The sequence below is a fragment of the Dasypus novemcinctus genome, chromosome 14 (genome assembly GCF_030445035.2).
Source record: "Dasypus novemcinctus isolate mDasNov1 chromosome 14, mDasNov1.1.hap2, whole genome shotgun sequence".
NCBI classification, from domain to species: domain Eukaryota; kingdom Metazoa; phylum Chordata; class Mammalia; order Cingulata; family Dasypodidae; genus Dasypus; species Dasypus novemcinctus.
The window spans coordinates 107,964,542-108,036,046 of NC_080686.1; the positions used below are offsets into that span (position 1 = coordinate 107,964,542).

Genomic DNA, 71,505 nt, shown 5'->3' on the forward strand with positions numbered 1-71,505 from the left:
TCTGTGTCTGTATTTATCCCTCCCCTTTGTGGCTTGCTTGTTCTCTGCTCTCTGTGTCCATTTGCTGCGTGCTCATCTGTGTTTTGCTTGTCTCACTCTGTTGCATCACCTTGCTGAGCTGGCTCTCCGTGGTGCCTGTGGGACAGGCAGCACTCTGCAGCATGAAGGTGAGCCTGCCTGCACAAGGAGGTCCCAGGACGCAAAGCCGGGGCTTCCCATATGGTAGACGGGAGCCCAACTGATTGAGCCACAGCCGCTTCCCATCTTTCTTTTTTAATATAGGCATTTACAGCTATAAATTCCCCTCTCAAGACTGCCTTCACTGTATCCCTTGATTTTTTTTTTTCTTTTTTTTCAGGTACTGGGCTGGAGATTGAACCTGGGACCTCATATGTGGGAAACTGGTGCTCAATCACTAAGTCACATTGGCTCCCCTGAGTTGGTTTTTTCACGTTTGCTTGTTGTTTTTTTTGTTTTTAGGAGGCACCAGTAACTGAACCTGGGGTCTCCCATTTGGGAAGCAGGCACTCAGCTGCTTGAGCCACGTCTGGTTCCCTCCCAAAGTTTTGAATGGTTATGTTCTCATTTTCACTCATCTCAATATATTTACTGATTTCATTTGCAATTTTTTTTTCGAGATACTGCTGCTGGGGGATTGAACCCTGGACCTTGTACGTGGGAAGTCAGCATTCAACCACTGAACAACATCAGCTTCTCTGAGTTGGTTTTTTTCATTTGTTCACTTGTGGGATTTTTTTCCCCAGGAGGCACCAGGTATCAAACCTGGGACCTCCAATGTGGGAGACAGGAGCTCAACCACTTGAGTCACATCTACTCCAGTTTCTTCTTTAACCCACTGATTATTTAGGAGTGTACTGTTTAGCCTCCACCCATTTATGAATTTACCTCCTTCTTGTCTGTTACTGATTTCCAGTTTCATTCCATCCCACCTAGAGCCTGGGCTGCAGCCCCCACTCCTGTCTGCCACATCTGGGGCAAGCGGGATGTTAGCTGCTCCACAGAGGGTGAAATTCATCGACATTGACTGGCATTTACCAACCTCTTCCTCCAGCTCTTTCCTGGGTGCTGCAGTTTTCTGCTCAACTCCAGAGTTGCAAAATAGGTGATTCAGACAGTTCTTGCCTTCAGTGGTTGTTTAGTGGAGGGGCTGCTTCCTGGAGCTTCCTTCTCTGCCATCTCCGTCCCCATTTCCTGGACGTACCTGTTACCGTGGCTGTCCCCTGCCATTTCTGCAGCCACTGCCATGAGGCTGACCAATGGGGACTGGCCACTGGTTTGTGCTTTCACTTGTAAGCGCTGAACTCCAGCCTCTCCCCTTCTCTGGCACACCTGTCATTGCTCTAAATGTCCATTCTGGCTCCAGGGCTACCACCTAGTTAATTCCAGCCTTCTTCCAGTTCTTTCATTTTTGTAGTGGAGGGAAAATTTTGTAAAACTTCCTATTCTGCCATTTTGCACCTCTATGCTTAACTTTTTGAGGAACCACCAAACTGTTTCCCATGGTGGCTGCACCATCTTACACCCACCAGCAGGGCATGAGGGTTCCAGTTTCTCTGCATCCTCACCAACATATATTTACATTTCACATATATTTACATTATTTAAAAATAATAATAATAACCATCCCTGTGTGAGGTGGTATCTCATTGTCGCTTTTATTTGCATTTCCCGAATGATTAATGATGTTGAGTATCTTTTTATTTGTTTATTGGTAATTTGTATATATTTGAAGAAATGTCTATTCAGATCCTTTTTCCATTTTAAAATTGGGCTTGTCTTTTTGTTGTTGAGTTGGGAAAGGTCTTTATACATTCTGGATACTAGACCCTTATCTAATATATGATTTACAAATACGTTCTCCCATTCTGTAGACTATCTTTTTACTTTCTTGATGATGTCCTTTGTGATGCACTAGGTTTTAATTTTCATTAAAGTTCAATTTATCTTTTCTTTTCTTACTCATGCTTTTGGTGTCATTTCTAAAAATTCACTACCAAAAATGAGGTCATGAAATTTTACCCTCTATTTTCTTTTAAGAGCCTTTATAGAGTTTTAGCTGTTATATCCAGGTCTTTGGTTAATTTTGAGTTTATTTTATATATATATATATATGGTGTGCAGTAGGGGCTGTGGTGGCTTGGACCTCTGTAACCTCAGAAAATACACGTCTTCACACCTAATCCACTCGTGTGAAGGTGAATCCTTCCTAAGGAGGACCTTCTCATGGGGCTCCGTCAGTGAAGGCACGGTCCAGCTCAATGAGGATGATCTCAATACTATTACTGGAGTCCTTCATAAGCGAAATGAAATCAAAAGCTCTTGCACTCTTGTAGGAATCAGTTTACCACAGATGTATGGGTTCATTTCTGTACCCCCAAGTCTATCCTCATGCCAGTTTTATGCAGTTGGGATGACTGTAACTTTGTAATAAGTTTTGAAATTGAAAAGTGAGTCTTCCAACTTTGTTCTTTTTCAGGATTGATTTGGTTCTTTTTGGTCCCTTGTGATTCCATGTGAAAATTTTTTTTTACACTTTTTAAAGTAAAGTTAATAGATCACTAAGAACATTAAAAAACATAAAAAACGTAACAGGTTCCCATATAACCCACTCCCCAACCCCCCACCCCATCATTTTTGTAAATTGTTTTTTGAAGATATATAACCACAAAAATGTTACATTAAAAAACATAAGAGTTTCCCGTATACTACCCACCTCCCGCCCCACTCCTCCCACACCAACAACCTCCCCATCATTGTGGCACACCCATCGCACTTGGTGGGCACATTTTGGGGCACTGCTGCCCCACATGGATATTTTACCCTGTAGTTCACATCCTCCCCCAGTACATCAGTGGGTTATGGCAGGATATAAGGTCCAGCATCCGACCCTGCAAAATCATTTAGGACAACTCCAAGTGCCAAAAATGCCCCCACATCACAGCTCTTCTTCCCTCTCCCTGCCCTTAGCAACTACCGTGGCCACTTTCTTCACCTCAATGCTACAATTTCTTCCATTACTAGTCACAATAATTTTATAGTAGAATATCAGTAAATCCACTCTAATCCATAATCTATTCCCCCATTCTGTGGACCCTGGGATGGTGATGTCCCCTCCACCTCTAGATCAAGAGGGGCTTAGATTCCACATGGATGATGGATGCAATTCCTTTGCTTGCAGTTGTTGGCACTCTTGATTCCCTGTTGTGGTGGTTTGAAGGGAGCCTAGGCCGTGTCGTGGGCCTGGGTGCCATCACAGTGCTGAGTCATGCTGGGTCATGAGTGCTGAGTCATGGGGCAAGGCCAAAGTGCATGCGCCTTGTCAGCCTGACTGGCAAACCCCTAAATTACCATATCCCTATATATCCCCCCCTTCCCCTCCTCTTCCCCGAGCTCACCCGCAGATCGCGCATAAGCCCGCGCGCCCTGGCTCTCCCGTCTCTATCAATAAAGTCTCCTGCTTCTTCTGGCCAGTGTTCGCGTGAGTTTGTAGCGCGGTCCTCTTCGCCGCAGCTGGTTTGCGGCCCCGGCGGCGGTTCCCGGAGCAAGGCAGAGAGTCACCCCGACACCCCGTACCCACGCTGGCAGCGTGAGGAAGGCCCTCTCCCCCGGCAAAACCGGTCCACGAGTGCCACCGACCAGCTGCCTTCAGTGGTTGACCATCTTCACCTCCCTGTTAGCTGACCTGAGCAAGTCCAACAAACCAGAGAGGAGGAGTTATAGCTCTGCTGAGGCTCAGGGCCCAGCTGGCACATGGGCAGTCCAGAGATTCAAGTCCTCTGAGTGTGCACCAATCCTAGCACAAACCACAGGTTCAGTAAAAGTGACAGAAGAGGCATGTGTAGAAAGGTCACATCTGAGTCCAGCACCATCACACTCAGGAGCACAAATTCCAAAGTAGGGCCAATTGACATGGCACAGAACTCCAAATCCATCTGCCATGACCATATACCCTGTGGATCTCCATAGCCTTCAGGAGAAGCAGTACCTATGGTTGTATCTACTTTGGCTTTTTCTGGGGTCCTGCTGAGGTGTGCATAAGCGTGACCCCTCTGATGACCTCCTGACTCTTTCTGGAAGACTCAGCCATATAAACTCATTTGTCTTTGCCATTTCCCCCTTTTATTCAAGGTCAAAAAGCAGTTTTCAACACTTGATCCAACATGTAGGCTGATTGTCTGCTGGTCTGAGTTGACCCTTTTGAGGTCTCTTTCTAGTTGCTTCTCCAGTTAGTGATTGGTATTAATCCCTTGGCACCAGGGAGGCTCATCCCCAGGAGTTATGTCCCATGCTGGGGGGAAGGTGATGCATTTACATGCTGAGTTTGGCTTAGAGAGTGGCCACATTTGAGCAACATGGAGGCTCTCAGGAGGTAACTCAGGCACACTGCAGCTCTAGGCCTAGTTTATATTTCAGGCACACAGGCTCATAAGCATAGTCATCAGTATCAAGGGCTCATTATTGGACCATCCTTCCTTGTTGGTCTTTGCCATTGCACTTGGGGGATTATTGTTGTTCCATTGGGAAATGTGACAGAGCTCCACTGGGTAGGAACTCAGCACTCCCTCAGTTGATGTTTGTAACTGTAACTACTATAAAAATACCCAACATATATCAGAACATTTTTATGTCTCCTATATACATGCCCTGGAGAACTCCCCCCAACCATGTGTCCCCCACCAATAACACCCCACACCAGTGTTTCTTCCCTGCCATCGTTGAACCTCTCTGTGGTCCAAAACTTCTTCAACAATGAAGCCTAATATATTGCCAAATTAAATTAATAGGAAATTGAAATACAATGATGGGTTTAAAGTTTAGAAATAGAATACATAATAATTTAGAAATACTACTAAAATAAAGTAAAAATAAATTGGTGTATTAATAAAAAAATATTATAAATCTTTGTTTCTAACATTTTGCCTTTCATCACTGCAATAGGTGTTGCCCTGTATGTACAGTGGCAAGGCACTTTCTTTTATTTCTTTCTCAGTCTGTGTCTACATCCTTTCTTTTTTCTAATTTTTAATTTTGTCTTAAAAAAACCTTTAGATCACAGTAATTCACATACACAATATAGGGGACTCCCATATATTCAACATCAAACTCTTTTCCCCTTTCCCCAGTAATGATCTTTCCACAGGTTCATGTTATATTTGCTGCAGCTGATGTACAGATTTTGAAACATAGTTATCAAACATGGTTCCATTTTGGTTTACATTATGGTTTATATTTTAGACTGTACAAATTTCTAAATTTTTAGTTTCCTTACATTTTACATTATGGTTTAATTTTAGCTTATAGAATTTTATACTTTCGATGTAAGTTAACATGACCTATATCCATCATTGCGTGATCTTGTGGAGCACTCCCACTGCCCCCCAGTTGCCCTGCTTCCATCTATTCTATACCTCTCTCCCCCTCCCCACAGTGACAACCAATCTTCACTACTTAAGGGACCAGATTTACAGGTACTGCAGCAATGCTGAGGGCTTGACATACTAGACTGCTCTATTTATTTGGGAGCCACTGATTCTCTTGAGACACAATTCCATCTATTTAGGAACATCAGTCTCCCCAGGATGTGGATACACCTTCACACTCATTGATTGGGTCTCCTCCCAATGATATAACACACTATGACAAAATGAGCACTCACATAGTCCCTAGAAGCTTGCCCCTCTACCAGATGGCCCCCATGCACCTTAAACATGTAATCCTTATATTTTCTAAATAGTTTTTGCAACATTATAGTTTCAATCATATACCTCACATTCTCCCATATTCAACTGTTCCCCCCAGCCCTCCCTGCAATTCCTTGGGTCATCTGACCCATCCTCCCAACCCTAGCCCCCCTCACGCCCACAAAGCCCCACCCAAAGTTATCCCTATGCCATCTTATCCCTTCTCTGTACAAATACCTCCAGCTTATAGACTTCACCCATGTAGGCGTCGGCTTGTAACCTTCCTCTCTCCCCAAAATTCCTTTAAGCCTCTCTTCCAGTCTCTAGCTCTCTGAGACAGCTTGGTTTGCTTATTTCATATCAGAGGTCATGTAGTATTTGTCCTTCAATGCCTGGGTTGCTGCACTCAACATAAGGTCCTCAAGATTCATCCATGTTATCATGTGTTTGTACTGTACTCCTTCTTATAGCTGCGTAGTATTCCACTGTATGTATACACCACATTTTATTTATCCATTCATCTGTTGATGGGCATTTGGGTTGATTCCAACTTTTGGCAATATTGAATAATACTGCTATGAACATTGGTGTGCATATATCAGTTTGTGCCCTTATTTTAAGTTCTTCTGGGTATATACCCAGCAGTGGAATTGCTGGGTCATATGGCAAATCTATAGCTAACTTTTTGAGAAACTGCCAAACTGTCCTCCAGAATGGCTGGATCCTTCTGCATTCCCACCAGCAGTGGATAAGTGTTCCCATTCCTCCACATCCTCTCCAGGACTTGTAGTGTTTTTTTGTTTTTGTTTTTGTTTTTATAGCTCCCAGTCTTATGGGAGTAAGATGGTACATAATCGCAGTTTTAATTTGCATTTTCCTAATAGCTAGGGATTTTGAGCATTTTTTTCATGTGCTTTTTAGGCATTTGTATTTCTTTGGAGAAGTGTCTGTTCAAATCTTTTTCCCATTTTTAAAATGGGTTGTCTTTTTATTTTCAAGATATAGGAGTTCTTTATATATACAGGATATGTCTCCTATCGGATATATGGTTACTAAATATTTTCTCTCATTGGGTAGGCTCTCTTTTCACTTTCTTGACAAACTCCTTTGAAGTGCAGAAGGCTTTAATTTTGAGGAAATCCCATTTATCTACTTGTTCTTTTGCTGCTCGTGCTTTGGGTGTGAAGTTCATGGAGCCATTTCCTATTACGAGTTATGGTAGATGCTTCCCTACATTGTTTTCCAAGGTCTTTATCATCTTGGCTCTTACATTTAGGTCTTTGATCCATCTTGAGTTGATTTTTGTATAAGGTGTGAGATGGTAATCCTCTTTCCTTCTTTTGCATATGAATATCCAATTCTCTAGGCACCATTTGTTGAAGAGGCCATTCTCTCCCAATTGTGTGGGCTTGGTGGCTTTGTTGAATATCATATGACTGTATATATGAGGATCTATATCAGAACTCTCAATTTGGTTCCATTGGTCAGTGTGTCTATCCTTGTGCCAATACCATGCCATTTTCTCTACTGTAGAGTTGCAGTATGTTTTGAGGTCTGGTAGTGTGATTCCTCCAGGTTCATTCTTCTTTTTCAATATGTCTTTGGCTATTTGGGGCCTCTCCTTTCCAAATAAATTTCATAGCTTTTCATTCAAAAATGGTGTGCTGATTTTTATTGGGATTGCATTGAATCTGTAGATCAGTTTTGGTAGGATAGACATCTTAATAACATTTAGTCTTCCTATCCATGAACAGGGAACATTCTTCCATTTATTTAGGTCTTCTTCGATTTCCTTGAACAGTGTTGTGTAGTTTTCTGTATGTTTTTTACATCTTTAAATTTATTCCTAGATATTTGATTTTTTAATTTACTATTGTAAATGGTGTTTCTTGATTTCCTCCTCAGATTGCTCATCATTGGTGTACAGAAATGCTACTGATTTTTGTGCCCTGATTTTATACCCTGCAACTTTACTGAACTCATAAGTTCTAGAAGCTTTGTTGTAGACTCCTCAGGGCGTTCTAAGGATAGGACCATGTCATCTGCAAATAGTGAAATTTTGACTTTTCCTTTCCTATTTGGATCCCTTTTATATCTGGTTCTTGCCTCAAGGCTCGAGCAAATACTTATAACACAATGTTAAATAGAAGGGGTCCATATGAATTTGAGTGTTGGCTTTTCATTTCTGCAAAAAAGGTTGCTGGACTTCTGGAAGAGATTGGATGGAATCTGTGGAATGCTTTGGGTAGTATTGACATGTTAATATTAAATTTTCCAAGTTATGAACACAGGTTATCTTTCCATTTATCAAGGTCTTTAATTTTTTCCAGCAATATTTTGTAGTTTTCAGTGTACAAGTCATTCACCTCCTTGGTTAAATATATTCCTAGGTATTTTATTCTGTCGGATGCTATTGTAAATGAAATTTTCTCTATTTCCTTTTTGGATTGTTCATTGCTGGTGTGTAGAAAAGCCACTACTAGCATTTTTAAAGATAATTCAAAACATAATTTATTTAGTACATCAGTATCAAGGAAATAATATGGTAAAAATTTCTTAGTAAGTCAATTATTGACTTTTATAAAATATTGCTGAAGAGTTCTTTCCACATTCCTTTTTATGTGGGGCTGACTGCTGATAGCCCTTCTAGAGTATAATCTCTCCCCTGATTTTTATTTATGTGCGGTCACCCCTCCGGCTGAAGTGTGGTTTGCTGGCCTGGCAGGGGAGCGGCCGCGGTAGGCCTAATTCCGCTGCCCCCATAATAGGGTGGTTGGTCGGGCCCACCGCCACCCCTGAAGGAAGCTCGGCATGGGCGCAGAGTGCCCTCGGGTCTCCCCTTCTCGGCAGCCATGCTTTCGCGGCCGCCCCTCCTCCCAGATGGCGCCACCCGATGCCTTGTGGGGCGGCACCCTTCTTCTTCCTTCTCCCTGCGCAGGCGCAGGGCGGAAAATTCCAGTCTGCCCTTTTCCCCTCCCCCGACAGCAGCAACAGCCAGGTGTGGGCGGAAAAATCCAGTCTGCCCTCCGCCCCAGCGGCAGCAGCCACCAGTCCCTGAACCCTGCCCCTTCCCCCAGCAACAGCGACAGCCAATCTCTAACCACCACCCCTCCCCCGTCCAGTACCGCCCACTGACCTTTCGCCGGCAACCAATCAGAACAGGGCGTGGCTTCGACCAATCAGCCTTCCCCAGCCCCTATAAAACTGTTGCCTCTCCCTCAGTAAAGTGGACTTGCGTGTTTACCTTGTCTCCGCGGTGGTTCTTCTGCCGTGCGCCCTCCAGTCCTGAGAGCCCCCAACAAGGGCCTGGCCTCCCTTGTCCCCAGTTCGTCGCCTGCTTCTCCGGGCGACCCCTTCGTCGCCGGCTTCTCCGGGCGACCCCTTCGTCGCCGGCTTCGCCGGGCGACCCCTTCGTCGCCGGCTTCGCCGGGCGACCCCGTCAGCCGAACCGCGCCACCCCTTGTGAGACCGATCCCTCGTCTGCTGCCGGACCGACCCCTCGTCCCAAGTGGGACCGACCCCTCGTCTCAAGCGGGACCGACCCCTCGTCCAGAGCTGGACCGACCCCTCGTCCGCAGCCAGACCCCACCTCTACCGACCGAGCAAGCCGCAGCATTTATGTACCTATTTATTTTCCTGTATTTTAAAAGAAGCTTTAGATTACATAAATGTTACATAAAAATATAGGGGGGAGCAGATGTGGCTCAAGTAGTTTAGTGCCTTCTTCCCCCATGGGAGGTCCTGGGTTCGGTTTCTGGTGCCTCCTAAAAACAAAAACAAACAGCAAGCAAATGAAAAAAAAAACAACTCAGGGGAGAGGATGTGACTCAGTGGTTGAGCACTGGCTTCCCACATACAAGGTCCCATGTTCAATTCCCAGAGCCAGGATCTAAATAAAAAAAAAAAAAAAAAGGAATTCCCATATACTCTACCTCCTTCAACCACTAACTTTTGTATGTTGATCTTGTACCCTGCAACCTAGCTGAATTCATTAGCTCAATTTTTGGAGGGTGAGGGGTTTGTACATGTATATAGGAGTATGTCATCTGTGAAGAGACAGTTTTACATCTTCCTTTCTAATTTGGTTGCCTTTTCATTTAATTCTCTTGCCTAACTGCTCTGGCTGGAACAGTTAGGGTGCAATGTTGAATAACAGTGGTGACACCAGGCATCCTTGTCCTGAATTCCTGATATTAGGGGGAAATTTTTCAGTCTTTCATCATTGAGTTTGATGTCATGTTTGGGCTTTTCATAAATGCCATCAGGTTTAGGAAGTTCCCTTCTATTCTTAGTTTTCTGAGTGTTTTTATCATGAAAGGATGTTAGATTTGTAAAATGCCTTTTCTACATCAATTGAGATGATGTGGATTTTTTTTTTCTTCTTTATTCTATTAATGTGTATAACATTGATTTTGTGTTGACTCACCCTTGTATTCCTGGGATAAACCCCACTAAATCATGGTGTATAATTCTTTTAATGTACTACTTGATTTGGTTTGCTAATATTTTAGTGAGGATTTTTGCATCTAGATTCATAAGGAATATTGGTCTGTGATTTTCTTTTCTCATGCACTTATTTGGGTTTGGGATTAGGGGGACACTGGACTCTTAGCATGAGGTAAGAAGTGTTTCTTCCTCTTCAAGTTTTTGGAAGTTTTTGAGAAGGACTTGTGTTACTCTTTTAGTGTTTGGTAGAATTTATCAGTGTAGTCTTCTGGTCCTGGACTTTTCTTTGTTGGGAAGTTTTTATTTTTATTAGTGATTCCATCTCTTGTTATAGGTCTGTTGAGGTTTTCTCCTTCAGTAATTTTGGTAACTTCTGTGTTTCCAGGCATTTTCCATTTCATCTAGATTTTCTGATTTGTTGGGTGAGCAGGGTTTTTTGCAAACATGTATATGCTTATTAGAGAAGTTGTTAGTTTGCAGAAAAGAGTTCCCATATACTCGCCCCTTAAACAATTTTCCCTATTATCAGCATTTTGCATAAGTGTAGCACCTTCGTTACAAATGACCAAACAATATTGTTCTAATTATTAACTATAATTCATAGTGTACATTAGGGTTCCCTGTGTTGTACAGCCCTAAGGCTTTTAAAAAATTTATTCTAGTAGTATATATACAACCTAAAATTTCCTCATTTAAACCATATTTAGATATATAATTCAGTGGAGCTAATCATATACATAATGTGCTGCCATCACCTCCATCCATTACCAAAATTTTTCCATCACATGAAACAGAAAGTGCACCGATTAAGAATTCTCTCCCCACTCCCTAACTCACTCGGACCCCTGGGAACCTGTATTCTTGTTTCTGACTCTGTGAATTTCCTTATTCTAATTATTTCCTATTAGTGAAATGATTTGTCCTGCGTCTGGCTTAGTTCACTCTTCAGGGTTCATCCATGTTGCCATATCAGAACTTCGTTCCTTTTTACAACTGAAGTATAGTCCATCGTATGTGGAGGCCACATGCTTTTATCCATTTACGTGATGGAAGTTGGGCTGCTGCCATCTTTAAGCAAATGTGAGTAATGCTGCTGTGCACAGCCACCGGGCAGAGTCCCTGCCCTCAATTCCTTTGGGGGTGTGCCTAGACGTGGGACTACTCGGTCACACGGTCATTCTATGTTTAATTTTCTGAGGAACTGCCAAACTTTTCCACAGCAGTTGCACCACTTTACATTCCCACCAGCAATGAACGGGGGTTTGTGGCAGTTTGAAAGAGTTTTTGTGAATCCCAAGAGATGTTTGTGCATTAATCTCTTCCTCTGGGTGTGCTACCTTTTGAATGCATTAGATTCAGCTGACATGTTGATTAAACTACATGTTAAAAATTAGGGCTTTGATTCAACCACATCAGTGGGGCGTGGCTCAGGGTTGAGCCCTGCCCCCTTGGTGGGTCGATATAAATAAAGGACACTCACTCAAAAAGACACACGGGATGAGCAGGTGCTCCACAGACACAGCAGAGGAGAGAACTGGGTCATTTCTGTCCTGCCATGTGACAGAAAGGAGGAGGCTGAAATGGCTGAAGCCCCAGGAAGAGAGAGGAGCCCTCTACCTGATAGACTGCAGCTGAAGAGAGCAGCTGAGCAGGCCCAGCCACCAGGCAGAGAACGCCCGCCATCTTGCTTCAACATGCGGCAACTGTCTTTGGTGAGAGAGCGGCCTTGAGTTGGACTCATTAGGGTCTTGTAACTGTAAGCTTTTACCCCAAATAAGTACCCTTTATAAAAGCCAACAGAGGGAGGCGGACATGGCTCAACTGATAGAGTGTCTGCCTACCATATGGAGGGTCCGGGGTTTGATACCCAGGGCCTCCTGACCTGTGAGGTGAGCTGGCCCACGTACAGTGCTGCCGTGCACAAGGGGTGCAGTGCCACACAGGGGCACCACTGTGTAGGGGTGCTGCACACTCAAGGTGTGCGTCCTGCAAGGAGAGCCGCCCCACGTGAAAAAAGCGCAGCCTACCTAGGAGTGGCGCCACACACACACAGAGCTCCGACGCAGCAAGATGATGCAACAAAAAGAAACACAGATGCTGCTGACAAGAATACAAGCAGATACAGAAGAACACACAGCAAATGGACACAGAGCAATGGGGGGAAGGGGAGAGAAATTAAATAAATCTTAAAATAAAATTAGACTAATAAATAAAAGCCAACAGAGTCTGGTACTCTGCATTAGCACCCCTTTGGCTAATACAGGGTTCCTCTTTCTCCACATCCTCTCCAACACTTGTAATTTCCAGGTTTTTTTATTAGTAGCCATTCTAGTTGGTGTGAAATGGTATCTCATCGTGGTTTTGATTTGCACTTCCCTAATGGATACTGATGTTGAGTGAGCCTCTTTTCAGGTGTTATTGGCCATTTGTGTATTTTTTAAAATATATTTTTTATTTTTAAAAGATACATAGATCACACAAAATGTTACATTAAAGAAATATATAGGGGAGAGAAGAGGATGTGACTCAACTGACTGGGCTCCTGTCTACCATATGGGAGGTCCTGGATTCACTTCCCAGGGCCTCCTTGTGAAGGCAGGCTAGCCCGTGCCCGTGGAAAGCTGACGGCCCGTGCCCATGGCAAGCTGGTGCAGCAAGATGACACAACAAAGGGAGACAAGCAGACACAGAAGGTGAATGGAGAGAGCAGACAGCAAGCAAGCAGCAAGGGGGGGATAAATCATCTTTTATATACATATATATAGGGGAGTCCCATATGGCCCATTCCCCACACCACCCACTTTTCCCACATCAACTTCGTTAATGTGGCACATTCATTGCAATTGATGAACACATTTTGGAGCACTGCTACACAGCATGGATTATAGTTTACACTCTCTTCCAGTCCATTCAGTAGGTTATGGAAGGATATATAATGTCTTGCATCTGTCCCTGCAATGTCATTCAGGACAATTCCAAGTCCCAAAAATGCCCCCATATCACACCTCTTCTTCCCTCTCTCTCCCTGCCATCAACTCCCGTGGCTACTATGTCCACATCAATGATATAATTTCTTCCATTGCTAGAATCACAATTAGTCTATAGAAGAATACCAGTAAGTCCACTCTAGTCCATATTTTATCCCCCAATCCTGAGGACTCTGGGATGTCAATGCCCACTCCACCTCTCAATTGAGAGGGGGCTTCAATTCCATATGGCTGATCAATGGGACTCTCCTGCTTGAAGTTGTAGACTCTCTCAGTTCCTTTGTGGGGTGGTTGTCCATCCTCACCTCCTTGTTAGCTGTCCTGGGTGAGTCCAACGAACTGGAGAGTAGGTGTTGCAAATCTGCTAAGGCTCAGGTCCAGCTGGCACATGGACAGCCCAGAGGTTCAAGTCTCCTGGGCACACACCAAGGCCAGCACCAACCACAGGTTCAATAAAAGGGACAGAGGAGACATGTAGAGAGGTCACATCTGAGTCTACCTCCATCACACTCAGGAGCACAAATTCCAAAGTAGGGCCCCAAGCGCCTGGGAAGGCACCACTCGCCAGAGCCATCTGCCATGACCGCAGGACCTCGGTATCTCTGTAGTCCTCAGGAGCCCCAACCTGGGTATATTAGTCAGCCAAAGGGGTGCTGGTGCAAAATACCAGAGATTGGTTTTTATAAAGGGTGTTTATTTGGGATAGGCATTTACAATACCAGGCCATAAAGCCTAAGTTACTTCCCTCACCGAAGTCTATTTTCAGTGAAATGGACTTGGCCCAGTGGTTAGGGCATCCGTCAGCCACATGGGAGGTCTGCGGTTCAAACCCCAGGCCTCCTTGACCCGTGTGCAGTTGGCCCATGCACAGTGCTGATGTGCACAAGGAGTGCCGTGCCACACAGGGGTGTCCCCTGCGTAGGGGAGCCCCACGCGCAAGGAGTGTGCCCCATAAGGAGAGGCACCCAGCGCAAAAGAAAGTTCAGCCTGCCTAAGAATGGCGCCACCCACACGGAGAGCTGAACACAAGATGACGCAACAGAAAGAGACACAGATTCCCATGCCGCTGACAACAACAGAAGCAGACAAAGAAACAAGATGTGGCAAACAAACACAGAGAAGAGACAACCGGGGTGGGGGCAGGGGGAAATAAATAAATAAATAAATCTTTAAAACAAAAAACAAAGTCTATTTTCACCTGTTGGAGCAAGATGGCTGCTGATGTCTGTGACAGTTCAGGCTTCCTAGGTTCCCCTCTTCCAGGGTCTCGCTTCTCTCTGGGTTCAGGGTTTCTCTCTTCCTGGGGCTTACTTCCTGGGGCTCCAGCTTAAGGTCTCATCAAACTCCTACATCAAAAACCCTCAACTCTGTTCTTTGCCTTGCCTTTTACCTGTCCTCACCCACCAAGAGGTGGGGACTCAGTGCCCTAATGACGTGGCCTAATCAAAGCCCTAATCATAACTTCACCAGGTCCATGTACAGACCAGATTACAAACATAATCCAGTATCTATTTTCGGAATTCATAACCATATCAAATTGCTACACTGGGATAGTATCTACTTTGGCTATGAGATTCTGCTGAGGCGTGCATAAGCGCCACCCCTCTGATGACCTCCTGACTCATTTTGAAGTCTCTTAGCCATATAAACTCACTTGTCTTTACCATTTACCCCTTTTACTCAAAGTCTTTTTCCAGTTGCATCACCAGCCAGTGCTTGGAAGTAATCCCTGGCACCAGGGAGGCTCATCCCCGGGAGTCATGTCCCATGCTGGGGGGGAAGGTAATGCTTTTATATGCTGAGTTTGGCTTAGAGAGTGGCCACATCTGAGCAACATGGAGGCTCTCAGGAGGTAACTCTTAGGCACCCTGGAACACTAGGTCAAGTTGAAATTTCAAGCACTGAAGGCTCATAAGCATAGTATCAAGGGCCCATGATTGGACCATCTTTCCTCACTGGTCATTGGCCTTGCACTTGGAGGACTGCTGCTGTTCCATTAGAGAATGCTGCAGAGCTGCCCAGGATGGGAACCCAGCATTCCCTCAGTTGTCACGTGAATTTTCACCCACTATGTCAATACCCAACACACATCTAAACATATCTATATACCTGATACGCATGCCCAGATCCACTCTCTCCCATGCATTCCCCATCAATGACCATTTGTATATCTTCTTTGGAGAAATGTCTATTCAAGTCTTCTGACAATTTTTAAAAACTGGGTTTGTTATTGAGTATAATTTCTTTATACATTCTGGATATAAAAAACCCTTTATGTATGTGGTTTCCCAGTATTTTCTCATTTTTTACTGTCACAACGAAGGCCTTTGAGGCACATGACCAGTTTTTTGAACACTGAGTGGCAAGCATCAGAGTGCTGGGAGGCGAGCACTGCCAGAGGGGCTGCAACAGCAGTGGATCTTGAGAAAACTGCCTTTCTCACTGTGGATCGCACTTGGAATCCAATCACTGGAGGAACCAGGTGTGGATGGCCCTTTCTAGAACTGTGTGGTAAGGGCAGAGGCTGCAGGTGGAGGGTGGGACAGGCAGGGAGTTCAGGACCTGGTGCCATGTCACCAACACCAAGACGGCACCAGGGAAGGGGAGCAAGGCCCAGGAGGGGTTGGGGAGTGGTTGGGAGATGCTGGGGAACTGCCTGTGGCCACTCTGTTAGCTTGGCTTTGTCCCAAGGTCCAGTGTGCTGACCTTGAGCTCCACTGGTGTGGATGATGTGCAGAACAAAAGGTCCAGTTGCTGGCCCTGGGAGCTCAGCATGTGTTGGGTCATCAGGCATGGACGACACAGTGGCCTGGTGGGCAGGGGTGGATGCCCAAGGACATGCGTGGGAGGCCATGTGCTCCACCCTGCCCTGCATCCCCGTCCAGCTCCACCTGGACCAAACTTTCCTCACTACTTGCCACCTGAGCACATCGTCCTATTGCCCAGGCATGGGCAGCTGCCCCCTGCTGCACCTCCCCCTCGGGTGGGCAGCCAGGGACAGCCTGTTACTGCTGTACCCTACACTTTGGTGACGTTCCACGTCGTGCCACCTCCCCGAGGCGGGGGCTGGAGACGTGCACTGTAGACTCCTTGGTGGCAGGGTGCAGCCCAGCACCATGGAGCGTGGGGGAGAAGGGGCTGCGTGAAGGCCCACCTCAGGCCCCGCCTTCGGTGCTGGTGACCAGGAAGGCCTGGCGTCCCACAGCCGAGCTCTGGAGGCTGCACTTGGTCGCCAAGGAATCCCACAGCTGAGAGCCTGGAAGCTCTCCTGCCGGCTGGCCTCTGCTCTGGTGCTCGCAGCCTCAGGTGCTGCCCTGGGGGCACAGTGCTCACCTTGCTCTGCCGCTGGGCCCGCCCCACTCCAGCCCGTGCAGTGCTGTGGGACGGCCCAGCCTCCACTCTCACCTTTGCCCTCAGCCCCTGAAGGACCACTCTCCAAATGCCAAGGGCACCTGCGTGAGAACGTAAATACAACTTCCTGGCTCTGCGAAGTGTTCCAATGACATAAGATACAACGGAACAGCTCATTGTACAAAATGCTCCCAATACTTCCTTACTAGTGAAAGAAAATACAAAAGCATTTCGAAGGATAAACAAGACGGTGGCTCAGAACTCGACGTCCTCACCTGCCTGTCGATGACCCAGGCAAACCTGCGCCTTGCTGTAGATCTTCTCTACAGGCACAGCAAACCTCCTGCACCTGCGGGGGCGGCCCAGGGCGGACTCTGAGCCCGCAGCGCTCCCGCTTCCCAGGCAAGCGGCTGCGTGGGGCGGGCCGCCTCCCCCCTCGTGGAGTCCAGCAGGAGCAGCGGCGCAGGGCGCAGGGGAGCACGCGGCGCAGGTCTGCGTCTATGTGCCTGCACGCCCACCACGCCCGGCAGGTGTGTCAGGGAGGGTCAGGGAAGTGGCAGAGGGGGTGCCAGGGGCGCTGGGGGAAGCCAGGGGGCGTGGGGGGAGGCCGGGGGCGCCGGGGAGGCCTTCTGCGTGCCCGTGGCACTTGGGGAGCACCCTGGGCTGGCTCCTGCCTGTGGGAGGCATGGGGCGCGCAGTGGTGACCCGGCCCCGCCTTCCTGTGACTGGGGTTTCAGGCCGGACATGCGGGGGTCACCACGTGTCAGAAGCACAGGGGACGCACACCAGGCCACTCTTCCCGAGCCTCCCGCTGTCCTCAAGCTCCGGAGAAGAGAGGAGCCAGAGTGGCCGGAGAACCAGAACCAGACGCCTTCTCAAGGGCCACCTCCAAATGACCCCCAGCTCCGAACTTCCAGAAGTGGACGGGCCAGAGCCCCGCAGCCTGAAGCAGGCCCTGGGACGCCGTGGGCTGCTGCGGCCCCTCCTGGCCAGGCCGCTGACCGAGCCCAGCCAGCCCCAGGCACACAGGGCACGCGCCAGGCCATGCTGATGTGGGAGTTGAGCTTGGACGTGCCCAGGGCCACCTGCTTGTTCTCCCCCTTGTCTGCGGCCTGTGTGGGCAGCGTCATGAGCCTTTCCTCCAGCCTCTCCAGCTGCCGCCGCTGCTCCAGGAAGCTGGGAAGGAGACGAGGCCTGGGCATCTGCATGGGGGCCGCACCCGCAGGCCTCCCCCTGGAGGGGAGCACGACCGCGGGGAGGGGGCCACGGCCTCGGGGGGCTTGGGACCGACCCCACATGCTGGCCTAAGTGGGCAGAGCGAGGGGCGTCCCCAGAGCCCAGCAAAGGGCAGCACTGGCCCTGTCACCCCTGCTCCTGCTGCCACACCAGGAAACAAGCAGGATGCGCCCTCATGTGAGTGGGAATGGCAAGTGTGTCCGTCCCGCCTTGGCCACGGGTCTGTCTTCAGGGTCTCTGTGGAGGCACTGGGTGCACCAGGGACAGGCAGGGGCACCGCGCGGCCAAAGGCCGAGAACCGGCAGGCGCTCAGCTGCCACCTCCCTCCTTAGAGAAGACAACAATAAAGACCAGAGAACTCGCCTGACTGTGCGTCAAGGGGCTGACGCCAAGTCGGTGCGTGAGAGGGTGGGGCGCCTCACAGCCCACGGGGCAGCTTGCCACACCGGTGGTGGCCCAACCCGGAGCGGTAACCACCGTTCTTCCTCTGCGGTGTGTGTGGCGCACCTGTGCACACGTGGCATGGTGCGCGGTCACGTGGCACGGGGTCCACCCAGAAGCTGTTTGAGGCTGAGCCACAGCGCCACGTGGCAGGGTAAAGTGACTGCCAGGAGAGCGCAGGTGGGAGCGCCGGGCGACAAAGGTAGCCACGGGCTGCTGCTGACGCGAAAGGGGGCTGGGGGCTCAGGGAGGAGCGCGCGCCTGCTGTGCAGGCTGCGGGATCTCTGGACGATCACAGGAGGTTCCAGTGGCTGCTTCTAGGGACCTCGAGGTCAGTTCTCGTCCGTTTGAGATGCCAACTCCCCACGATGGAAACACGCCAGCTCCCAAGGGCACGGCCAGGGCGAGGAACATCCACCTTGAAGAACTGCAGCGATCCCAAACGTAAGGGGACGTCACCACCAACGGCAGAGAAACACGCGGGATGACAGGGACGCGGGGGACTGCCTGCCCACAGCGAAGAAGCTGAGATGAAGCAGACTAACTCCAAAAGACGAACTGTCCAGACCGTCTCAACACACGGGAAACCACGCAGACTTACAAGTGAAGAGGTTCAGCTAGCAATGAAAACTCTTCACAAAGCAAAGCCCAGCCCAGCTGGCTTCAGTGGTGCATTCTACAAAACACTCAAAAGGAGAAGTAATACCAATTCTTCAAATCCCTTCTGAAAGCAGGAGAGGAGGACTGCTTCCCACCTCACCCTATGATGCCAGCCAGTACCACCCTGATGCCAAAACCAGGCAAAGGCCTCACAAGGCAACAGCTCAACATCCCTTTTTAATAAAAAAATTAATCCCTTATGAACAAAAACTCTCAACAAAACACTAGCAAACCAAAAAAATTATACATTATGACCTAGAAGAGTTTATAGCAAAAATGCATGGTTGGTTCAACAGCCAAAAATCAATGACTGTGACCCAACACTCTCATAATAAAGGAAGGACGAAAAGAACTAGGATGGACAGAAGTTCAACTAATAAAGGCCTCTCTGAGAATCTCAGCGCAGAGGCTGGAGGCTCCCTGAGAATCCGAACCCGCAGCTGCCTGCTCTCCTCCGCTCGGCGCTGCTCTCGGGTCTGAGTCATGCGGCAGGAGGAGGGGAGGCGGCGGCACCGGGGCTGCAGGAGGCAGCGACATCCTACCTGCAGGTGGCTGCCGCTTCCCGAGGAACCCGCGGGGACTCCTGAATGAACATGCTCAGCAGGGCTCGGCAGCACACAGCTTCGCCCACCCATGCTCCGAGACGCTCCTGTGCTCCTCCCGGGCTGTGCCTGGGCTCCCTCCCAAACTGGCGAGAGCGGCTCGCGCCGCCTGCATGCCTGGATAAACAGCGTGGCCTCTGCCATGCGCCAGCTTTCCCTGGAGAGCTGGGGTTCCGACAGCGCCAGGCAGAGGCCTCGGGGAGCAGCCCAGAAGCCCAGCACTGCGCCATGGACGGATTCTCACGTGCTGCCCGAGGCCCGGCATGTCCTGTGCGCCCCACGGGGAGGGGGCCCGGAGCCAGCCCCTCGTCGCTGCGTGCCTCCCGCCTTTCCTCGGTATCTCTTTCAGGGAGACCCCTACACAGGGGTGCTGGTGGTGGGGACTGAGAGGCTACATGCCCCCAGCTCCCTGAGACAGGGTAAGGAAGGCTGGGGTGAGCATGGCAAGCGCCTGGTGCGCGGCGGCCGTGGAGGCGGCCACCAAATGGGCAGCTTCCTTCAGCACCTGGACAGGATCTGCCCAGGAGAGCAGGCCCGGGAGGCTGGCGGTGTGGCCGTGCCTGCCAGGGGGGCCCTTCGGTCTCCGTCCTCTCCTCCAGGGGAGGGGAAAAGGCCCCAGGACTCCCAAAAGTGAGCTCTGGAGGAGCCATACGTGTTTAACCTTGTCTCTTCTCCAGTGGAGGGATAAGGAGCTAAATCCATTCCTGGTGTGGGAGCAAAGCTTCAGATAAGCCAGAGGGGGAGGAGGCTGGCGTCCGGCAAGGACAGTCACTGTGTAAATGCCGGATTTACTGCTCGGGGCTTGAGCCATGGCAGTGAGGAACGGAGGAGGACAGCTCTGAAAACGTGCCTCGGGGCTTGGTGGCTACTTCACCCGGATACACGGTAAAAACCAGGACAGAACGCTCAGTTGCGTAAGCGCGAGCAGGGCCACCTCAACCGTGGAAAGCTGCACAGGACACACGCGAGCAGGACACGCTCACCCGCCCTCTGCCCCGGCGGAGGGCGAGGGTTCAAACTCAGGGGCCAGCGCACGTCCGTCGGGCCTCGTGCCAGGAGCCATGGGAGGGCCACGCAGGTCCCCCTGCCCTGGCTGACACCACGCCTGGCCCGTGAGGCGGGTGGCCGGCCGGCTGGCGCGCTCCCACGTGGCTGACCCGGTGAGCAGGCTCAGGAGCCAGGCCCGCCCCCCGGCGTGTGGAGGACAGCTGCTGTCCCCTCGGCGGGAGGACGGGCGGCTTGGCCGTGGATGGGCCCAGCTCAGCGCACGCTGCGGGGCATGGCCCAGGCTGGGACGGGACTGCGGGTTTAGGGCGGGCGCCCCTCTGAGAACACCCCAGGCCCCTCCAGGCGCCCGCTGGAGGACCCGCCCCAAGGCCGATGGCCGCAATCAGGCGCCCGTCTCGCTCCAACAGAGGCCCGCTGCGTTCCGAGTATGCGGGTCTTATGAGCGCGGCAAGCTGGCTCAGGCGCCGCCGGCACAGAGACCTCTGCCCACCTGGGCACAAGGCAACCCGCCCCGGACATCTCGGCCTTAGCCGACCCGCCCCCACCAGAAGGCGCGGGCCTCGGCAGAGCTGGACTAGTGGCCAGAGCACACATGGGCCTGCCAGGACCCTGAAGCGCCTGACGATCTCGAAAAAGAACTACGCTGAGGGCTCATGCAGCCCGGTGTGGAAACTCACAGACCAGGCGAGCAGCGTGGAGCTGGCACGAGGACGGACGGGCGGATCAACGGACAGAACTGGGAATCCAGAGGCCCAGCCGCACACAGAAGGCCAAGGGGCTGCCAGCAACGGGACCAGGACGGGCGGAGCTGCTAAGGGACAGGCGGGCACAGCGGCACGCCCACGTGCGCAAGGACGCGCGCAGAGCAGCCGACTCCAGGGACCAAGGGCTCCGTGCAAGGCTGGGAGGCTCCGTGCAAAGCACCACGACCTGGGACTGGGCTGAGGGCGTGCAGACGTGACCCGGGAGAAAAGGGAGAAACACTGGCCTCATCTAAGCCAGAGCGTGGTGCCTCAGGGAGCACCGGGAAAGGAGAAGGACAGCCCCCAGGACAGGAGAAACGCCGGCAAACCCCACCCGGCCCGATTACAGTGTGGACAGAGCACCTGAGGATGCCACCGCGCAGGCCAGGGGGCGTGGGACAGGACATCGGCTCCGCCACCAGCAGGGAGGGTGGCCACCTCACCCACCGGGAAAGGAGGACAGCCCCAGGACAGGAGAAACGCCGGCAAATCCCACCCGGCCCGATTACAGCGTGGACAGAGCACCTGAGAATGCCTCCCCGCAGGAGCACCACGCAGGCCGGGGGGCGCGGGACAGGACATCGGCTCCGCCACCAGCAGGGAGGGCGGCCACCTCACCCAGGACAGCTGCTACTTGGAAATGCGCCGCCCGCACGCCCTGCGGGGCAGTTAAGACTCCTCTGAGAGGCCACTGGGCGTGCACATGGCGCAGGCACGCACCTGGAGAGGCAGCAGAGCCACCCAGCTGTCTGTCACCTGGGGACACGCATGCCACGCGGGGTCGCTTGGCCATGAGGAGGGACGGTGCCCGCGCGGCCTCTGAGGGCACAGTCAGCCAGAGCGGTGCCCACCCAAGGTGCGCGGCCACCTCTGGGAAGAGGAGGGGCCCTGACGCGGGCGAGCTGGCGGCACAAGCCCGGCCAAATCTGCCAAGCCGAGCAGTCACTCCAGCGGGCGGCTGTAAGCGCTGCCTGGACGAGGCCGCCACGCAACAGCCCGGACCATGGTGCGAGGAAGGCCGTGGGGGACGTGTCCCCTGGCGCAGCCCGTGGCCGGCCTCAGAAGCTCCTGGCCCGACGGCGAGCAGGGAACGGGTGCTGCCCCGTGGCTGGAGCCCATGCTGCGCGTGACCGCGACCCAGCATGGGGGCATCTGCCAGACACGCTGTGTCCCGGGCCAGGGCACACGGGCGCCCGGCCTGGACACGGCACCGAGCGTGCGCAGCAGACAGCGGAGCAGCGGCGCTCTCCTGGGGCTCGGGGCGGCAGGGCGGGGCCGCGGGCGGGCCATGCCGAGTCGTGGGAGCTGGACGTTGCCGTCCGCCCAGGCTGGCGCCTCAAGTGGGCAGTCAGGCCCAGGCAGCGGGGAGGAGGCCGTGCTGCTGGCTGGGGTGCGCCTTGTCTGTGCCCCTCTGCTGCGCGAAAACACGGCGTGTCCACAGAGGCGACGCGCGTGCCAGGGAAGCTCGCCAATGGGAAGACGCCGTCCAGGAAGGAGCCTGGCCTCCTGCGTCACAGCCCTCCACGCTCACCGGCCGCTGATGCGCAGCCTGGGCCGTGGTTGCCATGGAGACCACGTGGCCCCTCAGCGGCCCCATGGCTGCCCAGGTGGACGCCGAGGCCCTCGCCCCTGGCAGGGCGATGCCGCGGCCCAGGCGTGGCCAGGACGAGGCGCCTACAGGAGACGGGCAGGCCTGGCACAGCAGGTCCTGCAGCCACAGCGCCAGCCCGTCCTCTCAACGGGGCAGGGGCTCAAGGGCCCGCTGGACAGCCGCCAACGAGGACGAGCGGGCTGTGGGTCACGGCGTGAGAACGATGCGCCCGCACACGCGCCCGGCCTTCTCCCACCACTGCCCAGGCGCCGTCGGCTTTGTCCTTCTTCAGAAAACAATTTTGTGAGGCTTAAAGAATCATAGAAATGGCTGAAACCTTTCACCCAAAAACTGCACTTCTGAGATGACATCCTAAATAAGTTACCCAAAATGGCAGGACAATGATAAACAGCTAAAATGTTACGGCAGACTCACTCGGTGGAAGCCTAGTACGTTAACTTCTTTAAGGGTGATGGTTACACAGCAACGTGGGCACGGAAAGACAGTCAAGCGCCAGGGAGGACTTTGGGAAGGGGAGGACAGCTACAGGGCCTGCTCGCCCCCCAGAAGTGCGGCTGAGGACAGGTGGAAACTGCCGAACAGCGGTCGGGGCTCAGAACGAGCGGGCCGGGCGCGGGCCGCAGGGCGGAGGAAGCGGCGGCCAGGCCGAGGCCAAGCGCGGGCCCTGCTGGAGGGCCAGGAAGGCCGCCCTGTGCCCGCTGCCCCCAGCTGGGGCCCGTGCAGGAGACAGAACTGCCCAGAGACCCCAGCCCAGAGCCGGGCAGCAGCACCGTGAGAGAGGGGCCCTGCCCGGAGCAGAGCCCGACGCCGGCGGGAGGCTCCTCGGTGAGGGGCAGGAGACCCTGAACTGACCCCGAGGAGCTGGGGGGAGCACGGCTGGGGGGAGGGGACGACAGGGGACTGCGCGGGCACAGGAGCCCGGGGCTTGGCCCAAGAGTGGGGCGGGGGCGCAGCTCCTGCTAAGGGGCGGAAGGTGCAGGACCGTCGAGGGCGGCCAGCATCGTCCAGCAGGGGCTGGAGACCAAGAGGTGGACACGCTCCCGGAAAGTGAACCGAAGCCCGGGGCAGGCCACACCCCCGCCCCGCCCCGAGGCGGCCCAGGGAGCGGAAAGCACCGACTCCTCCCCGAAGGGGGCTGCGGTGGGGGGCTCTCTGGAGCACAGCGGCCACCCCTGCCCTGGTTTACGGGACCAGGTGGCCGCGCCTGGAGCCGTCTCCGGAAAGGCCCATCGAGGAGCGCCACCTGCTGGCCTGCAGTGGCAGCGCAGGAGACGGGCCGGGCACCGCTCCCTGCCCGTTTTTCATTTTCTTTTAAACGTTGTATTAAAAAAAATAGGAGGTCCCCATATACCCCCCACCCCACCCCTCCCACATCAACAACCTCTTCCATCATTGCGGCACATCCAATCCCTGCCAGTTTTTATCACTTAGGGCAATACTCAAGTTTTAGAAGAAATTAAACTAAAATTCAAAAAAGAACTGTGAAAAAGAACCACTAGGCAAGAGAGAAGAATTGATCAAAGAGCAAAATCACCAACAGGATGGCATGCCTGGGTATCAACAAAAGATACCAACACAAAGAGGAGGGCCGCCTGGCACCGCAGCCAGCCGACCGAGGCCCGATGGTCACTTCAGGAGGAAGGAACACATGGCTGAAGAGAAAAAGGACACTAAGATGACACTGTGTGCGCACAAAGATCAATGTGAAAGCCTGCAAAAAAAACAACAACAGAGATTATGGAAATGAAAGACAATGGATGAGATTAAAAATACACTAGGGAGCAGCTGGAGCGCGAGTGGACAAGCACCTGCATCCCATGGACAGGTTCCAGGGTCAACCCCTGGTATCTCCTGGGGGGGAAAAAAAACATATATATATACATATATATATACACACACACACACACGTTAGGGAGGACTTGCAGGAAGATGGCAGAGTAAAAAGACATATGACTCTCTCCTTACCTAAAAAATAGCTAGAGCAGGCAGAAATGGGCTGGAAGAAAATGAACTAGGGTTAGGACACCAAGGAAAGGTGGACACCACCCAGAAGAGAGCGGGGCAGAGACTCAAGAGCAAGACGGCGAGGGGAAGCTGCAGCTGCAACCGACGGCGCTTCTCCCCCACCCTACAAGCTGACAATTTTGAATTCTCTGGACTCACAGAGGGGGCCCCAGAGATCCACATCCATCTCCCCAGGAAAGGGGAGAGAGGGGGCCTCAGCCTCAGGTGCCTCAGCTCCTGACCCCAGGTCTGGTCTGCTGCGTCCAGGAGCCCTTCCAGGCCGGGAGGGGCTGCGCCATCGTTTGTCTTGGAGCCAGCGAGGGGCTAAAGAGATCCGACCTCTCAATCTCCCTCTACTGACCAGGACTGGCTGTTGAGGACGCAGAGGGGAGTGGAGATATTTCCTTCCCGGGAAAAGGGAGGGGGCTGCCAGCGGCGGCGGGAGAACTGCCCCTGAGAAAGTCTGAATTACAGGCTCTCGGCCTCCAGCAGGATCCTCTGTCACCTCGATCCAGTCCCTGCTGCAGCGAACACACCCAACCAGGCAATGGACTGAGAGGTGCCGGAGGCGCCGTCTGCTGGCGGACCCAGGACGTCCCTGTCAGGAAATTAAATGAGTAAGAGGCTTCTTTAAATGAGTAAGAGGCTTCTTCCCGCCCTTACAGCCTCCTTCTCAAGGCCCTTGGAGGCAGATCTGCAAACCACTCCTGGGTCCAGAGCCCACTGTCTGCAACCAACAAGCACAACCCTGAAGACCCAGAACAAGAGGCTGAATCAGGACTCGATCAGCAGCAGTGACACAGCGCCCCGTCACTAAACCCTACGAGAGAGAAGTTGAGCATCCGAGTAAACTACGTCCTAACCAGACGCCTGGACACCAGCAAAAGTACAAGCCACACCAGGAAAACGGAAGACAAGGCCCAAGGAAAGGAATGCACCAAAGCCCCAAATGAGACACAGAATTTGAGACAACTAATCAACAAGATTCACATGAAATTCCAAAATCAAATTATGAGTTGGGAAACACTCTAAAGAGTTAAAGAACATCAAAATGACGCTGAGGGGGAGTGGATGTGGCTCGAGGGGTTGCGCCCCCGCCTCCCACATGGGAGGTCCCAAGTTCGGTTCCTGGTGCCTCCTAAAGAAAACAAAAACAAACAATCGAATCAGATGATAAAACCAACTCCGGGAAGCAGTGCGGCTTAGTGGTTGAACACCAGCTTCCAACTTATAAGGCCCCGGGCTCAACCCCTGAATAGAAGATACAGAGAATGAAAGCGTAACATGGCAATGAAAGGCACGATGTGTGAGATAAAGACACACAAGACACATCCAACAGCAGACTCGGAATGGCAGAAGAAAGAATAAGGGATACAGAAGACAGAACAGCTGCAGCTGAAGAAAAGAAAGAACAGAGAGAGAAAGAACTGAGGAAAATGAGCAGGCTCAGGAAGTCGAAGGGCAACACAAAACGCAGCAACATACGTGTCATGGGAGTTCAGAAGGAGAAGAGGAGGGAAAAACAAACAATATCTGAGGAAATAATAGCTGAAAATCTCCCAACTCTCCTGAAAGAAAAGAATGTACATGGTCAAGAAGTGTAGCATACCCCAATCAGAATGAATCTGCATAGACCTACTCCAAGAACTCACTACTCAGAACAGCAAATGTCAAAGATAAAGAGAAAATTCTAAAAGCAGCAAGGGAGAAGCTAACCATCACATACAAGGGACACCCAGTAAAACTTAGCATGGATTTCTCATCAAAACAATGGAGGTGAGAAAACTGGTATGATACCATTATGATACAGAAAGAGAAAAACTGCCAGTCAAGAATTCTTTATCTGGTAAAACCATCCTACGAATATGGTGAGTTTAAAACAATCACAAACAAACAAAGAGTTTGTAAAAAAGAATCTGCCTTTGCAGGAAATACTAAAGCAAGGCTTAGAACCTGAAATGAAAAGACAGGAGAGAGAGAGGCTTGGAGGAGAGTAGAAAGAATAGCAGAAAACATAACCAAAAGAGTAAAAAAAAAAAACAGAAAAAAATATGATATATGAAAACCAAAAAATAAAATGGTAGAAGTAAATAATGCCTTTACAGTAATGTCCTTGAATGTGAATTGGTTAAACTCCCCAATCAAAAGATACAAACAGAATGGATAAAAATACAGGAGCCATCGTATGCCACCTACAACAGACTCTCCTTAGACCCAAGGATACAAACCAGCTGAAAGTGAAAGATATCCACACAAACTGTAACCAAAAAAGAGCAGGGGTAGCTATACTAATACTGGACAGAACAGACTTTAAACGCAAAAAAGTTATGAGACACAAAAGGACATTATATAGTAATGAAAGGAACAATCTACCAGGAAGAAGTAACAGTCATAAATACCCATGCACATAACCAGGGCTATTCTGCTCTAAAATACAAGAGGCAAAAACTGGAAAAACTGAAGGGAGAAACAGACATCTCTACAATAGTTTTGGAGAGTTCAACACATCGCTCACATCATTAGATAGAACAACTAGACAGAAGACCAACAAGGAAACACAGCACTTGAACAATATGATCAACAAGTTAGACCTAACAGACGTACACAGAAGGCTGCATCCAAACTCAGCAGGTGCTACACTCTTCCCAAGGGCCCATGGATCTTTCTCCAGGATAGACCACGTGTTAGTGCACAAGGCAGGTCTCGAGTAATATAAAAAGACTGAAATTATCTGGAGCACCTTCTCAGATCATAACAGAATGAAATTAGAATTCAAGAATAGACAGGAAAGAGGTAAATTCAAAAATCCCCTAAATGATCATTAGGTCAAAGAAGAAACTGTAAGTGAAATTAGTAAACATATTGAGACAAATGAAATGAGAACACAACTTATCAAAACTTAAGGGATACAGCAAAGGCAGTGCTGAGAAGGAAATGTATAGCCCTTAATTCCTATAAAGAAGAAAGAACTAAAAATCAAAGATCTAACTGAACAACTGGAGAAACTAGAAAAAGAAAGCAAACCATTCCCAAAGCAAGCAGAAGGAAAGAAAAAATAAAGATTAAAGCAAAGAAGCAGCTGTAGCTCAAGCTGCTGAGCGCCGGCTTCCCACACGGGTGGTCCCGGGTTTGGTTCCTGGGGCCTCCTTTAAAAAAAAAAAAAAAAAAGATAAAACCGACTTGCAAATAGAATCCAACAGAATATCAGAAGACTTATAACCACGACCAAGTGAGATTTACTCCTGATACGCAAGGTTAGTTCAACACAAGAACATCAATTAACATAATATACCACATAAGCAAATTGAAGGGAAAAAAAAGACATGATCATCTTGATTGATGCAAAAAAGGCATTTGAAAGAATCCAGTATCCTTTCTTGATAAAAAACACTTTGGAAGATAGGACTAGAGGGGAAATTCCTCAGCACAGCAGGGCACACACGAGAAGCCCACAGCCCACGGCGTACTCAGTGGGGAAGGCTGGACGCGTTCCCTCTACCATCGGGGACAAGGGTGGCAGCTGCCCCCGCTGTTACTCAACGCAGCGCTGTGAGTTCCAGCTAGAGCAATCAGACAGGGAAAAACACAAGGCGTTCAAATTAGAAAGGATATAAAACTCTCACTATTTGTGGATGACATGATTCTACATTTAGAAAATTCTGAAATATCTACGACAAACCTACTAGCACTAATAATCAAGTTCAGCAAAGTGGTGTGGTACAAGATCAACACGCAAAAATCAGGGGTGTAAAATCTGAGGAGCAAGTGAAGAAAACATTCCATTTACAATACCAACTAAAAGTATCAAATATCTAAGAATTAATTTAATGCTAATCAAAATTCCAACAGCCTACTTCCCAGAAATAGAAAAATCAATTACAAAATTTATCTGGGAAGGAAAGGAGCCCTGAAGGACCACACATCCTGAAGAAGAAGAGCGAAGAGCGAGGACTCATGCTTCCTGACCGTAAAGCATATGACAAAGCAACAGTGATCAAAGCAGTGTGGTACTGGCATAGAGAGACGCTTCAGTCAACAGACTAACTGACAGCACAGAGACAGACCCTCATCTCTAGGGCCAACTGGTTTTTGACAAACCTCCCAAGTCCATGCTAATGGGACAAAACAGTCTCTTCAACCAATGGTGCTGGGAGAACTGGATTTCCTTAACCAAAAGAATCAACTCAAAATGGAACAGACCTAAATTTAACAGCCAAGACCACACAACTCTTAGAGGATGACAGAGACAACTCTTTGTGACCTAGGATTTGGCAGTGGATTCTCAGATACGACACCCAAAGCACAAGCAACAAATGAAACAATAGGTGTGGTTTCATAAAAATAAAAACTGTTGTGCACTGAGGGAAATGATCAAAAAATGAAAGGACAACTACAGAATGGGAGAAAACAGTTTCAAATGATATATACAATAAGGATTTGATATCCAAAATATTTTATGCAACCACAAAAAGACAAGCCAATTAAAAATGGGCAAAGGACTTGAATAGATATTGCTCCAAAGAAGATACAAAAATGGCCAATAAACATATGAAAATATTTTTTACATCATTAGCCATTAGGGAAATGCAAATCACCTTTTTTTTTTAAGAGTTATCAGGGACTGAACCCAGGACCTCATACATGGGAAGCAGGCGCTCAACCACTGAGCTACACCTGCTCCCCCAGTAAGAGTCGGTTTTTTCTTTTCGTTTTGTTTTCAGGAGGTACCAGGGATTGAACCCAGGACCTTGCACGCTTCCCATGTCACAATGGATACAAAAAACGTGACAGACACACAACGAAATCTTATTTGGCCGCAAGATAAAATTAAGGTATGAGACATGCTTTGACATGGAAGAGCTGTGAATTATTATGCTCAGAGGAATAAGCAACACGTAAGGACAAAAACCGTATGACCTCACGTAAGACACGGCTCGACAGAGCACATCTGCAGACACTGAAAGCAGTTTAGAGGTTGGGGAGTGACGGGACGACAGAGAAAGGGGGAGCATTTTTTGGTAAAATAAGTAAATCACCCACAGGTTATCTGACTAAGGGGGCGGGCTGAGGTGCAATCTGCCGTCGCGCGGACGTGCTGACCACGGACCCCACCTCAGAAGCGAGCAGGCGAGCCGCGTTCCTGGGAACAAGGCAGGGGACAATCCGACAAGGTGCTTCCACCTGAACAGGTAAACGACTCCCATACATCAATCAGGAAAAGGCCGGCAGCGCGACCTTTTAAATGGGCAAAAGCTCCCATCATCGGGGGACGCCGCAGGAGACATGGCCCTCCAGAGCGCGACGCGGGGGCCCCAGGCTCTGGGAACCGCGTGGCACCTCCAGATGCGGCTAAGCACACGGGATCCCGCGACCACGTCTCACCACATCCACGGAAGGGACGTGCCGCGCCCACAGACCCCACGTGAGCTCACAGTCCTCTACTCGCGACACAAGAACCCGGCCGCGACCCAGTGCCCGCCAAAGGGGACAGGCCACGCGCATCTTCCTGAGGACGAGCCCCCGGGCAGCACCGCGCCTGGGGGCACGGGGGCCTGTGGGGTGGCACGTGCTGCCCTCGCCGTGTGCCCAGGAGGGCTGAGCTCTCAGGGCAGCGCCTAAGGTGAGACTCAGCAGGCAAGGAGAGAAAAACGACAACGGAGCCAAGGCGGGGAGCAGGGAGGGCCGGGCCCCACCCCGCGGGGCCCTCCTCTGGAGAACGTCCGTCCTGGGCGGGCGGCGGCCAGCAGGAGCTTGGGAAGGCGGCGGGAGCGCGGGCCCAGCGAGCCCCGGGATGGGCCGCACGCCCGCGGCACGCACCCTCCGCCAGCCCCTGACGCTGCTATTCTGGAAAACGTCCTTGGCTGCATGCTCGTGATCCAGCATTTTCCCATGAAAGGTGGCCACCTCCTCAGCGGCTAAGCGCAGCTTCGTGGGCTTTCCTGTGGGAACGACACACGCCAATGAGGGGCGCCCCGCGCCCTCCCAGCCCACGGGTCCCACCCTTCCGCGCTTCTCGCCACACGGCAGGCACAGGGTCGGGGGGCCAGAGGCGCAGCCGGGCGCGGGGTGGCTGGGGGCAGGCTGGGGCTCCAGTCTCCACCGCTGACGTCTTCCCGCTTTGGCGTTTTACTTTGTTCCTATGTATGGAAATATGTTGGTTAAAAACACGTAATTTTAAAACGGAATCCTCAAAGCAGAAAAATAACCACAGGAGCTGTCGTATTTTAAAAATCCTCGTTTTCCGGCCTGCTGTTTCTAAGTGTCACTCTGTAGTCAGCACGTGTTAAAGGGGTGGACGTGTGGACCAACGGGCCATGTGGCAGGTCCAGGAAACCACTGGGCAGTGTCCTGTACCTGAGGAGCCTGAGCCAGGGCAGGCCTGGGGGGGGCACTGGCTTCCTGGTGTCCAGGAATGGGCGAGGTGGCCGCAGTACCCCGGGTCCTGGGTGCAGAAGCAGCGGGCAGGCTGCTCTGGAAGGCGTGTGTGCTTCCTGGGAGCACCAGGGCCCCCGCCAGCCAGAGGCCGGCCCCTGGGATGGTCGGACCGACCCCCGGCTGCGAGGAGGCAGCAGGCGCACACAGCTGAGTCAGGCCACGCCGCGTTCACCGGGCAGGACACGCGTGGGGCGAGGCTGGCACGGGGCGCGAAGCACGGGCCTCTGTGCCCTGGCTGCTCCCGCTCCTCCTCCCACCCTGGACAGGAGCGCAAGGCCGCGCGCCTTCAGCACTCCCGGGGGCCTCCCCGGGGAGGATGAGGAGTGGGGAGCAGGGGGAAGGGGAAGGGTGGGGTCACAGGGTCGAGGGTCGCAGGGTGCCCGCCCTGCCCTGCTTCAGGACGCGCCTCCCTTCCCTGCGTCCCTAAGAGCCCAAACCCGTCCCATCACCCGTCCCATCAGACGGGGGACAAGGCTCCGGGTTTCTGGGGTGCGTCGCAGCTGCCCCTCTGCCCAGAGGCGGCGGCCCCACGGGGCTCGGCACGCCGCGGGGACTGGGGTGCATGGAAGGCGGCTGCCGGGGCCAGGCGCAACAGCCTCTCCGCCCGGGGTCCTCCGGGGCAGCCCCCCACTCGCAGGCCCCGCCGCCCCCCACGCAGGCCGGCCAGCACCTCCACCCCCACCCTCAGGCACATGCGCCTACGTCCACCCCAAGCAGCGACGGGGCCACCCTCAGGCCCGGGAGGACGCCAGCTGGGCAGCAGGGGCGCAGAGGGGCCCGGCACCCCGCGGGAGGGGCTCGGCGTGCGCGTCGCGAGGGGAAGGACGTCCCCGGTCTCCGGGGCCGGCCCAGGCTACCCCGGGAGCCCCTGCGGGGCCTCGAGCCACCAGCACCCGAGGCCCCCCCGGCGCGCAGCGCGCCCCCGCCGCCCCGGGCCGCACTCCAGGACGCACGCGCCACGTGCACCAACGCCGCGGGGCCCGGGGAAGGGCGCTCCACGCGGGAGCTGCCCAGGCCCGCAAGGAGCCCGCGCAGCGGAACCCCGCCGCCCCCATGCTCCGGCGCCTGCAGCCCCGCGGGCCTCCCTCCGCCCCCGCGGCCCGGGAGGAGCGGCCTCCGCACCCAGCGCGGCGGGGCAGGCAGCCAGACCCCCGGCGTGGCAGCAGCTTCTGCCCGGCCAAGCACCGCGCACCCCGGCAACTCCACGACGGGCCGCAGGCACCCCACCTGCGGGCCTCGCCTGCCGGGGTGAACCCCAGCTTCAGCACAGACAGCCCGGGCCCAGCTGCGAACCCCAGCCTGCCTGCCACGGCCTTGGCCCGTGCCCACCTTTCCTGTGGCCGGTCATCTGTGAGGTGGGAGCAACGGGACTGTAGGAAGTAACAAGCTCCTACAGGGCGTGCGGAGCCGCGGCTGGGCACACAGTAGGCACCAGCCGTTTGCACCACTGGGAACTCAATGGGGACAGCACACGGGCTGCCCAGCAGAGCCCAGGCTGCACCCTCCGCACGCCTGCTCACACCCCCTCAGCCCGGCCTGCACCCCTCCCTCCGCCAAGGCCTGACACCCCAACAGGCAGAGGAGGGCTTGGGGGTGGCTTCTGAGGGCAAAATGCCAGGTGTCCCTGCAGGCTCTGCATGTGTCGTCTACAGGCCCTTCCTAGCTCAGTCCGAAATTCCTCCAAGAAAATCCTGAGGCCAATGGGCCTTCAAAGATTTTGTAAAAGGAAACGTGGCAGGACAGAAACCACATAATAATCCCAATAAATGAAGAAAGGCATTTAACAAAATCTAACACTGCGAGACAGCAAGATGGTGGCAGAGTAAGGAGCTCCTAGCGTCAGCTCCTGCTGCAGGGCGGTTAGCACACACCCAGAGCTCTCTGGAGCTAGCTGAAGCACCTGTTTGGGGGCTCCAGGAGACCAGAAGAGCATCCTGCAACGTCCTTGAAGGAGTGGAAGGAGGAGTTGCCCATCCGCAGAGAAAACTCATAGGTAGAGGCTCCACGCCCCGGAGGCCGGTGCCCATCCTCCACCAGAGGCACAAGCCACCTCGGGAGCTGTTCCATGGCTGGAACTGGAAGCTCCACTTCCCCAAAGCAGGGAAGGAAGAGACGGCTGGGCACCAACTTCAGCTACTGATGAGGAAACTCAGTGGGCTACAGTATGATCCTGAGAACAGCTAAGGTTTGAGCCTGTCCAGGTCAGAAAGAGGCTGGGAGCCGCCATCTGAACTCCACGCCTGGCACAAGAGGAAGCGGGGCGGACCGAGGATCCCAGTGCTGGGGGGACCAGCTTCTTCCCATCTGGGTCAGATTGCAGCTCCAGCCTTAGGCCCAGTGCCACCTCCAGCAGGGAGGAAGCTGCGGTGACCTGCGCCAGCCTCCCAGGAAATTACCAGCCAAGCCCTGGAGGCCAGTGATTGTCCTGCTCTGGCGGCACAAGCCACCCCAGGAGCTGTTCTGTGACCAGAATTGGAAGCTCCATTTCCCAGAAACAGGGGAGGGGAAATGGCTGGCTGCCGATTTCAACTACTGATTGGTAGACTTGGCTGGCTGAGCAATAACCCTGGGAACCGCTGGGTGTGAATTTGTCCAAGGTGGAAAAAGGCCGGTGGCTGCCATTTTGACTCTGCCCCCAGCATGAGGGGAAGCTGGCCTGACCAAACATCACAGTGACAGTAGGAACTGGTTTCTTTCAGCCAGACCAGCCTGCAGCCCTAGCCAAGGCTTCAGCCCCACCTCTGGCAGGGAGGAGGCTGGCGAGCTCAGCTCCAGTCTAACCAGGTAACTGAGGGTGCCTTTGGCTGGCACAAACTGAATAATTAAAAGTCTACCGCGGCAACTGCGGTCATCTTGGACCTGCACTACAAAGATTGCTGCCCACACCTGCAGCTCCATCCCTGCCCCAGGCAGGGGAGAAAGGGGTATGAAGCTTCATCAGTCTCTCTGGGCAACTACAGTCTAGGCCTGCACGACTTGGATTAATCCCCACAGCTGTGACTCTGTCCCTACCTCTGGGAAAGGAGAAAGTTGGGAGAAGCTTCATCCACCCCTGGGGCAATGAGGGCAGCTTGAGCCTCCAGTTTATAGCACCAATTACATGCTTGGCTCCTACTGCACAACCAACAGGGGAGAAAGGGCAGGAAGCCCTAAACTAAAGAGAAAAACTGCATCCAGAATACTCTAGTAATCCAGATGCCAAGACACCAACCAAAAATTACAATCCACACCAAGAAACAGGAAGATATGGTCGAGTTAAAGGAATAAGATAAGCCTCCAGATGACAGAAAGGAGTTGAGACAACTAACCATAGATGTTCTAACAAATCTCCTTAATATAGTCAATGAGATGGCTAAAGAGATTAAGGATATTGAGATGACACTGGATGAGCGCAAAGAAGAATTTGAAAGCATGCACAGAAAAATAGATCTTATGGGAATGAAATGTGTAATAAATGAAATTTTTAAAAAATTGGAATCATGTAATAGCAGATTTGAGGAGGCAGAAGAAAGGATTGGTGAGCTTGAAGAAATGGCCTCTGAAAGTGAACATACGAAAGAACAGATGAAGGAAAAGAATGGAAAAAATTGAACAAGATCCCAGGGAACTAAATGTGCAAACAAACATGTCATGGGTGTCCCAGAAGGAGAAGAGAAAGGAAAAGGGGCAGAAGGAATATTTAAAGAAATAACGGTAGAAAATTCCCTAACCGTACTGAAGGGCATAGATATCCATGTCCAAGAAGCACAATGTACTCCCATCTGAAAAAATCCAAATAGACCAACTCCAAGACACATACTCATCAGAATGTCAAATGCCAAAGACAAAGAGAGAATTCTGAAAACAGCAAGAGAAAAGCAATGTGTGACATATAAGGGATACCTAATAAGATTAAGTGCTGATTCTTCACCAGAAACCAGGGAGGCAAGAAGACAGTGGTTTGATATATTTAAGATCCTATGAGAGAAAAACTTCCAGCCAAGAATTTTATATCCAGCAAGACTGTCTTTCAAAAATGAGGGCAAAATTAGAATATTCCCAGATAAACAGACACTGAGAGAATTTCTAAGCAAGAAACCAGATTTTCAGGAAATAATAAAGGGTGTGCTAGAGTCTGAAAAGAAAAGACAGGAGAGAGGGGCCTGGAAGAGAGTCTAGAAATGAAGATTATATCAATAAAAGTAACTAAAAGTGTCAAAACAGTGGTGAAATAAAATATGACAGATAAAACTCAAGTAGTCAGGAATAAACTTAACCAATGATGTAAAGCAGTTGTATTCAGAAAACTGCAACCCAATGTTAAAAGAAATCAAAAAAGGTCTCAATAACTGGAAGAACATTCCCAGTGGTAGGTGGTAAATTCTTAATGGAGTTAAGAGAAGAACTGATATGGACTACTGATGTTTAATGTATGTAGAAGTTTTAATTAGCTTTACTGTAAAAGTGTGGAAATGTATAAAATGGATGGTAAAAATAGTAATAGCTAGTTTATAAATAGGGATGTGGCTGAAAATGGTAGTCTAGTGAAGTAAATGCCAATTGACAGAATGCTAGAGAATAATCTAGGAAATGAACAGCACAGTAAACCAAGAGGTGGATGAGAATTGTGGCTGATGGTACAGAGGCAAGAGTGTCCTTTGTGAGCTAGAGCAGATGTACATCACTACTGCAGGGTACTGGGAATGCATGGGAAAAATACAACTGGAATGACCTATGGACTGTGGTTACCAATAATAATATATTCTTGCATCTACGCCAGAGAGGTACTATGTTGATAATGGGGCAGTATGGAAAATGTGAGCCAAACGTATACTATGGACATGGTAACAAATCAGATGATATTATCTTATCTGTAACAAATGTTCCGCCATAGTGTGGTGTGTTGATAGAGGGGTGTTACTTGGGAATTCTGCATATGTGCATGATTGTTTCATAAGTTTACAACTTCTGTCATAAAAATATATATTTAAAAAATAAGGTGTGTTAGGGGAAAAATACACCAAATGTGAGATAAGGACTATGATTGGTAGTAAGATTTTTGACAATATTCTTTCATAGTTTGTAACAAATGTCTCGTGACAATGCAAGGTGTTGGTGGAGGGTTGGTGTATGGGACCCCTGTATGATGTTATGCATGTTTGCTTTGTAAGTTCACAACTTTTATTATACACTTTATTGTTATGTATGTTCATATATAAATGACATAAAGATAATAGGGAGGCTTGGGGGAAAATACTTTGGTTAGTAGTAATATTTTGACAATGCTCTCTAATCATCAGTTAAAAACGTTTAACAACGTCAGGTCGTGGTAGGGTGAGTTATGAGAATCCTGTATGATGTTATATATGTTTATTTTTTAAGTTCACAACTATTACTGTACACTTAGTGTTTATGTATATGTTTGTGTGTGGGTGATATATTTCAATTAATTTTAAAAAATATATACATATTTAAAAAAAAAAACCAACAGCCTTTCATGATGGAAAAACCAAACACCCTCAACAAACTAAGAGAGGGAAAGGACGTGGCCCAGCGGTGAGGGCGTCCGTCTACCATATGGGAGGTCCGCGGTTCAAACCCCGGGCCTCCTTGACCCGTGTGGAGCTGGCCATGCGCAGTGCTGATGCGCGCAAGGAGCGCCTGCCATGCAGGGGTGTCCCGCGTAGGGGAGCCCCACGCGCAAGGAGTGCACCCCGTGAGGAGAGCCGCCCAGCGTGAAGGAGGGAGCAGCCTGCCGAGGAATGGCGCCGCCCACACTTCCCGTGCCGCTGACGACAACAGAAGCAGACAGAGAAACAAGATGCAGCAAAGAGACAGAAAACAGACAACGGGGCGGGGGGGGGGGGGGGATTAAATAAATAAATCTTAAAAAAAAACAAAACAAACTAAGAGAGAGGAGCCTGCTCAAGCTGATAAAGGGCATTGTTACCCACAGCTAACATCAGCCTCAAGGGGAAAGCCTGGAATCACCCAGCCTGAGGAACACGACGAGAACGCCTGACGCCCGCCGCAGCAGTCTAACACTGCCCCGAGGCTCTGGTGAGGGCCGCCTGGGGAGGAATTCAAGCAAGAGGACCATCTCTCGAGGGAACGGGGTGGAGGGACGCAGCAGCACCCTCGCGACCCAGCTGACGCGAACCTGTAGAGAGGAGGCCTTAAGGAATCCACTTGCCAGCTAGCGGCACTAGAGGCGGTTCAGCCAGGTGGCAGGAGACAGGAGCGGTGCCCGACGCACACGCCGATGACACTTCCACACAGCAGCCATGCTCAGTCCAAAAGGAAATCAAGCTGGCTTCTCTGTGCAGCTGGCAAGCTGGTTCCAAAGTTCATGTGGACATGCGGGACGCCCAGAACAGCCAAAACAATACTGAGGAAGAACAAAGCTGGAGGACTCACGCTTCTCAATGTCAAAACTTACTGAAAAGCTACAGTAATCAAAACATGGTGCTGGCAGGACAGACATAGAGACCAACAGAAGATAACTGGGAGTCAGATAAACCCTTGCATTTACTGTCAGTTGATTTTTGACGAACATGTCAACACCAACGGGTAAAGAACAGTCCCTTCAACACATGCGCTGGGACGACTGGCCATTCACAGGCAAAAGAATGAATCTGGATGCCTACCTCACACCATGCACAAAAATGAACTCAAACTGGATCAAAGAACAAAACCCAAGAGCTAATAATATGTAACTCTTAACAAATCATGACTTTGGATTAGTCAATGGATTCTCTGACGACACCAAAAAACACAACAAAAGAAAAAATAAACCGGACATCATCAAAATTAAACTTTTGCTCTTCAAAGGATACCATCAAGGAAACAAAAAGACAATCTATAGAATGGGAGAAAATAGTTGCAAGTCTGATAAACAACTAATACAAAGAATATATGAAAAACATTGCAACTCAGTAACAAAAAGGCAAATAATTAAAAAGCAAGGAAAGGGGAACTTCTGGGAAGATGGCATCAGAGTAGGTAGGCAGAGCTCAACTCTCTAATAGAAACAATGAAGGAAAGGCAAAAAGCTGTCCAAGGGAGCTGCTCTGGGATCTACAGACAGGAGAGTGCTGCTGTCTAGGAGGGAGAGGGACAGAGAGACGAAGAAGCTGAAACGAAAACCATGAGTTACCCCTGCGGCCGGAACAGCACCCATCCCCACCCTCGAGGCCCACAGCCTGGGTGAAACGCGTGGCCCACTGCAGCTGACTGAGGGGACACCCCTCCTGCCTGGGAAGATGGAGGCTGCGGCGAGGGTGAGAGGTTTCTCTTACTGAGTTTCCTGGCAGGTTGGGAATGTGCAGAAAAGAGAAACACTTTCTGGAGTTTCTCTTGTTCCAGACCCTTTGGATTGGATCTGCACCCCATTAGCGAGTCCCTGGTCCTATATTGATAACTTAAGCTGGGCAATTTTAAAGACTTGGAATAATTTGAACCAAAAATCAAAGAAAAGCTGAGAAACAAAACTACTAGGCAAGAGAGAGAAATTGAATTTCATAGTAAATTCACCAACGTATTCAGATGCCTGGACATCAAGTGAAAAAATTCTAAGCCATACTAAGGAACAAGAGATGCTCCAGTCAAAGGAACCAACCAAAAATCTAAAAATCTTGACACAGGATTTAATACAACTAATCAGTGATAATCACACAAATCTCCTAAATCAATTCAAGGAGTTGAAGGAAAATGTGGCTAAAGAGATAAAGGATATTAAGAAGACACTGGGTAAGCAAAGAGAACAATTTGAAAGCCTGCAAGGAAGAGTATTCAGAATGGCAAATAAAAGAGATAAAGAGAGGATCCTGAAAGCAAGAGAAGCAATGCATTATATACAAGAGAAGCTCAATAAGACTAAGTGCCGATCTCTTGTTGGAAAGCATGTAGGTGAGAACTCCAGCTAGATGGAGATTTAGAGAGGCAGAGGGATAGCTTCTCTCCCCCCAGACAGCTACAGGACAGGTAGACTGCCGCAGGGCGCGCTGGGCTCAGGACACCAGGGGAAGGCACTAATCTTACTGAAGTTGCCTTGTATGTGATGCTTTGCGTTTCTCTTGCTACTTTCAGAATCCTCTCTTTATGATATTTGTCATTCTGAATAGAGGGTGCCTTGGAGTTGGCCTATTCACTCAGATTTATTCTGCCTGGGGTGTGTTGCCCTTCTTGGATACTGAAAGTCATTCTTTCAGAACAGCTGGGAAATTTTTGGTTATTATTATCTCAGATACTCTTTCCGCCCCTGCAAAATATCGAGAACAAGTTGAACCAAGAGTCAAAGGACAGCGGTGGCACCAGCTACTTAACAGTGAATCCCCAGGCAAGAGAGAGGACTGAACACCAGAGCAAACTCGGCATCAGAACCAGACGCCTGGACTTCAGCAAAAATTACAAGCCATCGAAGGAAGAGAAGGTTACGACTCAGGCAAAGGAACAAATCAAAGCTCCAGACGAGACACAGGACTTGAGAGGGTTAATCAGTGAGGCCCATACAAAGGTCCTGAATCAAATCAGCTCAAGGACAGCAGGCCAAAGAAATGGAAGACATGAAGATACTGGGCAGGCACAAAGAAAATTGAATCCTTGGTTGGAAAAGAGCAAAGTTTATGGGAATGAAAGACAAAAAGTGAGATTAAAAATACAATAGAGGCACACAACAGCAGATTTGAAATCATGGAAGAAAAAATCAGTGACACAGAAGGCAGAACAGCTGGAATTGAAAAGAGAGGACAGAAAAAAAGAATGGAAAACATTGAGAAGGGGCTCAGGGAGCTGAACAGTAGCATGAAGCAGACCGATACACGCGTCATGGGAGTTCCAGAAGGCGACGAGAAGGAGAAAGCGGCAGGAAGAGTACCTGAGGAGAGAACGGCCGGAAATTTCAACTCTCATGAAAGATACGAATATCCATATCCAGGACGCACTGCATACTCCAGCTAGAATAAATCCAAATAGAACTATTCCAAGACGTGTAATATTCAGAATGCCAAATGCCAAAGAGAAAGAGAAAATTCTGAAAGCAGCAAGGGAAAAGCAAAACATCACCTACAAGGGATGTCCAAAAGGCCGAGTGTGGATTTCTCTTCAGAAACCCTGGAGGTAAGATGTGGGAGTTGGTGACCCGAGGGTATCGGGAATGAAAGAAATGAAGAAAAAAGAAGAGCTGAGATCAGGGGATCTGCGAGTAGAGACTCATCAGACAACTTTATTGATTACAAGGGGCTCTTTATATACCACAGTGTACGTGTCTACAAGCAGGACCACGACAGCCTACGTGCCAATAAGCACAGACCTAGTAGAAAGAGCTTACCTGACATTCAGGAGCAACTCGTAGTAACTATCAACATTACCCATAGAAAAAATCTTATCTCAAGGTGCAAAGTCTAAGTGTTCTATATATTACAAAAGGTATGAGCTCATCTTTTCCTTCAGCCTTTAACAGCTTCTGCCCATTTGCTGGGAACTCCCAATCGCTGCATTCCTTAGATTGCAAGCGTAGTCATGGAGACAGCACAAACCTGGAGACAGCACGTCTCTCCTTGAGAGGCCATTGTGCCTCAGTTTCCAACATCTCCCCCTTTTTGTTTTAGTCGAGGTGACCGTGCCTGTCTTAGGTTGCCCTCCTCTGAGGCTCTTACCCGTCATTGACTACTGGCCAAGCTCTTCGACTTGGGGAAATTATTGAAGTGCTTTTGCTAGCACCAGATTATTCGCTCGTCCCATGGCTGCTACGCTTTGCAATTTTCTTTCGAAAGCACCGTCCAGCACAGGCGAGAATGATGAGCAACAGAACAAATATGATTAGCCCTATTCCTAAAGCTGACAGGAAATGCTGTGATTTCCACCAATTTACTGGATTAAACTTATTGAAATGAGAAATCAAATCATTAAAGACATATCCTTATCATCAGCTACATTAATCTGATTAAGGGACATTTCTAATATCTTTTTCTGTAATTCTTCTATTTCTATTGACATATTACCTTTATGACCTATCAAATGATTTTTAATTTTCCATACTATATCTGATGGATTATATGCAGTCATACAGAAATTACTTTCATTATAACCACACCTCAATCCCCTTAACAAGTTTAAATTATACAACTGATCTCCAATATGCAAAACAGATTCTAAATTATTAACCCAATTATTTAACTGTTCATCAATGTGCTCTTGGCTATGCCACAAATCACTAGCATTTTATGCCAATCATGCACGTATTGTTGAGTCTGTACTTTCACGCAAAGCTATCATAGCAGTAGCAGAAGCTGTAATGATTCCCATCAGTCCCAAAATGCTTATAATAAGCAGTCCAATGAAGCATTTAGTCCATTTCAAGAATTCTTATGCAGCAATAATTGACTTTCAGAAGATGACTGCCAAATCTACATCATTCTCACCGGTATCCAGACGCATTTTCTTCTTCTGGTCATGGTTATTGTTTTTCCGTCCTGCAACACACTTCCTGATATGTATACAAGGCACCATTTTCATAAAACAGTGAATCATTCTTAATAGTTATCTTACCAGATATGAAAACAAATGGATCTTCAACACAGGCTTTAAAATATGTTTAAGGGTCAAATACTGTCCTGTCTTATTTTATATTTCCCAGCCATTCATATGGAGGGGCAATTCCAAAAATTATTTTCCACGAATTCTTTTGCAGGTCATGACTGAGTGCCATTGGTCCAAGGGGCCAGTATCCATTTTCCTTTGTGATGTTAACAGTTCCTGCCACAGTAGCATAAAGAGAGCACACAGGCCCCAAAGTCCATAGGCAGACACAAGCTGCAAGTTCAGTTCCAGAATTTGTAAAGTTAATGTGATGCAGAGCAGCAATTGAAAAATTTTTATGATTAAAGTCAAAATTGCCACAGGTCTCAGTGAAGTATTTTAATCTCCGGCCATATTTCCACATTTCCCCCTTTTTGTTTTAGTAAAGTAATGAATACAGCTTGAGTGGGTTAGAATAGGCATCTGAGGGCTTACTCCTCTCAGGAGCAGGAGGGCGCTGATGTCACAGTCACTTATGGGGGATGTTTACGAGCTGCTGGCGAGTAACCGGAATTGCTGGGCTAGGCACAAGGTTTAATACTCACGATGTTCGCCTTTCTGCTGGAGCCGCTCTGCCTTCTCTCAGGTTTCAGTGGTAGGCCCTGGATCTTCACAAAGGCATCTGCGTCAACAGTCTTAAAAGGGATGTTAGAGGAGTGGCAGGGACATGACAGACAGCACCTGTTACTACCAGCAGGTATCCTGGATGTTTTTTCATAATCTGAGGGTGATTTGTAACAGTCCATCACTTCTGTCTTGTTTTCAGTATTTGCAATCTACCCCTGGATAGGGATGGCCATCTTTAGAGTGACCAGACACTACTGGGTTAAGTCTTTCACTTTTAGCAGGGCCTCCCATGCTGCACAATTTATAAATTGCCTTTTATATTGCACTTTTGACCTCCTACCAGAATTGTGATTAAAACCCAATGGTTACTTTTAGAATTTTCCTTTTGCCACAAACTCCATCCAAAGCCAATATGGGTGCTTGCTACATCCAATTCATAGGCTGAGTTAATGTCCAAAATTTGCCTTCTTTTTATTATTTAAAGCAGCTTGCTGGAGGTATCCCTACTTCCATGAAGGACCTTTCCCAATTAATACATACAATGGTTTTAATATTTGAGACTAAGTGAGAGATGAAAGGTTTTTAGCACTTCAACATTATTACAAACTCTGTTAACATGAGAAAACAATGCATTCCATCATTTATAACAAGAGGGCATAGTTTTATCCCATCCAACCAAACCACATTTAGGAATTTGATAGAGCAGCAGGGACTTTGCAACGTGTCCCAATTGTTTGCTTAATTCAGGCTTTTAAGAGAAGATATACTATTATCTCTGACGTTTCTTTTCATTTTGAAAAAAGGATTACTGGCTAACATAATGTCATCCGTAGAGTTTCAGCCACCAATTTTATGCAGCTAGATTATTATCACCATGCCAGGACAGATGGTTGGGCTATACACACAGCCTTGGAGAAGCACTGCAAAAGTCCATTGTTGGGTTTTCCATAGGTAGGAGAATGCAGGCTGGCTTGACTTGCCTAAGGAAATTCTCCACACGTTTTAAAGCAAAGTGATAGTGACATAGTTGGATGTTAATTTTTTGCAACAAACTAGCAATATTTGTGACTGCTGCATACTACAATGTTGTTTTAATTTATGATAAGAGGTTGTTTTTGTGACACATACTTAATATAATTAAAACCATAATTAACCACATTGTAATTCTCTTTAATATTATGCTAAAATATTGGTAAATTTATACACTCTTAAGCATTCATAGGAACCTTTTACTCATACAACTTTAATTTTTCTTTCAAGGTAAAAGAACAAATCTCTTGTTTAGTTTGAAATAAAAAGCAGGTTTAAACATTATTTTCCTTTAAAAGCGATAAGACCTTTTCTTCCTTGAACACTGAGGAAATGAGGTTAAAGCACAAAAAGCTGTTTTGATAAAACGCTTTTTGTATACTGATTATTCAGGATATAAACTTTCTATAAACTTTCACCAGAACAGACTAATGATTTCAGAGACTTTGAAAAAGAACAATTTTTTAACTTTGATACATACTACTTGATACTAAGGCTTTTTCAAATTTTATAGACAGACCCATCAAATCTTACTTAACTTTAACCATAAAAATTTCTTTCCACAAACCTTCTACACTTTCAGTATTCATTCAGGTTTTCTCCCACATTTTACTCTTTCTCAATAATCAGTCATTTTATTTTAGGACGAAATCACCCCATTTCCTTAACAATAAAAACACATTCCATATATCCCACATACTAAGTTACCAGGCAAACTTCTTACAACATATCACTGCCATCAACACTAAATGAGCTTGTTAAAATAATGAACTTTTCTTCACTTTAAATACTTAGTAGCATGTAATACCAGAAACAGTCCCCTAGAAACCAGTTTGCAGGGAAGACTAGTCACCAACAAGTTTTCCTGTTATAAAATTACCTTTTATTATTATCGTATCAATTCAGTTTTATATATATTTAATAATGACTTTTTGGAATTAGCCATTTAAATACCTTAATTTAAACAATGCTTCATTAAACTTCCCATAATTATTTATAACCATATAGACTATTATTTTAAGACAACTTTTACCTTCACAGAACACATTCCCTTACTTAAAGTTACCACAATACCTTCTACAACTTGCCACATGCAAATTAAGTTCCAAGAGTTTATGAAAAATTAGCCATCCTATTTTAGGACAAAACACATCTTTTAGAAAAAACTTATTAAATTTCAGTCGGCGTTCCCACAAACTTTTAACCTTCTTTAATATTCTTTTAAGTTTTACAGCCTTCATTTTATCCTGTGAAGAAAAATAAACTATTCATTTCAATCTAAGCAAGAATAACTTTTATGAAGACTTATAGTTAATTTTGTTAATCAAGACTTACAATTTTATCATTGTAGATATCTTATTAACATTTAAACTTATGTATTAATATAATAAACTTAAGTATTAATATAAGTGCTTATTTAATTTTTGGCCATTTGAATAGAGCTCTTTTTAAAAAAAAAAAAATTTTTTTACTAATTCAATATTTACCATCCGGAGGTATCACAATATACACTGACATTGAACAAACAGACAAACACAAAACAATTACAACACATTAACAGAAACATACAGTTTGCAATTAACTCATAATTCTTACTTTCTTGGTATAGCTGTTTTTAAGTTCTTATTAAGATTTCTTCTGGAATCCATGTTGCCTGTAACATGCAAGCTTGTGCTTGCAAACATTTTTTATTAGTTACCAGCAATCAGTTAAGATAATTTGAGCAACATAAATGTAGTCAGGTTCTTATTTTGCAGTTTAGACAGACCATTAACACACATTTTTGGATTATTACTCTGTAAAACTATACTGAGACTTGAAATTCCAGAGTAAACTATTGATTTAAAACTGAAAATTCATTTTTGACCTTGATAAAAATTTTGTACTAATTTTATTATCTTGGTTAAATAAGCCCAATCGGAATTAGCAGGGAAACAAAACAAAACACAAATGTTGCCACGTTCTTCTCTTTTTCCAGTGGCTTAACTCTATTAACCCTCACTCTACACTGTCATGTAGACAGCAGGGGGTTTGCAGAGTTGCTGCCAGAATTGTTTCATCTTAACACTTTAACGGAGAGCTTTCTTACAAGCCTGATCTCACTAACAAGGACTTTTAGTATTTTTACCTGTTTTAAATCTTTCAATAGTTTAAAAAGGTTTTGGCCAATGATGAAACTCTGCACCGCTTGCAGATTCTTTGTATCTGGTGGTATTAATAGCATGTAATGTTACAGGGAAAGGAGATAATAATTGTTTAACATAAGGCAAAGCATCGGCAACATCTGAAAACATTTCTAACTTAGGCTTAGTAACAGAAGGCAATTCAGTAGGTGCAAAGGGTTGTACTGGATACACAGAAGTTATTTCATTAAGACTTCACTGAGCTTTTGTTGATGAAAGGGATAATATCAGGATGAGGGGGAAAAACCTGACAGTTCCCCCTACGCCTCAAGCTCCCATTCTTGTTCCAATTTACTTTCTTTTATTTCAAATTTACTTATGGGCTTAGAAAATATACTAATTTCATCTTTCTCTCCTTTTTCAGACTGTAAAGGATCTAAGGCAGCAGCAATTTGCTGGCACAAAGCCCACACAGATAATAGTATAGTTTCTCCTTCTTTGATATGCTCTATGTAGCGCCCTCATTACCTATTTCCACTGTTTAAGATTCAAAAGATTCTTTATATCTGCAGTTTTCACTGCGACTCCGACAGGTTTTTTTTAAAAGGCTTTTCAGTACCTGTGGATATTCTTCCAAGCGTCCTGGTTGATTACCCATACCCTGATGCTAGCGGAAAGCAAAACTTAATAACGTGAAGCAGCACTCTACCCGGGTTCATTAATTTTGACGCTCCTTACCTTAAAAAGAGCTTTTCAGCTTTCCGCGTTCCCGATCCAGAGGTGGAAGACCTTATGCTGCCATGACTTGATGAATCCTCTGCCTCGGGCCCCACGTCTGGGCGCCATTTGTGGGAGTTGGTGACCCGAGGGTATCGGGAATGAAAGAAATGAAGAAAAAAAAAGGAGAGAGCTGGGATCAGGGATCTGCGAGTACAGAGTCATCAGACAACTTTATTGATTACAAGGGGCTCTTTATATACCACAGTGTACGGGTCTACAAGCAGGACCACGGCAGCCGACATGCCAATAAGCACAGACCTAGTAGAAACAGCTTACCTGACATTAAGGAGCAACTCGTAGTAACTATTAACATTACCTATAGAAAAAACCTTATCTCAAGGTGCAAAGTCTAAGTGTTCTATACGTTACAAAAAGGTTATGAGCTCATCTTTTCCTTCAGCCTTTAACAGCTTCCGCCCATTTGCTGGGAACTCCCAATCGCTGCATTCCTTAGATTGCAAGCGTAGTCATGGAGACAGCACGAACATGGAGACAGCACGTCTCTCCTTGAGAGGCCATTGTGCCTCAGTTTCCAACAGTAAGAAGGCTGTGTTACAATTATAAACATGTATGAAAAGGAAAAACTGCAAGCCAAGAATTCTTTGTCCAGTAAAAACTAAAGGGAGAAGCAGATGTGTCTACAATAATACTTGGAGACTTTAATATATCACTCTCAGCACTGGATAGATCATCCAAACAGAGGATAAATAAGGAAACAGCTTGAATAATACGATAAGTGAGCTAGACTAAAAGACATCTATAGCGCAGCACACCTCGGAACAGCAGGATACACATTCCTCTCTAGTGCTCATGGATCTTTCTCCAGGACAGACCCAGCCCATATGCTGGGTCACAGGACAGGCCTCAATAAATTTAAAAAGACTGAAATTATACAAAGTGCTTCCTCTGATCATAAGGAAGTGAAGTTGGAAATCACTAACACACAAAAGGGTAGATACAAAAATATGTGGAGATTAAATGACACACTCTTTAAATAATCTGTGTCAAAGAAGAAATTTCAAGAGAAACTAGTATCTCAAGATGAATAAGGCAGTGCTCAGAGAGAAAATTATAGCCCTCAATGCTTACATTAAAAGAAGAAAGAAAAATGAAAAGAGAAAAGGAAAAAAAGAAAGAAAGAGGAGAGCGGATGTGGCTCAAGTGGTTGAGCACCTGCTTCCCATGTACAAGGTCCTGGGTTCAATCTCTGGTACCTCCAAAAAAGAAAAGAAAAAAGCAAGTGCTAAAATCTAAGACCTAACTGCTACCCTGGAGTAAACAATAGAAGAACAGCACACTAATCCCAAATCAAGCTGAAGGAAATAAATAATAAAGATCAGGCAGAAATAAATGAAATCGAAAGCAAAAAACAATAGAATTAACAAAACCAAAAGTGGGTTCTTTGAGAAGATCAACAAAATCAACAAACTCTTAGCTAGATTGACAAAGGAAAAAAGAGAAAATCTACAAATACATAAAATCAGAAATGTGAGGATGGCCACAACCACTGACCCCGCAGAGGAGAGATCATACGAGGGTACTGTGAACAACGGTATGGCAGCACACAGACAATGTAGACAAAGGAACGAATTCCTGGAAACTCACCAACAACCTGTACTGACCACAGAAGAAGGAGAAGAGCTCAACAAACCAGTCACAAGCACTGAGATTGAAACAGTCATCAAAAACCTCCCTAAAATGAACAGCCCAGGACTAGATGACTTCCCAAGTGAATTCCACCAGTTATTCAAAGATGATCTAATGCCAGCCTTGCTCAAGCTCTTCCAGAAACCTGAACAGGAAGGAGCACTATCCAAGTCATTCTATAAAGCAAGCGCCACCCTAACAAAGCCAGATAAAGATACTGAAAAAAAGCAAGTTACACACCAATGTCTCTAATGAATATAGGTGTGAAAATCCTCAACATAATACCTGCAAACCTGAATCCAAAAGCACATCAAAAGAATTACACAGCACAATCCAGTGGGTCTTATCCCAGGTATGCAAGGGTGGTTCACCACAAGAAAATCAATTACTTTACACTACATTAATAAATTATAGAAGAAAAATCACATCATCATCTCAATTGACGCAGAAAAGTCATTTGACAAAATACAACAACCGTTCTTGATAAAAAGATAGGAATGGAAACTTTCTCAACATGGTAAAGTGCACTTAGGAAGAGCCCCCAGCTAGCGCTGTGCTCCGTGGGGAGAGACCGAAAGCTTCCCTGAGATGGGGAAGAAGCCACCGAGGCCGGGGGGGGGTGTTGACAAGGGGTGCAGGGCTGAAACGTCCAGGAAGCAGGTGCTTGCACAGCCTAGACCACCAATCCACTGTGCGCTTGCAGACGGCGAGTTTTATGTGCATTCCACCCCAACTAAAAACAGCAACAGAAGAGTCTGACATTTTCTATAAGGGAGGAAGAGGAGCAGGACACAGGCTGAAGGCCTGACCCAAGGCTGGAAACCGGGGCCCACAAGTTACACCCGGGCCACGGATGTTTTTATTTGGCCAGCCAAGCATTTTAATAAAATTGCAGCAACATTTGAAACTTGGGAAACTTTGCTATAAAAATCCCAAGTTCTGCCTTCACCTCAACAAATCCAAGCCTGGAAACGTGACCTGTGCCCCCACCCCAACTCCCTGCGGCGGCACCCACACTAGGCGGCCCGACAGCCCTGAGCTGCTCGTAAGTGGTTACTCTGTCAGCAGTTTTACAGTTATTCCCATCTGATGAGAAGAGGTCACTTACTAAATGAGAGAAAGCGAGAGCAGGGGTGGGCGGCCCTGGAGGGGCCCAGGCCCTGTGGGATGTCCCCACAGCTCGGAGGGGCTGCGGCTGCTCCGGCCACACCCACGTGGTCCCACTGGACCCTACCATGAGTGGGGAAACAGACCAGAGCTCAAGGTGGGGAGCCCAGGACCACGTTCTGTGGCAAAGGCCAGAGCCCCAGGCAAACGTGGCCTTCGTAAGCCCCCTCCCGTATCCCCCACTGAGTCTCCTCGCCATCCCCTCCACCCTGCTCGAGGGACGAGAGCAGCCCTGGACTCCTTGGTGACAACTGCCCCGCACGGCCAGAAGCTCGGGAGGAGGGTGGAAAGCACAGGGGGGTTTTGGGGTGTCGGTCACTGGGGCCCTACCTTGGTGATGAGAAGGTCATGGGAGGACATGGCCTTTGTGAGCCCCTTTACTCGCCAGGGCCTGGGGCTCTGAGGCTCGAGGGTGGAGGAGGTGCTGCGCTTCCTGCCCGCTCCGGTCCCCTGCCCCAGGGCCGCGGGGCCTCCGGGCAGGAGGAGCGCTCCCCACGGGTCCACAGGCCGCAGCCTGCGGGCTCCCGGGCTGCTGGCCTGCACACGGCTCTCTAACACGCGCCCCTGCGAGGCGGGGCCAGCGGCAGCCGGGACCGAGGACGCGGCTCCAGCCACGGCAGGAGTTTGGAACTCGCCAGGGAGGGGGCGGTCCCGGTTTGACTTGGGAGAGCCGGGCGTTCGACCCACCTGGCTCGTGCTCTCCACGTCTAAAGTAACCCGGTAATAAAGGGCAGCTGCGCCGCACCCTGCGTGCAGTGTCTACGCTAACGTAAGCACGCATCCTAACTCCCAGATACGAGGAAACGGGCACCAGGAGGACCAGGGGATGGGGCAGCCCTGGCAGGCCCCCGGAAGCCCGCTGCGCAGGGACATCAGCTCCAGCCTCAGGGCGGGCCGCAGACAGCACCCCGTGGGCCGTGGCCGCAGACGGCGGTGCAGACGCGGGCACCTGCCAGCTACAGAAGTTCAGGGGACCCAGATAAAGCACCCGACTCAACGAGTAACTCCTGGGTCCCAAGACGGGGCGCTTAGCTCATAAATGGGGATCCTGCTTCAAACAGCCCAGCGAGCTCACACGGGCCGACGATAAAACCTACGTCCAGTCACCAGGAACCCAGCTACGCCAGTTCCGTCACGGAACCCGGAATCGTTTCCAGCATCCAGCTCTCCGCGAGCAGCGCCTCCCACGGAGCTTTCCATCTGGCTTTCCGTTGTTCTGCTGGACAGAGGGCACCTCCTGCACTCACCGATACAGGCCGGGCCCAGGGGGTCAGGGACAGCCCACACCCAGCTCCCAGGCTGTTTTTGGTTCTGTTCTTTGACAGAGGCGTGCCTACACTGATTGTTGCCAAGTTCACAATTATTACTGACTGCGATCATTTACTCTTTTAAAAAGGGGGATGGCAGATGCACACGAGGGAGGTGCCAGTCCCTGCAGGACATGTGCCCACCAGCAGCCGCCCCCGCCGCAGACCCCCGCCGCTGCTTGAGGGGACCCTGGAGTCTGCTCGAGGGAAAGCAAAGACTGGAACACAAAGCAGGGCGTTGGGGGCTGGGTTCCGCGGCAAGGCCAGAGCCTCAGCGAAACCGCGGTCTTGACAGCACCCCCTCATTTCGCCCACCAAGATTCCTCACCACACTCATGTCACCGCACTCCACGGCACGAAGGGGCGAAGAGAAAACAAAGACTCTTCCCTGAGGATACGCTTCTCTCGTCCTGGATTATCTTTCGATATGGAGAATTTACTTTCCTCTTTCCAGCACTGCTAAAAGTCACAAGAAGACGGAAGTTTACCTACTCAGGTGGCTCCTTGTCCCTGTCAACCGTTAGAGGGTCTGTCAAGCACGACGATGGCCAGCAGAGAGGTCTGGGTGGGGCTTCTGGGAGGACCCGGCATGGTGGTTGGACGTGAGCAGGGCAAGGCCACGCCTGCCGCGGCTGTCCTCACGCTGGCCATCAGCCTCCTGGCAGCAGTGGCCACGTGCCAGGGATTCCGAGAAGCAGGGAAGTAAACACCCCCCGCCCGCCCCCCCTGCCCGAGACCAAGAGAAGTGCCTGACAAGCAGCCCCCGACCCACACGCGACCCAGCGTGTGTACAAGCGTATTGTAAACTTATTAAAATAACATGGGAATAAAAAAGGCTTACGGGCATAAAATACAGTATGTGGAAGACGATGAGTTTTAAAGTGCAATACTAACAGTAAATGAAAGATCCCGAGCTGGCCCTCCCCGCGTCCTCTCCGATGCTGTGGGCTGGCTCCCTCGCGCTCTGCTTCTTGGAGCACCCCAGCTTCACCTGCTCGGGATCCTCTCTCCTCCTCTAATCAAAGAAGAACTTCAGTGATGTCTAAGGAAGCGACCGCAAAGCCAGAGTGAAGCACTGCCTTTCACACGCCACACTGAGAGGCGCCGCTCAACCGCACCCCCCTCTCCTCTGGCCTGACGCTCGACCCGCGACAGGACGTGACAGGACGGTGCGCAGGCAGGCCCGGGCGCGGCTGGCACAGGAGGCCCACGCGGCTGTGTGCGTCACAGCTCCCGCTTGTGTCATGAGTCAGGCCAGACTTACAAAAGCCCCACGAGCAGGCACCGTCTCCCCCCTCAGCAAAGCTCACGACTCGCCCGGCAAAGGCTGCTTTTCTCCCAAAAGCAGTGCTACCTCAGGAGGGCAGCCTTAGTCCTCACCGAGAAGTCGTCCCAGCCGGCTCTCGCCATCTCCCGTCGCCTCTCCTTTATCTCTAACTGTGTACCCCCAACTGGAAGAAAGCACGCGGCACCCAGAAGCTTTGTCAGACCCCCAGGGCGGCCGCCGGCAGGGCTGAGCTGGGCCTGGGCCACACGGCAGAGCTGGCCTGAGCCCGGGAGCCGTGGCCGACACCGGAGTGGTCGCGCCGTGACTACCCCACCGCAACGCCGGCTGGACCAACACTGGGGCTGACAATCCAGAGCAGGTGTTTGGACTGACGGCCCTCTCTACTATTGGATCAGTTTCTCCAGAAGTTTCGGTTTTAACAGATCCTTTTGGCATTTTCCCGGGTTCTCTAAGCTGATATGATCATATTTTTAAATACCACAATTAAGCATTTTGAATACAGACCTAGATTCCACTGAAAATAGCCCATTTGCCAGGTCTGGCTGAGGAGTTATATGAGTGTGGAAGCAGCAGACCAAAAACCAAAAAACAGACAGGCAGCTGTAAACAGACGTCGGGACAGCGCAGCCCCCGAGCAGCTCCGCGGTGCGATGACCCGCTCCCTGAGGTGGGCGGCAGTGGGGGAGCGCGGGCCGGAGGGCAGACCCCCGGGACGGAGCAGACTTTCCATCCGGGGGGCCAAGAACGGGAGGCCGAAGGGGCACCGGGCGTCAGCGGCCAGGAGGACACCAAGGGGGCACTGAGGGCGGAGGTCACCGGCGGGGGAGGTCATCCAAGGAAAGGGGGTCACCGAGGAGGGAGGACACCAAGGGGCGGGGGGTCACTGAGGGGAGGAGGGTCACCCAGGCGCAGGGACGCCCGGGGAGAGGGAGTTCACCCAGGGGAGGGGTCCCCGAGCCCGGCCCACCGCCCCCCCCAGGCCGGGCCGCACCTCCTCTGAACCCTTCCAGGGCCCTGCAGACCACGCAGCGCGACTGACCAACACGGCGACAGAGGCGGCTCGCGGTCAGGTCCCGCCGTGAAGTCTCGCGAGCGCCGCCGCCCCGCGCCTGCGCAGCCGCGTCGCCACGTGCTCCGCGCCTCCAGGCCGCCGACGCCCTCGGGAAGGCAGGCGGCGCATGCGTGGGACGTCCGCTGGGCGGGCGCATGCGTGCTGGGCGCGGGCGAGATGGCGTGGTGGGGGGCTGGCAACTGGGAGTGGCGGGCGGTGATGGGGGCGATGGGGGGGCGAGCGCGCGGGGGGCGGGCGCGGGGGCGGGCGCGGGGGCCTGCAGAGCTCCCTGCCTCCCGCAAGGCCGCAGCGTGGCTCCCTGCCTCCCGCAAGGCCGCAGCGTGGCAGGGCCGCTCCTTCGGGACCACCGGCCAGGAGGGACTTGCCAATCAGTTCTTCCGGGGGCGCCTGGCCGGTCCCCCCAGCCCCCGCGCTGCTGCTGCGGTGCGAGGCGGCGGGCGCGGAGGAGCGTGGCAGTGCCTCGCGAGTACACACAGGTTTCCCGCGTGACCCAGCAGTCCCATTTCTCGAAAACACCCAGCAGTGAGAGGGTCTCCAGCAGACAGCCTACCCTGTGGCTACGGTGGTGTCGCTCACGGGAGCCAAAAGCTGGAGCAGCCGGGGTCCATCGACAGAGGAGGGGACAGACACCACGGGCTCAGCCACTGAACGAATGCAGTTCTGACACACGCACCAGCACGATGGAACGTGACCGCATTGCCCTGGTAAAAGCCAGACCTAAAGGACAGCTATTGTGTGACACCACTTAGCGTAGGCGGACTCAGAGAAGGAAAGCGGAGAAGAGGTCAGCAGCACTGGGGAGGCGAAGGGGATTCACTGCTTAGTGGGCACAGAGTCTCTGGGGTGATGAAAAAGACTGAGTAATGGGTGGTGTCGATCACACAGCATTGTGAATGTAATTATGTCACTGAATGGTACATTTAAAATAGCGAACTTTTTAAATATATATCCACATTTAAAAAAATAAAACATTCCCAAGGAGGCGGAGGTGGGCGTGGAGCTAGGTCTGCACGAGGAGGAGGGATTGGAAGCAGTCGCAGAAGCGAGCATGGGCGCATGGAGCTGCAGGGGGTGACTCAAGAAGGGCTCAGAGGAGCCCAAGCAGGTGAAGAGGGGTCAGGAGGAGAGAAGCCCCGGAGCCAGGACCACCTTGTGGGGTCCAGACGGGACAAAGGAAGCCAAGGCGGTGGGGCCTGCAGTCGTTCTGGAAGAGCCACTCTGCCCCAGCAAGCTCCTGCCCTCTGTTTCCGGACGTTTCACCTCCCGAGGCTCTTAGCCTGGGTTCAAGCCCTGCCATGGGGGACCTTCGAAACCTTGCTAGGCCTCAGTTTCCCCATCTGAAAAGTGGGGAACTGTGGAAGCTTTTTATTACTCGGAGGCTAAATGGGGTCACGTGTGAGAAAGAGTTTACGTGGCAAGTTCTTAGTAAATGTGAGCTCTTCCTAGGTTACACGAGACAGATAGCAAGTGCCAGCTCGGTAAATTGGATGCGTTACTGCTGATTGCATTCAACATGAATGTGGCGTGTTGGGCGCTGGGCTGAGCGCCGGGTACGTGAAGCAAAACAAGACACATTCTTCAGTGCCAAGGAGGGGCTTTATGTAGGTTCATGTATGAATGATATACTTCAATAAAATAAAAAAAAGTCTTTAAATAAAAAAAAAAAAGGAGGGCAGCATCTAGAAGCACCTCGCCGGGGGCACCCAGAAGAGGGAGAGGTCAAGTTAGTCTGGGTGACAGTCGGCAGAGGGGACACTTGAGCTGGGTCCAGGAAGCTAAGGCGTTGGCAGGGAGGGAGCTGGGTGCACAAGCCAGGGTGGCGTGCTGGCTGGGTGGTCCTGCATGCACTAGTGCACGCAAGCAGACCCTGTGTGCAAATACTTTATTCGGGAGGTGGTCCCCGGAAGCACAGGAAGGGGAGTGGGGAGGCTGCTGGTGCCGTGGGCAGCTGGGCCCAGTCCTGCTTGGGACTTCTGGGGGCCCAGACCGCCGAGTGAGCTGGCCCAGCAGCCGTCCTCCACCTCCTGCCTGTCGTCGACAGGCTGCTTCCAGGGATCCCTGGAACTTCCAGTGAGCCTGGGGCAGGCCCCCCCCCCCCAAGGCAGCCAGAGACCCCAGGCAGAAAGTCCCAGGCACCTGCAGGGGCGGACGGTGCCTGGGACTTAGGAGAAGTAGGCAGAGTGTGGGCTGCAGTGTGTGCAACTGTGTGCGCATCTGTGCACATGCATGCACCTGCCCGTGGGTGCAAACGTGTGTGCATCTGTGCACATGTTTGCACCTGCCCGTGTGTGCAGACGTGTGCACATCTGTGCACATGCATGTACCTGCCCGTGTGTGCAGACATACAAGCATGGCCATGCACCTGTGTGTGCACATGTATGAACAGGAGTGCATGCGTGTGTGAGCACATGTGAGAGAGCATGTATACACGTGTGTGTGCATGTTGGGGTTGGAGCACTGCCAGGCTCGCTGGGGACAGCGAGTGGACACTGGTGAGGCAGGGACGGGTGGGCAGCTCGATGCCACTGTCCCCGCGGGAAGCGGCGGTGGGCATGGTGGAGAGATGGCGGCGGCAGCCCCAAGGTGTGCGCGGCCAGCACGCGGCACTGTCTTCCGGCCCGAAACACGGAGACTCAGGAACGGGAGGCTGTTCAAAGCCCGCTCTGCAGGAGGCACTCAATTTGGTTCCCTGTAAGTTCAAGAGCCTTTGTCAGGTTATTAAAGACGCCGTCTCCCTGCCTCCTGAACAAATGGGCTTGCGGGAAATAGCTGCGTGGGTGACTAATGGTCAGGCAGAGCCGGCCGCCGGGTGGCCGGGTCCCACCGCGGCCGCAGCTTTGCGTGCAGATGGCGTCTCATCTTCAATTGCGCCTGGATTTGCCAGAGCCACGGTGGGGCGCCGTGAAGGCGACATATATCACCTGCTTCTTAAAAAGCCCTGCTGTCAGCACCGGTGACAATAGCGTTACCACTCAGTCACCGAGATTAAAAATTAGTCAGACGTGGAAAATAGAAGCGGCCTCTCGGGGAGAAGGCGGCTTTGGGTTCCCTGAATGATGCTGCGCCTTTTGCTTGGGAAACAAACGCGACGTGCTCTCTGCTGAGATGTATTTACCAGGTAGACGTGCCTACGGGGTCTCCATTTGGGGGTCAAAGCCCTGTGGCCCGTTGACAGGCTGGGCAGGTGTCAAAAATACTTTATAGATCATACCAAAAAATGTCTGACGTCAAATTCTGTATTCAGAAACAGATTTTCTTCATCAGGTCCCGAATGAATGAAAGGGCTGTGTCCTTGAAATCCGATTTTCTTCTTCTGGCCATCAAGAGTGTCAACGTGACGCTCTGGGCACGGCTGGGCCCCCCGAATCTCCAAGCCAGCTGCTCACGATCTGAATTGCAGGCCTGTGGTCGGTTCAGCGAGCCAGGGTTTCCGGCCCTGGCCCGGGAGTGGGGGCGGGGCACTGCCTGGGAGGGGGTGGTGCAGGGGTTCTGACCCCAGGACACGCTCCCCCCACTCCTTCTTCCTCGCCCCATTCTCCTGCCCCCGGCAGCCCTGGCTCCTGTACCCCCAGCCCCTCCAGGTTCCTCCTGCCCCCGCAGCAGCTCCAGCTCGCCGGGGACATAGGAGGGGCCCCTGCCCAGCCCTGCCCCAGCCTAAGCATGGCCTGGGACGAGGGACTCTGCCTCTCTGTGCCTCAGTTTCTCTAGCTGCAAATGCAGCATGAACAGGACTTTCTGTGGTCGTGAGGCAGCGGCGAGTTCATGCACCGCCCTCCCCTCAAGCCCAGACGGCCTGGCCCCCCATTCCAACCTGGCCTCCGCCCCGGGCCAGGCCCACTGTCCCCCTTCTCTGGTGGCCTGGGCTGCTTGTCCGTGGTCCACGGTTCCCCCTCGGCCCTCCAGCACCCCCGAGCCCCCCGCGCCCACCCCCTGCTCCTTCTGTTCTGCTTGAGCTTCTCACCCCGGCTCAAGGCCTGGGTCCCCCGAGGCCACAACCGCGTGGCGGACTCCTGGGGACTCCAGCTACGCGTCTACCTCCTCTCCCGGGTTGTTGGAACGCCCCCCCCGCCCCCCGCCCCCGGGGTCTGCTGCGCAGCCCTGGGCCCTGGCGCCCCCCTCCCTGAGCACCAACAAGGGACCGTCCAGGCCCCGGGCGCAGACCCGTGGGTGCCAGGACTCCACGACGAGGACGCCTGGGCGTGTGTCTTTGGACCTGCCCCGGCCCTGAGCGTCTCCCTGAGCTGGCGACCTTCCGTCCCCCAGGCCTCCCGAACGCCCGGGCTGGGTACAGCGGCTCCCTCCGCACGGCTCCCCCGCCACCCGTGCAGCCTTCACTCACCCCCCGGTACCCCGCAGCCCCTCCGGGCACCCCTGGTGCCCTGGCCTGGCAGCCGGGGCAGCCTCCGCGCCCGCCCGGCCCCCTCCGACCTCCCCACGGGGCCAAGCCAACCCCGGGCCGCGGCATCCACCGCAGGGAATTGGGGCCTCAAGTGGCAGAAAACACGCGGTGCTGCGCCGCCCACCTGCGGGCGACGGGAGGGAGAAGCCAGCTCCCCAAGTGGGAGGAAGGCGCAGCTCCGCGCCGTGGCCGGGGACCCCCCCTGCCCCCCAAGCCAGCAGGCAGGCACCTTCCCGCAGAGCTGCCGGCTCGCCCGGGCCCCGCAGCCCCGCGCCCCGGAGCGGAAGCGCCGCCCAGGGGGCCAGGTGCGCCCGCCCCGCAACGCGCGCCCCCCCCACCCCAGGGCCCCCGCGGCGCCGCCCGCGCACCCAGGGGCTCTGGCTTGGTTCCGCTTCTAAGGCCTTTCGAGGTGGCGTCAAAGCAAAGCGGGCGCGTCCGCCCTCGGCCCTGACGCACCCACGGCCCTTCCCGCCCCGGGGCCACGCGCGCCCCTTCCCGCGCGCCCCTTCCCGCGCGCTTGCCGCGCGCCGCGCCGCCCTCCCGCTTGCCCAGGGGCCGCGGCCGCGGTCACAGACGCTCGCCGCGCTGGCCGCGCTTTGCGCCCTCCCGGGGACGCGGACACGGTGCCCGGCGGCCTGGGCGCCTCCGCGGGGGGCTCCCCCGGCCTCGTGGCCGCGGTCACTCCGCCCGTCACCGTCGGGGGGCGCCCACGCGCCCGCGTGCTTCCTTCACGCCTGGCAGTTGTTTATTCTTCAGTTCATGTTCTGAATCCTGTAAAAACAAGGGTCACGCCAAAAAACCCAAAGGCCTAATAAACGGCAACAGTGGACAAATAAACGTCTAATTAAATTCTTTGGCCTTGGCCAGTCCTGTGCCTCCAAAGCCTCCCTCCCTGCTCCTCCTCCTGGAAAAATGCGATGTAAGTGAAGTGTCAGCAGTGCGGGCTAACTGAGGCTGCAGGTGGGCAGCGCAGTGGCCCTCGGCTCGCCCGCTGGTCATCGGGTCTTTCCACAGTTGGGGTCCAACCCAAAGACACCCCGCCCCGCCCCAATCCAAATCCGTCAGCATCCCCTGGGGAAAGAGGCGCTGCCCTAGGTAATCCAATCTGGGTCAGACAGATTTTTCTAGAAGCAGTCCTTTCCCACAGGTCTCTCTGGAGCACCGGGCATTTTCGCTTCCACTGTGGCGCTGCTGGGGGCTCCCTCGCCGCGCCGCCTTCTCCCCCGAGCCCCAGCCTCCGTGCTGGCCCTCACGAGGACAGCGGTCAACAGGCGTGGGGCCACCCGAAGCCCAGGAGCTCACACCCCGAGTCCTTCGCTGAACTGTCGGGGTCACTCTTTCCAGGGAAGCCACGTTCCCACATCCCAGGGGCTAGGACTTGGGCCCCTGTCCAACCCTCCAGTTATCCCATAAAATTTCATCCAGATCCTAGATCATGTGTCTTTCTTACTAAATTCCATCTTATTAAATTTTACAGCCTTGTCACAATTTTAAATAAGAATTTTCTCCATTCCCATTTCTACTTTTTTTAAGCAATTGATCTTTATCCTTTTTATAGTTATCTTAAAACCAGCCACCTTACCAGATTCTCTAATCAATTCAAATAATTTTGTTGGTTGAATCTCCTGGGATCTCAAATTATAAAACTATGCCATCTGACTATAAAGATAACCTTGTCCCCTGGTACTGATGTTGCTCATTTTGCTTTCCTGTGCTATTTCCTTACTAGAAACTAGGAATCATCTCTGAAGAATGGTGGTGAGAACAGACGTTCAAATCTTGTTCTAATTTAAATGGTGATGGTTTTAGGATTTCAACACGTAATCAATTGCTGTCTGTGTTTGATGTAGTGTCTTTATTACATTTAGGTGGTTGCTTCTATTTCTGTTTCACCTACAATTTTTTATTAGCAGCAGTGGGTGAACTTTGTCAAATGCCTTTGGGGCCACATGAAGTTGGCGTTTCGTCTTTTGACCTGTCGACAGGTGACTGGGAGATCGATTTCCCGATGTGGAAGCTACTTGGTCAGGTTACATCCATGTTTTAATAAATCATTGGGTTTGATTTGCTAATATTTTAACTCAATTTTTATAGCTATATTGTATCAGGATGCTTTGGCTTCAAATAACAGAAAACCCACCTCAAAGTGACCTAGGGGACTTAGGTCTGCAGCCCTGTGGGACGGTCAGCAGCCCCGGCCCCTGGCACGCCAGGCCAGCGAGACGAGCAGGGTGTCCCCAGATGGCTCCGCTACCCCTGGTTGAGCACCGCCTGTCTATGCCTCGAGAGCCGGGCTGGCCTTCCCTGCAGCAGGTGGCCCACGGAGGAGGCTCACACGCGGACCCGGCAGGACTCTGTGTGGACACGGAGGGGCCCGGGACCGGCCGCCGAGGTCTGCGGCCTCGGCTCCTGGGTGGAGCCCGCCCGTGGCTTTCTGTGTCCTCCTGTATCCAGTTTTGGCCTGGTTGCATGGTGGACGTCCCGGGACGACCCCTGCCCCCTTTACAGGTGGGAATATCCGCGGGCCCGGGCGGGGCAGGCCGCACGTGGCGGCCCGGGACACGGTTCCGGGGCCTGGGGCAGCTCCGCTCTCCTCCCGGGTGGTGCCTTCTGCTCTGTCCAGGAGGCGGGGCCGAGGGCAGGGGCCTGGGTGCGGTGGGCTGCGGGCAGGCCGCGCTAGGGCTGGGACAGCCGCATCCCAGCGGTCTGGTCTGGGGGAGGATACTAAGCGCCCGCCCCTCTGGGTCACCGCTGTGCTCCGGCCCCGGGCAGGCAGAGGCAAGGCCTGGCTGAAGCTACTTCCTTTTTCCTGATCAGACTTCCCAGGGGTTTATCAACTTTATTTCAAAACAATCAGCTTTATTGCAACGTGGCCGGCATCCGTTTGTAAATGCTTATTAGTCTCCTCGTCCTACTTTTTTTTGGTTTGGTTAATTTAGTTTGTTTTAGCAATAAAAGCATCTGAGGTTCAAGAAGTTCCTTTGAGTATAGCCTTGGTCATAGTCCATAAATCTTTATAATATGCATTTACTTTTTAGTTATTTTTAGGTAATTTGTGATTTCTGTTTTAACTTTCTTTTAATTCAAAGCTTATCTGGGGGGAAATAAATAAATCTTTTTTTTTAAAGCTTATTTAGAATTAAAGAAAGAACAAATAATAATGAAAAAAGAAAGCAAACAAATAAAAGACAAAAAACAAAAACAAAAAAACCCACAAAGCTTATTTAGAAATGTCTCAATTTCCAAATAGCTGCTTTATTTTGGACATTTTTGCATTGTCAGTTTCTTAAATTCCACTCTTTTGAAAGCATGTTTTGGTATTGCATTGTTTTCAAAGTTACCCATGTACATAGTTTAATGAGCCAAATGTTTCTACAAGAACTGCTTTGCAGAACAGCAGCCTCCCACCCCCAGCCCACTGCCCCTCCCCAGGGGCAAATGCTGTTAACTCTTTTAGCTGATGATTTGGTATGTAATGCCATAACGCTAAACAATATGCTTATGCATGCACCTTCTTTTCTGTTTAATCATTCTAATTTTTATTGTAGTTACATACATATATATATGTATATACACATACAACATAAAATGTTCCAGTTTCACCTCTTTCATATGTACAATTCAGTGGTATTAATTACATCTATAGTGTTGTGCTACCTTTCTGGTCAACTCACAATGGTGGCATAAGACCCTCCAGGGTTCCATTTCCCCCGCAGAATCTTTGAACAACTAGTAAAAGCTGGCAGAGCCATCTTCCTCAAAACCAAAAAAAAAAAAAAAAGGGTTAAAGAGTAGCAGTAACCAGGCAAGTGCCAAATCAAGAAAAACACAACTTGGAAAAATGGTAGGAGGAACTCGCAGCACACTTGCTGCCCCGCCTCCGGGGTTGCGTGGAGCCAGCCTGAGTCCTTGGTGTGGGGCTCCAGCACCACTTCAGAGAGGGAAGAGCAGCCAGATGTGCATTCTGGTGGCCTGTGTGTCAGTGGCAGTAGGAGGGACCGAACCAGGACACTCCTCTCTGGTTTGCTGCCCAGAATCTGCTCTGCAGGCTGGAGGCGCTTGTGCAAACCAGTGTGAGGAACAATTAAATCAAAGCAACCTAGGGCAAAGGGTGACTGGCTTTAAGACGTTGCAGTGAACCCCTGGAAAGGGGGGAGGAGTCTCTTTCCTAAGGAGAGTGAGCATACAGATTCCTGAAAATGGGGGTGTCCTAAGGCCATAAGCACAAGCCCAGGACAAGACACAGGCTCAGTAAAAATGGAGAGGACCTAAGCACTTTCAGCTTGGGCTGATCTTCTTGCTAGGAGGGCTAAACTATAAGGAAGAGCACCAGCCAACGCAGAGCCAATTTTCAAAGACTGTGAAAGGTGTCTTTGCACTTATTTGTTTGTTTTTGTTAGCTCCTGGCACTCAAGGAAATCTCTGTCATATCACTTTCTGGATACAAACTTAAGGAACAGACAGCTCAGGGACTAAATCCCAGAGTTAACGCACGTTAAAACATAGAGTGTGCAACAAAAGATTACAAGACAAAGAAACAGGAAATGATGGCCCATACAAAGTAACAGGGTAAAGCTTGAGAAACCATCAGTGAGAAATCTAGACTTTGTATATACTAGACAAGGACTTTTAAAAAACTGATCTTTAATATGCTCAAAGAGCTAAAGGAAAACATAGAGAAAGAACCAAAGGATATCAGGAAATGATGAATGAATGTTATGAGATTCTCAATAAGATAAAACTTTCAAAAGGAACTTACCAGAAATACTGGAGTTGAAGACCACAATAAATGAAATAGAAAATTCTCCAGAAGATTTCAAAAGGATAGTAGAGCTGGCAGAAGAAAGAATCAGTGAATTCAAGGATAAAGCAATTGAAATGATTCGGGCTGAGAAGCAGAAAGGAAAAAGAATGAAAAAAAAGTGAACAGCGCCTAAGAGACCTGTGGGATGCCATCAAAGATACCAATATAGGCATTTGGGGAGTCCCAGAAGGAGAAAGAGAGAAAGGGCCAGAAGGAATATTCAAAGAAATAATGGCAAACCAATTTAACAAAACACATGAATACATACATGCAAGAATCCCAATTAACCCCAAACAGGATACATTTGAAGAGGATCCCACCCAGATACATTGTAGTCAAACTGTGAAAAGTCAGGGACAAGGAGAGAGTTCTGAAAGCTGCAAGAGAAAAGCAACATGTTGTATACAAGGTGGCCCCAATGAAATTTAGTGTCAATTTCTCATCAGAAACCATGGGGGCAAGAAGGCAGTGGGGAAAATATTTAAGTGCTGAAAGAAAATATTTGCAAACCAGAATTTTTATGTCCAGTGAGAGTATCATTCAAAGTTGAGGGGGTGATTAGGACATTCCCAGATAAAGGCTGAGGGAGTTGATCAGCACTAAGCCTGTGCTGGAAGCAACGTTCAAGGGAGTTCTTCAGCCTGAAAGGAAAGGACACTAAAGAGCAGTTTAGAGCAGAAAAAAATGAAGACCACCAATAAAGGTAACCACACGGGCAACTAAAAATGCCAGTATTGCTGTATTTTATTTCTTATATATAACTCCATAATGTTATGCTACCATTATCAAAACTTCTCCATCACCCCAAACAGAAATTCTGCACCCATTATGCAATAACTTTTCATTAGCCCTCCCTCTCAGCCCCTAGTAATTTCTAATCTAATTTCCGTTTCTATAGATTTACTTGTTCTATTTCATATAAGTGCAATCATACAATATTTGTCCTTTTGTGGCTGACTTTTTTCATTCAGTATAATGTTTTCAAGGTTCATCCATATTATGGTATGTATCAGAACCCCTTGCCTTTTTATTGGTAAGTATCCACTGGATAGAACACATTTTCTTTATTCATTCCTCTTTTGGTGGACATGTATTACTCAGTCAAAGGGGTGCTGATGCAAAATACCAGAAATCGGTTGGTTTTTATAAAGGGTATTTATTTGGGGTGGGAGCTTACAGATACCAGGCCATAAAACATAAGTTACTTCCCTCACCAAAGTCTATTTCCATGTGTTGGAGCTGGATGGCTGCTGACGTCTGTGAGGGTTGAGGTTTCCTGGGTTCCTCCTTTCCTCAGCCTTCTTTTTCCTGGGCTCAGGGTTTCTCTCTTCCTGGAGCTGGCTTCTGTTTCCTCTGTGAGCTTACTTCCCAGGGCTCCAGCTTAAGGCTTCAGCATCAAAATCCAACATCAAACACCCTCAAATTGGGAAGTGGATTTGGCCCAATGGATAGGGTGTCCGCCTTACCACATGGGAGGTCCAAGGTTCAAACCCAGGGCCTCCTGACCTGTGTGATAAGCTGGCCCATGCACAGTGCTGATGCACGCAAGGAGTGCCATGCCATGCAGGAGTGTCCCCCACGTAGGGGAGCCCCACACACAAGGAGCGCGCTCCATAAGGATAGCCACCCAGCACGAGAAAAGTGCAGCCTGCCCAGGAATGGTACCGCACACATGGAGAGCTGACACAACAAGATGACGCAACAAAAAGAGACATAGATTCTGGGTGTCGCTGATGAATACAAGCAGACACAGAAGAACACACAGCAAATGGACATAGAGAGCAGACAATTGGGGGGAGGGACAGGGAAGGGGAGAAAAATTAATTAAAAAATAAATCTTTAAAAAAAAAAATCCTCAAGTAAACCTATGAATCTGATATAATCTAATATGCCCAGAGGAAAATATTAGTTCACAAACATAATCCAATATTTCTTATTGGAATTCATCAATAATATCAAACTGCTACATTCCACCCTCTGAATTCCAAAAAGATATTACACTATTAAAAAAAAACAACATTAAATCAGTTACAATGCAAGTACTAAATATATCTCAATCAATTTAAAGAAATACAATTGGTCTTGGGGCAAAGTCTGCTATAGACCTCTGAAACTTAACAAAACAATTCATCCAATACACACATGGACAAAGGATAAGCATTTTCATTACAATAAGGAGAACTTGGTTGGGAAACAGGAGTCACAGCTTCTCTGTGGTTCAGTAGACCTGCAAGCAACCTCTGTTTGATTTCAAAGTCTGGGAGTCATTCTTAAGAAGGTGGTTTTTTCTCCTTGGGGCCTTATGGGAGCCCACCCTTTCCACAGGCTTGCCCAACAGACATTTTCTTGGTTCCACCCTCATCAAGCATCTGGGTGTACACCAAACTCCAGACATCACCCTCCAAGAATATTGGGGTGATTGGTACACCTTACCCAATCTTTGGGTTAGAGTCTGAACCCTCCTAGTATAGTGATGTGAAGACAACATTCTCCCTAACCTTTGGCAAACAGACTCAACCCATGCAGAGCAACGAGTTGACCACCTGGCCTTCCCTAACCTTTGGGGGACAGGTCCACTCCTCTCAGACCTGTGGGGTGCTGACCTTAACTGCCCTAATCCTTGGGGAATGTGCCCCACCCTCTCTGCACCCTGGGGCAGCAAAACTCTCCCAGAACGTCGGACAGGAACATCCACCCTCTTCAATGCTGGGGCAAACTCACCCTCTCTGTACACCCGGGTGGGGTTCCTCTCTTGGCCCAAGGATGTCCTAATTCCAGATTTCAGCTTCCATGGTTTTCCTCTTAAAGCTGTTTCTCCTTCAATCTCTCCTTTCCATGTTCCTTTTATTCCAGGCTGACAGTGGTTTTGTTCATACAGCTCTCTCAAAAACTACGTTGGTTTAGCATGCACAGAGCAGGGGTCCAAGCCATCAGACAGTAAGACTTTGCACAAGTCTTTCCAACATAACTGCATCTTTTCCCTCCTGATTTACAAATTCCAAGTTCAGTTAAGTCCTCCAAAGGGGCACTTTCATTTGGGAGCTTGATTTCCAGAGGCTTGGAATTTCCAGAATTAGTTTCTGTTTTCTTTGTGCCTAACAGTTCAGTCCTCAGCATATCTCTCTCATCTAGCATTTTGCTGTAAGTTGCAAGAAGAAGCCAAGCTGTGTTCTCCCAGTTTACTGTGGAAAGTTCTTCAGCTAAATGCCCACACTTTCCATTTTCAAATTCTGCCTTACATAAACACCAGAAGTTAATTTTGTTAAGTTCTCTGCAACTTTAAAACATAGATTGCCTTTCCTCCAGTTTCCAATAATAGTTTCATCATTTACTTTTAAGGCATCATAAAAAGTCTCTTTGGCATCCATATTGCTATTAACAGTCTCTTCAAAGCAATCTAGGCCTTTTCCATCAAGCATCTCACAATTCCTCCAAAAAATACCCCTTACCCATTTATAAAACTAATCCAGCATTTCGGTTATTGCAAAAGCACTTTCCCACTCCTTGGTACCAAATTCTGTATTACTCTGCCAAAGGGGTGCTAATGCAAAATACCAGAAATTGGTTGGTTTTTATAAAGGGTATTTATTTGGGGTAGGAGCTTACAGATACCAGGTCATAAAGCGTAAGTTACTTCCCTCACCAAAGTCTATTTCCATGTGTTGGAGCAAGATGGCTGCCGACGTCTGTGAGGGCTCAGGCTTCCTGGTTCCTCCCTTCCAGGGTCTTGCTTCTCTCGGGGTTCAAGGTTCCTTTCTTCCCCGGGCTTGCTTCTGTTTCCTCTGTGAGCTTACTTACCAGGGCTCCAGCTTAAGTCTTCAGCATCAAACTCCAACATTAAGAAGCCTCAGCTCTGTCCTTTGCCAGGCCTTGTATCTGCAAGTCCCCACCCATGGACTGGCCGGTACTCAATGCCCTACTAACAGAGAGGTTTATTTGATGAAGTAATCCACTATACCTAACCAGTACACTGACCCAGGCCTGCCCTCTGGGGCCCTGGAAGATGCTGCCCTAGTCTCAGCCACTTCGGGGAAGGGTGGGCGGGCCCTCGGGGCACCTGAGCTGGCTGGAGGCTTGGTTGGTTTTCCTCCCGCCCCGCTGGCTTCTGGGGCCTGTCTGCTCCCTGCACCCTGTCCCCCTTAGACCTCCCACCCACTCACTTGGCATTAAGTGCAGCTCCAGGCGGCCAGCTCCGAAGCCCCACCCGTCTCCGCTGCTCCTCGAGCTCGATAGAGGCAGAGCCCCGCAGCCTGGGAGTCGGGTCAGAATGCCGCCCGCCTCTTCCTGGCTGGGTGGCCTCGGCACGTCACTTTGCCTCTCTGTGCCTTGGTTTCCTCACCTGTAAAGGGGGGTGTTGACAGCACCCACCTTGTGGAGCCGCAGGGAGGGTCCCGTGAGAGTCAGAACGGAGAGCTCCTGGGGGCAGGCCTGGTGGAGAGAGCACAGACGCGCTGGGCCGGGCACGGGAGCATTTCCCCCGGGCGGGTGGGCAGACATCTCCTTCACCTGTCCCCAGAACGCAGGCCCCTCCCAGTCCGCACCTCAGCCCTGCTCCAGCTCCACCGCTTCCTCCGGCCGAAACCGGGGCCCCTGGCGCTGCCCCTCTCCCGCCCACACCAAGCCCCCTGCACGCCTCCGGCCCCACCGCTTCCCTCCAGGTGCTCCACCCGCGCCTGCGCCCAGCCGGCCCCTCTCGCCACGTGGTCCCTGGGGCTCCTCTCCAGGCCGTTTGCCCCCTTGGCGGGGCCCTCTACACCGCAGCTGAAACCAAGCCCCTTCCGGAGGCCTGCACCTTGCCTGGGCCTCTGGCCGCTCCAGGGACACGTCGGCCTCCAGCCCCCTCTCAGAGCCCGGCGCTCTAGCCATGAGGGAGGGGCCCATGGCCTGACAGGAGGGAAAGGCATGTGTGGGTGTGAGCACGTGTGCCGTGTGCCCGTGTGTGCATGTGTGCACACGTGTACTCACGGTTTCGTGGGCACATGTGCGTGTGCGTGCACGTGTGTGTTTTGATGGGGGGGGTGAGCAGGCGGCCTGGGCAGGGCCAGCTGTCTGCAGGCATCAGGAGCCCCCAGGCCTCTGGGGCCAGAAGGCCATGCGCAGAGGCCAGCTCTAAGCCTCCAGGGCTCCCGCGTGGGGGGCTGCCTGGGCCTCGGGCCAAGAGGACAGGCGTCTGGCCCTGCCTGCCCCCATGTCCAGGGCCGTGCATCTTTGCGCCCCCTTGGGTGAGCCCCCCAGGCTTCCAGGCCCTTCCCCCTCCCCAGGCCGGAAGCTCAGGGCCCAGTGCAGCCAGACTCCAGCCTCGACAGGCACAGCACCCAATTCCCAGGAGCTCAGGCCCTCTGTCCCGAGGAGCCCATGCCATTCCGGATGTGACCAGGGAGAGCCACCGCCACGTCCCAGCGCAGCCACCCAGTCTGCCCCGCAGCACGGGCGCAGGTGTGGAAGAAAGTCCAGTGCAGGCGGTGGGGTTCAGTCGACGCCCCCCGGGTCCCCTCAAAGGGCTGCCCTGACATGGGCCGGGGACCAGCCAGGCTCTGCGGGGCATGGTGGGCCCCGGAGCTCCGTCCCAAGAGCTCAGGCAACAGGGAACAACGAGCAAGAGATGGGCGGTGTTTGTGACCTTTGGTTTTTAATATAATTCAACTGTGCATTTACACAATTTAATGTAATAGCTGCTTTTTGTGTTTGTCTTAATTTTTTATGATTTGAAACCAAACCCAGTCATGCCAAGTGAATCTCCTACAAAAGACAAGAATTAGCAACCACAGAAATAATTGCTGTTTTTAAAAACCAGCTTGTGACATTTCTGATAATTGGACCCTTATCTCTCACAGGCCGGTACCCCTGGGTGCTAGGGAGCCCGGCAGGACTGCGGCTGAAATCCCTCACCAGGCCCTGGTCCTTTTGTGGGGACACATCCAGGGGCTGTGTGTGCCTGCAGGGACAGCCGGCAGCCGAGGGGCTCCTGCCAGCTCCTTCCAGCAGATCAGGGATGGCCTTCATCCCCGGGGGGGGGGGGGGGGGCGGTTGTACAGTTAGGTGCAGCGTCTGAGTGTCGTGTCCCCCCCCCCCCCCCGTGGAGACGGGGTTGGAAACTGTATTCCAAGCAGGCATCTCTGGGGGCTCTTTGCGCCCCAACATTGGAGAGCTCCTCCTTAACTTCCCAGGGGTCACAGCCTGCGGAACCAAGGCGTCCCCGCAAAAGTGCGGCGGTGCTGGGGACCCCCGCCGCCGAAGTACACGGGAACCCCTCCCAAAGCGCCTGTGGGCTCCGAGCACCGCGGAGGGCAGGTGCGCGCTGCAGGCGGAGGCCAGCGGGCCTGGGAAGCGCCTCGTGGCCCCCACGGCGCCGCCGGGGCGCTGGGCAGGAGTGGCCAGGGGTCCCGGCGGCCAGGGCGCCCTCGAGGGTCGCGCGGGCCCACCGCCCGCGGGAGGGGGCGGGCTGGCGGGGGCGCGGGGAGGAGGCAGGCCTTGCTCGGGAGCGTGCTTGGGCTCCCGAGGTCTTTAGCTCCCGGGACGCGCGTGGGAACGAGCCTCCCTGCGGGGCCCGGGGCCGCGCGACGCCCGCAGACCCCGCGCGGAGGGGGCCGGGAGGGAGGGCTCGAACCCGCCTCTGCGGGCGCGGGGGCCGCGCGGGAGTTTTCCTTTCCTGCAACTTTTTCCGCGAACTCAGCGGGCCGGGCGCGGGGAGCGCGGCGCACGCGCACTGGCGCGGCCCTCGGCGTCTGGGGCCCGCGGTTGCCAGGGGTTACCGAATTCTCGCTCCGGGACGCCCGGGCCCGCCTCCCTCGCGCGCCGGTTGGCCGGGGCTGCTGTCCGTCGGCGTCGCTGCCGCCGCCGATTGGGCAGCCCCGGGTTTCGCACGTTCGGAGCCCCTCGCCACGCCCCCGGCCCCGCCCCCGGGAGAGGACAGTCGGGGACCCCGCGCGGGCGGCGGGGTTCGGTGACCTCCGTGACGCGGCGCCGCCCCGAGCAGACGGCGGGAGCGCAGCCCGAGCGCGAGGCGGCCGCCCCGCCCCGGCCGCCCGCGACGCCCCCGGCCGCCCGCGACCCCCTCCGGGACGCCCGGGAGAGACCGGCCCGGGGCGGCTGCGCGGCGATGATCCTCGAGGAGAGGCCGGACGGCGCGGGCGGCGGCGAGGAGGGCGCCCGGCTGCAGGCGGCGGGCGGCGCGCGCAAGGTGGGCGCGCGCGGGGCGGGGGTCGCTCGGGGAGGAGCTGGGCGAAGGTCGGGGGGTGCAAGTCGGGATGTCGCGGGCGTGCGGGACGGGGAGTTCCCGGGGACGGGGCGTGGGTGCCGAGGGTGAAGGGCGGGGTCCCCGATCCCTGGCTTTTTCCTGCCTGGGGCTCAGAGGCTCCCCAGGTCCGCAGCCCCCTGCCCCCGCGGGCGCGGACCCCAGGGGCTGCCTCCGCCCCCCTGCCCCAGCCGGGTGGCCTGCCAGTGAGGGGCCCCTCTAGGCCCCCTAGCGACCTCCCTGCCATGTCCCGCTTGCCCCGGGAGGGGGGGTCTGGGGGGGATCTGAGGCAGGGGCAGGGCCTGCTTTGTCTCCTGGGGTCCTCCCTGCTGCTTGGCCCTGCTGGTGGCCAGGGTCCAGGTCCTCCGGTGTCTGCCCCCGCGACCTGGGTGGGAGTGGAAGTCTAGCCATTCTCTCCACAGCCACCCAGCCCCCTGCAGGGGCCGCGCCCCGGCCTTCCCGGAGGCCCCCCCTTGGCCAGGGGCTGGCTCTGGGCTGTGAGAGCCCCGGGCTTCACCTCCCGCCCCTGCAGCCCCTCCTGTCCCAGCTCGTCGCTCGCTCCGCTGTGCACTGGCCCCACGACCGGCTCCACGAGTGGGTGCCCATTTGCTTTAACTTCTCTGGGTGCAGGAAGTCACGGAAGGACTTCACAGCCGGGCGCTTTTGTCCTTTTGTCACTTCCCTGAACCTCCGCCCCCTTCCCAGGTCCCTTATCCCAAGGCTGGCCCTGGACTGTGTCCAGAAGCCCTGCGGAAGCCCTGGGGGCCGTGGGGCCTGTGGCGGCCGGGCCTGCAGAGGGTGCTGGCTGCCTCTCTCCAGCCCAGAGCCCCTTGACCCCGCGGTCGGTGCCAGGTGTCAGGTACCCATGTCCCAGGGGCTTTCCGCCCGGGGCTGCCGCGTAGAGGTGGCGCCTGCCCCTGTCCCAGGTGCCCGTGCGCCGGTGCTTGGCCCTCCCTCCCTCTCGGGTGTCAGGCTGCACAGGAGCCCTCAGCTTTTGTGTGTCTGGGGGCCCTGGTCTCTGGGGAGGGGGAGGGGTGCGCCAGCCGGCACCTGGGCTGCAGGTAATTGGCAGAGGGTGCTGCCCAGATCCCCCAGAGGTGCCACGTGCTGCAGCAGCCAGTGGGGGACACCGCGGCCAGTGGACCCCGTAGAGTGGGCATTTGCGGAGAGAAGGGCTGCCTGCTGCCCCGGGGAGCTCACTTCCCATAGGGCGGCCTTCCTGCCAGCGCCGGGGAGGTGCAGAGGACAGCGCTCTCCAGGCCGTGGGCAGGGGCGGCAGGACCAGCTTCCCGCCACTCTGAGGGACACACCGGCCTACGACTGCCCGTCAGGGAGCCCTGACCTGGCCCAACAGTGTGGCCCTGGGCCCAGCCCGGGCAGGGAGGGGTTGTCGGTTCGTGGGTTCCTGTGGTGAGGGGGCAGCAGGACCCCAGCCCTGCTGGGACTTTGCAGCGAGGAGCCCACGCCTCATGTGCTTCCCTCTCCCCGCCGCCTGGAATGTTCTGTCCACCGCCCCCGCCGGTTGCTCCGGACGCCCGTGGAGCCTGGCTGCCAAGCATGCCCTGACCCCTGGCGCCAGACCGGGGCGGGGCCGGCCCCCGGACCAGCCACAGCACTCACGCCAGGCAGGACACGCCAGCCTTGGCGGGCATGCCGCGCCGGGTCCCGGACCCCCGTGGGCCGGTTGGCGTGGCTCCGTCGCAGGGTGCTGTGCGCAGGCCTTCAGGGGCGCTTGCCCGGTGCCAGCACCTCTGCGTCCTCCCGGCTGCCGTGGGCCGCGGTTAACTCACCTGCGGCTGGGGAGCAGGGGTGCGGCCGGGCCCGTCCCCCCCCCCCCCCCGGTCTGCAGGGGCCCTGAGCACCGGCTCCCAGGGCCCCACCGGTCTGGGGGTCCCCACTCGGCGTCAGCCGGGGCTCGTGTGGGCGAACGTGTCGTGCCTGAGCCCTGTGTTTTCCTCGGGCGGAGGGCCAGGGGAGAGGCGGCAAGGGGCTGGCGGGAGGGCAGGTACCCTGCTCTGGGCTCCCACAGGCCTGGCTGGGCACCTGCGCCCCCAGACCTGCCCAGGTAGCTGGGCTCTGGGCATGGTCCCCCGGAGCATCAGGCCCCTGGGGCTCAGAGGTGCCTGGTCTGTGGCCTGCAGGCGGGTGGCTCGTCCCCCGGGTCCTGGAGACCCTTTGTGGGGAGTTCCCCAGGGCTCTGTCCCCAGCAGTGTTGGAGGTGCCGGAGGGGAGGGCCTGGGTGGGTGCTGGTGAGACCTGGGCAAGGGCCAAGGAGGGGCTCCCTGTTGGCAGGCGGGGGCTGGG

At 51.7% G+C, this 71,505-nt stretch overlaps 1 long non-coding RNA gene across 5 annotated transcripts; it reads right to left on the reverse strand.

Annotated features, from left to right (window-relative positions):
- Window positions 1–40,393: 40,393 nt before the first annotated feature.
- LOC131273325 (uncharacterized) lies at window positions 40,394–52,778 on the reverse strand. Of its 5 annotated transcripts, XR_009180530.2 has the most exons (4): window positions 52,684–52,778; window positions 51,785–51,855; window positions 51,299–51,419; window positions 40,394–50,860 (listed from the first exon to the last, which is right to left on the reverse strand). It is a non-coding gene; the product is annotated as an uncharacterized lncRNA (long non-coding RNA). The 5 variants fall into 5 exon arrangements; XR_009180529.2 differs by lacking the exon at window positions 52,684–52,778 and having other exon boundaries at window positions 51,785–52,677; XR_009180527.2 differs by lacking the exon at window positions 52,684–52,778 and having other exon boundaries at window positions 40,394–44,627; window positions 44,977–50,860; window positions 51,299–52,677.
- Between the last annotated feature and the right edge of the window lie 18,727 nt (window positions 52,779–71,505).